This window comes from Thunnus albacares, chromosome 12, assembly GCF_914725855.1.
Source record: "Thunnus albacares chromosome 12, fThuAlb1.1, whole genome shotgun sequence".
Lineage (NCBI taxonomy): Eukaryota > Metazoa > Chordata > Actinopteri > Scombriformes > Scombridae > Thunnus > Thunnus albacares.
This window is the reverse complement of record NC_058117.1, coordinates 23,080,540-23,151,693: the sequence shown is the minus strand read 5'-3', so window position 1 is coordinate 23,151,693 and position 71,154 is coordinate 23,080,540. Positions and strand designations below refer to the sequence as shown.

General features: G+C 39.1%; 3 protein-coding genes and 1 long non-coding RNA gene across 8 annotated transcripts in view; 2 read left to right on the top strand and 2 right to left on the bottom strand.

The window, feature by feature from the left end:
* The window catches only part of LOC122994193, a 21,357-nt gene extending 7,481 nt beyond the window's left edge, over positions 1-13,876 (bottom strand). The window contains exons 1-2 of the long non-coding RNA XR_006406529.1: positions 13,862-13,876; positions 11,725-11,730 (exon numbers count right to left, since the gene is read on the bottom strand). This is a non-coding gene — a long non-coding RNA (uncharacterized LOC122994193). The remainder of the gene's footprint in view (positions 1-11,724; positions 11,731-13,861) is intronic.
* Positions 1-34,841, top strand: part of LOC122994192 (microtubule cross-linking factor 1) — a 76,273-nt gene extending 41,432 nt beyond the window's left edge. The window contains exons 6-16 of one of the 4 annotated variants that reach the window (XM_044368755.1): positions 2,190-2,336; positions 6,380-6,481; positions 7,435-7,659; positions 9,771-9,920; positions 12,683-12,850; positions 18,213-18,485; positions 20,803-21,144; positions 22,778-22,854; positions 23,355-24,933; positions 25,155-25,179; positions 33,433-33,539. In XM_044368755.1, the coding sequence (XP_044224690.1) occupies positions 2,190-2,336; positions 6,380-6,481; positions 7,435-7,659; positions 9,771-9,920; positions 12,683-12,850; positions 18,213-18,485; positions 20,803-21,144; positions 22,778-22,854; positions 23,355-24,933; positions 25,155-25,172 (3,081 nt within the window). In that variant the 3' untranslated portion in view covers positions 25,173-25,179; positions 33,433-33,539. Of the gene's footprint in view, positions 1-2,189; positions 2,337-6,379; positions 6,482-7,434; positions 7,660-9,770; positions 9,921-12,682; positions 12,851-18,212; positions 18,486-20,802; positions 21,145-22,777; positions 22,855-23,354; positions 24,934-25,154; positions 25,180-27,635; positions 27,694-33,432 lie in introns of all 4 variants that reach the window. The other 3 variants (XM_044368754.1, XM_044368752.1, XM_044368753.1) reach the window with 3 other exon arrangements.
* A 12,269-nt stretch (positions 34,842-47,110) lies between these two features.
* acss2l (acyl-CoA synthetase short chain family member 2 like) lies at positions 47,111-64,298 on the bottom strand. 2 transcript variants are annotated; one of them, XM_044367390.1, is made up of 20 exons: positions 63,661-64,298; positions 62,319-62,548; positions 62,031-62,179; positions 61,690-61,885; positions 58,493-58,584; positions 57,777-57,880; positions 56,283-56,355; positions 56,044-56,119; positions 54,714-54,798; positions 53,757-53,894; positions 52,892-53,062; positions 52,615-52,748; positions 51,530-51,662; positions 51,327-51,383; positions 51,006-51,086; positions 49,693-49,801; positions 49,424-49,492; positions 49,071-49,247; positions 47,838-47,912; positions 47,111-47,740 (listed from the first exon to the last, which is right to left on the bottom strand). In XM_044367390.1, the coding sequence occupies exons 3-20, from the start codon at positions 62,152-62,154 to the stop codon at positions 47,613-47,615; spliced, it is 2,022 nt and encodes a 673-aa protein (XP_044223325.1). In that variant the 5' UTR covers positions 62,155-62,179; positions 62,319-62,548; positions 63,661-64,298; the 3' UTR covers positions 47,111-47,612. The 2 variants fall into 2 exon arrangements, with proteins under 2 accessions (XP_044223325.1, XP_044223324.1); XM_044367389.1 differs by lacking the exons at positions 62,319-62,548; positions 63,661-64,298 and having other exon boundaries at positions 62,031-62,312.
* A 138-nt stretch (positions 64,299-64,436) lies between these two features.
* ndufv2 (NADH:ubiquinone oxidoreductase core subunit V2) lies at positions 64,437-70,877 on the top strand. The gene is made up of 8 exons (XM_044367392.1): positions 64,437-64,575; positions 65,614-65,676; positions 67,155-67,217; positions 67,840-67,956; positions 68,092-68,260; positions 68,698-68,807; positions 70,432-70,508; positions 70,677-70,877. The coding sequence occupies exons 1-8, from the start codon at positions 64,534-64,536 to the stop codon at positions 70,768-70,770; spliced, it is 735 nt and encodes a 244-aa protein (XP_044223327.1). The 5' UTR covers positions 64,437-64,533; the 3' UTR covers positions 70,771-70,877.
* Positions 70,878-71,154: the final 277 nt, after the last annotated feature.

Below are 71,154 nucleotides of genomic sequence, written 5' to 3'. Positions count from 1 at the left end.
TCCTGCTTTCTGTCCTTGTTTTTACTCAACTTGCAGCTTAGTGTTGAGTCAACATGTCAACATACTGTGTACTCTTCCAAAGCAGGTTCATTATCTTTGTGCTGCATGATCAGGCAGACATCTTGGATGTCTTTTTTTTTTATCAGCCAGACTGTAAAAATAAAACAAAAAGCTCCTCAAACATTTTAACTCGATCTGCTTTGTGGAGATAATAGACTGAAGCTGCCTCCATACTCATTCTATCCAATGACTTGTTTCTGCTTTGCTCCTCTGCATGTAGGACTCGCTGGTTAGTCTGGGTGAAGCTGGGTGGATTAGTCAAAGCTAACCACTGTACAGTACTAACAACACACACTTTGCTCAAAGCAATAAAGCCTTCGTCCATCAAGAAAAGTTGGAAGATGAACAAAGTTGAAGTGAAATTGTCACTGCAGCAGCAAAGAGTAGGGTACACAGTAGATGCAAATACAACAGATGAATAAGTGAGAGATAAGACATGTATGGAAGCTCATACAGTGGCATTCACCAGAGAAAAAATAACATAATAATAATGTTTTCTTGTAATTATGACTTATGCAGCATCTCATAAGTTTAGCTTTTTATATTGATTCCTGTATCGTAATTATGACATTGTATCTCGTACTTATGAAAAAAACTCATCTCATAACCACAAGATGCAGATTCTTGAGGAAACCAAAGAATATTGCACATCGTCAATCACTTGTACTTACTTACATTTGGTCCGCAGGCCTTAAACATATCAGGTAAAATTCAAAGACTTTGTAATTATGAGATCTTTATGAGATAATTACAAATAAATGTCTTATACTTTTGCAAGATAAGAATCTCATAGTTGTGGAAAAATGTGAAATGTTGTAGTCATGGGATAGTTTTGTATAATGTTGAGATTTAAACTAGATTGATAAAGTATCTTGAATGATATATCAGCCAATGTTAGCTTATTGCAGGTCAGTACTGACAGATGTCGGCTGATAATTAAAAAGAAATTGCAGAGCAGAAATGTCAAAGATGTGTTTGAGATCATGTAGAACTGTGTTTACATTACATAGTTTGTCCTCTAGAGAGTACAGATTATTTTTCAACTGTAAAATGTATCGATCGGGTCATACCTTAGTCACAATTCCTTAAAAAGATAAGTAATCATGATCAAATATGCTTTTTTATGTTATGCATTTATGTAAAAAAAAGAAAAGATTATATGTTTTGTTCAGATGTTTTTTTTTTTTAAATCAAATTTTGGACTATATTTAAGATCATAAATCTTTTAAAAAATGTCTCAATTTTTTTTCTTTGATGAATGCAACACGCTTCTGTAGATGCCTCTTTGACACAGTAATATAAAGTTCCTGCTGGCAAGGAAGAAATCCTCACTTACAGAAAAAAAAAATGTGGGCGCTGCTGCTAAAGGGGCAGCTAGCATGGCACTGTTTGAAGCTTGACTGATGCCTCAAATGCCTCCAGTGTATTTTAAATGCTATAATGTCTGAAAACAATGTGCATCGTACACAGGCTCAAGATGCAACTTTTCCTTAGTTTACTGCTTCTACAACACACACGGCTGTGCACGGGCATGTGTTGGAAACCTTTAGCGTGCTAGCTCTCGCTCTGCAGTTTGCCGTGGTATCTCTCAGCTGTTGGTTTGGACTCATGTATCCCCCATTGCATGCGCTTCATAACAAGTGTTTTGCATTCTTTTCCCCCCCGATTCCCTCTCTTCGTTCCTCTTTGTGTTCCCGCCAGATGTTTCAGCCCATGATTTTGTTCATCCTCATTCTCGTTCTCTTCTCATCTCTCTCATACGCCGTCATCTTTAAGTTGGTCTTTCTCTTTGCGCTTTTCTTCGTACTTTAGTCCGTTTGTTCTTCTCCACACCATGTAGTCTGTTAGTTAATTCCCCCCTCCCTCTCTGCTTATATTCTTTACCCATTTTCTGTTTTTTTTTTCTTTGTTTTCTCCCTGCTCGCTTTCTTTCCTCGTCCTCTCACCCCGTTTGTTGTCTTCTGTCTGTTTTGTCCACAATCCACCTCACACATCTCCCCCAATACCACCACCACTACCTGCACCCCTGTATCCTGCACCTGTCACACCCCATCCTCCTAACCCCTTACACCCACCGTCCACACTGCCCCTTCCCCCCACTCCCCTTCCCCGCCCCATGTCACTCACAGTCCGGTCAGAGGGATGAGCTGGAGTGGCGTCTAGGACAGGAGCGAGGCGTGGAGCCCCAGAGCCAGAGCCAGGGTGGGGGCCAGGCCCAGAGCAGGGGAGCCACGGGACTCACTAGGTACCACAGGCCCCTGGCTTTAAGAGCAGAGGTCAGTGCCTCCTCCCTCCTCCATCTCCCTTCCACCTGTGGGACTGAGTTGACACTGGCTCCGCACATGGGCCTTCTGTCGATTTTAAAACATACAGTACCTCTTGACACTTTTGACCTAGACACTATTATAATATATAATTCCTCAGCAATTGATTCAAATCTAAATCTCCTGCAGCTCCAGTCTTTTGCAGCTGTTAAATACAACTCTGGACTTTCCAAAAAACAACTCCAAAACTAACCAAAGTATGTAATTTTCAGCCTACAGATTGCAGGAACAGCAATAAGACACAAATAAATTTAGATGCACCGATTCAATTTTTTTCTCCCAATACTTCAACTCTGCCAATACCAAGATCCAATACCAGTGCTCTGTTTCCCAAATTTTAAGTCTAGTACAACTGTGCATGGAACTCATTAGGATCATTTATATGTCAGGTAACATGAGTAGAGCTGCAACAATTAGTCGATTAATCGATTATTTGCAATTTGCAAAAGTTAATCGCCAACTATTTTGATAATTAATTAATCATTTTAAGCCAACATTTCCAAATCAAATGTAAATATATTCTTGTTTCTTTAGTCTTCTATGACAGCAAACTGAATATCTTTGGTTTTGGACAGTTGGTCAACTCAAGACAAAACAAGACATTTGAGGACGTTACCTTGAGCTCTAGGAAACAGTGATCAACATTTTTCACTATTTTCTGACATTTTATAGACCAAACAACTAACCGATTAATCAAGAAAATGATCAACTGATTGATCTATAATGAAAAGAATCATTAGTTGCAGCCCTAAACATGAAGCCAGGGATTGTTTTGGCCCACCATGACTGAATGAATGTAACTGATAATGACTTTGATAAAGAAACCGCGTTTAAAGTTCGTCGGTCACATCTGACCAATACTAATCCGGAGGAAAGGATCGGTGCATCCTTACTGACAAAAGATATGAATGAAAATTATCTACAATTTTACTTTTCTCATGCAGTTGGGAAGTTGTCAGGCCACGGACAAGCGTAAAACTAAAAACATTTAGTCTCAGCACAGAGCGTCTGCCTACTAGAAAGCAAGACTGTGTTGTGAGGATCAGTTGTGAGGATCAGTTTCAGGTCAAATGTGAGAAGTTTAACTTTGCAATTTATAAAAGAAAAAATGAATGAAAAAAAATGGATAATCTCAAATGTATCAGCTGTACATGTATATATGTATATCACAATAAATTCTGTAAATCTCAACCAAACTGTATAAAGTACATTTGAGCACACTGCACTATAAATTTAACTACTTTTTAATTAGATGTAAGTGTTTGTTCTGATCAGAAGGCCGCTCAGTCCAGCACGTCTAGTGACACTCCAGCCACAGTCACTTTTTGATGCTGAAGGCGATTTCACTTCATTCACTCACTCTACTTTCACTCCACTGATGTTTTTTTTTTTTTAACTCCTTTGATTTAACTTTTTTTTTTTATTGCTTTTCATATGCCCTTGGACATTTTGTGATTTATTTACTCCTTTGAAGAAACAGGTTGAAAGTAGATTCAAGTAGTAGTACCTCAAAAGAGGCGTTAAAGGGTTTGTTCACAAAGTCAGTCTTAAAATAATAGTCAGGTGCCCGTACGAACACTGAAACAAGTTACGTCAAGTCAATTTTATTTGTATAGCCAATATCACAAATTGTAAATTTGCCTCAAGGGCTTTACAATCTGTACATCAATACAACATCCTCTATCCTTAGACTCTCAAGTTGAATAAGGAAAAACTCCCTAAAAGAAAATCTCAAGGTTTAGTTTGCTTTAATCATTCCTCCTATTTTTAATGGAAATTAAAAAATCTTTTCCTAATATGCTTCCAGTGTAAGTGATGGAGGACAAAATCCACAGTTCACGTTCTGTGCATTCAGATGTTTGTTTGGAGCCAATGTGAGGCTTTAACCGTTCAAATCAAGTGGATATCATCCCAATTATTGTCATTTTAGTAGAAAGATCACTCTTTCTGTTACCACCCTTCAACTGCAGCTCAACAGGGAAACACAAAGAGGGAATTTTCTACTGAAAAGACTTTTTGGCCGGCTGAAGCGTCATATTATCTTCATATAAATATTTAAATACGTTTTTGCACAGAACAAGGACTGTGGATTGGAATTGGGAAGAGATCTTTTAATAGCCAATATGAACAGGAGGAATGATTACAGAAGAATGTCCATATGGGCACCTGACTGTTGTTTTAAGACAGACTTGAAAAATTATGAACCCATCCTTTAACCTATCTGAAATTCTAGCTCATTCAAGCCATTTATAGCACTAAATCGGTCGATCGTATGTTTGCTTACTCTGTGGTTTAAGGAAATGAATCTGAGTCCGCACACTGTGCCCCCTGGCACCGGTTCATCAGTAAAGGCTGTGCTGTCATGACTTGACTCGACTCAGCAAATTAAACCTATGTAAAAGTGCAACTTACACAAAAGTGTTACAATGCACTTTATACACGCACACACGCTGAGAAAGGAGCACAATCAAAGAGGCGGGTGATAATGTTGATGCAGTTCACGTCAACTCGGATCTGTTAAAGGTGCAGTGTGTAGAATTTAGTGGCATATAGCAGAACTGAATTGGCAGAAATCGAATATAACATTCATAAATATGTTTTAATTAGTATATAATCCCATGAAAATAAGAATGATTGTGACTTTATAACCTTAGAATGAGCCCTTTATATCCACATAGGGAGCAGGTCCCCTTCCACGGAGGCCGCCATGTTGCACCGCCATGTTTCTACAGTAGCAGACAAACCAAACATTGGCTCTAGAGAGGGCGTTTTGTGTTTTTCGTGAGTTTTGCAGCCACCGTAGGTTCTCCTACACTCTTGGAGAAGGTGGGGGTCTGGTTATTAGTTGGTTGCAATCAGCAACCTCACCACTAGTCACTAAATTTTACACATTGATACTTTAATTCCTTAAGTGACTCCGCTGTTTAATAAACGGAGTAATCGCAGGACACCGTGATTCATAATCGCTGCCTCATGCTTGTTTTCATAGAGAAACTGGCCGCTGTTATGTAATGCAGAGTACTGGCACCGGTGGTCTGACACATAACTATTACAGTTACAGTTATAGCAATTTCATGTGGATTTCTTTTTGTCCCCCGTGCTTTCTGCCGCAGAGTAATCTGTGAGGTGAAATGAATGAATGGGAAAGCAGCTTGGATATGGCAGGATTAGTGCTGCACCGTAGGCCTGTGTGATTTGCATTTGACATTGGGCTGACAGGGAGGTGATCCTGGGTCAGCACACACTGAACAGCTCAAGTTACTGGTGGAGGGTACAGTAAAGGCTGGCACACGGGATACAGAGAAGAAAATCGCATTATAAACTGCTGTGATTTCCAAATCTTACTTGCTCTTAGGTGTTTTAGGTGCAGGTGCAGGGATGTCTTGTAAACAGGTTGAACAGTTGATGCTGAAAAGAAGAATCATCACATTCAAAACCGTAAACATGAGCATCTCATTTCCCTATGAGCATTATTCACCTGTAGAAACCTCACAAGCGAGTTTGTTCTTTTTGATAGAAATTATTTTTTTAGGTGAGGCAAAGTTTTTGAGCTACGGTAAATGCGTCACATGTTTTGTCAGTCTAGTCGAGTACATTCACTATCTCAATATACAGTACATTCATTTTCCCCTTCACAGCCTAAAGTAACCTTTCGGTAATGCAGAAAAGGTAGCAAATGAGTTAAGATTTATATATTCGTGTTGAAGGTTTGATCTAAAGGCTTTGATGTTGTTTGATGAAAATATACTTCATCCAGGCTGAAATCTGCATCATTAAATTATAATTACTCCCTGAGATGTTGCAGAAGAAGTTATAATGGATTTCTACTTGTGTGAAAGTCTGATTAGAGGTTTTTTTCAGTCCTGCTCTGCAAAATTTTTTTAATCATCTCCTGTCATTTATATGTTTTGAATAGAATGATAGTTAGATATCAATATGTGATGTAGCTGATGCACATAGCTGGTAAATTAACTGCTGTGCTGTTGTGGGTTCAGCTCCGGGACACGTCTGCTTCTGACATCCAGTTTCGCCTGGATCACGAACGAAGGCTGCGAGCGGCAACAGAGGAACGGGAGTCTGTCATTTCACTGCCTCAGGTACAATAACGCTGTCAGTCACGCCGTGTTTGAAAGTTTTTAGATTATAACATGAACATAAGCCCACCAGTATCACACTTCACCAGCTCTGACATCTTTGCTGAAACATCATTTTAATTAAGTCTAACCACTAGAGAAGCCAACTAGGAAGAAAGTTATAGATTTCAGGTTTTAAATATTCAAACCTCTATTTTGTTTTAGACATTACACTGTCTTCCCGCAGTTCAACCTTCATCATTCATGCAAACATGACATTCAAAATATGATCAACATGACATCCATCATTCAAAATGATTCCTATAATCAAATTAAAAAAGCAATAGCATTTAAAAGGATGAGCAAAGTGCCGTATCATTTAAAACTGAAAGGATTAGTCAATCAACAGAAGATTGATCAGTGTGTATTTTGATAATTCATTCATCATTTAAGTCATTTTTTAAAGCAAAACTGACAAAGAGCCTCTGATTTCTGCTTCACAAATGTGAATATTTTCCTGGTTTCTTAGTCTTCTGATATTAAACTAAATATATTTGGATTTTAGCTTATTTGCCAGACAAAACAAGCAATTTGTCAACTTGGGCTCTGGGGAATTGTGATAGGCAAATTTTTACAATTTTATGGACCAGATGATGAATCGATTAAGAAAATAATAAGTACTTACAGCCCTTGTATAATTGACAAAATCAATTTTCTGCTAAGATCTTTGTATCATAACATTTTTTTATTATAATAGATAATAGATTTTTTTTTCAAATAATGATAAATGATCCTCTCAAACCAATAGGCCTGTGTGAGGCTGACATCGAAAATTATGGAAAACAACAACAGGATACATTATTCACATATAATGTACTTACTGTGAGCTACACCACAAAAACACTATAAAAAATATTTGAATGTGACAGTTTTCAAATGAAATTTCTCTCGGTCTCTTCTCTGATTTCTTTCCACAGCAGGAAGACGAGCGTTTGCGTCTGGAGGCCCAGCGTGGAGGTCTGGAGCTGCAGGGACTTCAGAGTCATGAGGTGCCCTGGACTCAGGAGAGAACCATGCTGCAGCAAGAGGTCCGCCTCTTCAGACGCAACACCATCATCTTCTACATGAAGCTCAGGTGGATCCTTATGCACTGGAGGCTCGGCCGCAAGGACGACTCTGGAGAGGAGGCGGTGCATCCAGAGGTGAGTCTGTCACCTCTGTCTGTCTTTTGTTTTGAGGCACATTTATGCATTTACTAAAAAACTTGACTGTGTGCTGTGTTTCTCCTTGTTTTTCCTCTTGTGCTCCATTATGCCCATACTGTACATTTATAATGGTGTTTATGTTTTTATTGGATCACCTGCTGGAGAGTTGGTTGGTTAGTTAAGCTTTATTTATTATCATATATTTCTACATACAATATCAAACAAGACTTTTACACACAAAGCAGTCATCACACTAATTAAAACATTCACAAGTATCATTAAAAATATCATTCAGACGAACTTAACAGTTGCTCAGAGTAATGAGCGTCACTGATTTAGTTTGTTTTGTAGTTAATTCAAGTTGTAAGATGCATATTGCATACTGGAAACCAGTCATCCCCAGTTCAGAGTTGGCATGAGGAATTTTTAAAGCTAATTTAGTCTGTGGAAGGGAAAGACAGGACAGTTTAAAGCTGGATGATACAGAAAATTCATGTTGATATTATGATTAAAGGCTAGATATTGTGTGGGGTTAACTAAGACGGAGGCAACATCAGCTGAATTAGTCACTTTGTCAATTTTCTGAACTTATTAGACTGTCCTATCTGAATGAAATGAATGAGGGATGCCTCTACCTGTATCTGTAAAATACATTTTCTTTCTTACATTTTTTTTTAATTTATTTAAAATTGTCAGCAATGGTCACATTATGAGGATATATGAACCTTCTGGCAAAAACATTGTGCCTTAAATTTGGTTTTTAATCATTTTATTTGAATTTGAGTTTAGTTGAATATAAGTTATGGAAGCTGATTTTGGATGATGGAGAGTTGCTGCTTTGCCTTCTTGGTTTGAGTTTTGGGAAACGTCACCTATTTACGCATCATATTGACAGACAACGCCACCTCAATCTACAAGACAATCATCAATCAACTCTGAGCCTCATATGAGCTCTTTTGTGCATGAACTAATGTTGAAATAACACACAGCTTCCCAAGAAACATTTAGTAGCAAAGTGTCCAATTACGTTTGAACCCCTATCTTCGGGCACTGTGTGTTAAAAGGGCTATAACTCCCACACAGTTCTTTTTATATTGATGGACTCAAATTAAAGCCAAGACCTGTCCCTTTAATGTAGTACCCATTACTTTATCTCATATTGAATGTGCTGAAGAATAAAAACTGTGTAACTACCCAAATATTTACTGTCTAGACTGTTTAATTAAGGTTTTGTGCCTTAAAACCAAAAATATTGCAAATGGTATAGCTCTTTAACTACAAAACGAGTCAGCTAATTGAGTATTTAGATGGTAAAAATGTCAACGAACTAGTGACCCAACCTGAATCACTTTCAGGTGCAAACTTCCCACAATAATGCAGGTACTGCTGCAGGACTGAGTGATAGTCCAGTTAATTAGTTGCGCAGCTGACTGATCGACTCCATTTGTTGTTCAGCTTGTTGATTCAGCGGTCGATGCACCGCTCTTTCTTGTTATCTTCACAGCCTTCTGGTTGTTTAAACTCTTAATTTGTGAGAGTCATGTTTTGTTGTTTTGTTTCTCGGTGGCGTTCAGATGATAAGCGTTCATATAGCTCAGCTCAGCGCTGCACTTCCCCCAGTAGATCACAGAGAAGTTTGGCCAGAACTATGAAGTCTTTTTTTCCCTAAATTTGTTCAATTTTGCTGTTGATGGAGATTAAGTTTCTGTAAATGACTGATCTTCTCTCAGCTGTGCTTGCTATCACTGCTCCATCTGACTACCCACTTCCTTCTGTTGATACCAAACCAAATGTTTTTGATGCTGTCAGAAACATAACAATCATCACTTTTCAGGGCACAGGTTTTTTAATAAATGATAAAAACATCCAAATTAAACACATGAGAGACTGTGAATCGCAGGTGTGAGTGTGAATGTGACTGTCTGTCTGTGTAAGCCCCCGTGATGGACCAGCAGTAGACAACCCATCCAGTGTGTTTCTCTGTCTTCTGCCCAGTGCATGCTGGGATAACCTCAGCGACCGTCAGCCTGAAACAGAATGTGCCGGTACAGAAAAATGAGTGCACGAATTAAAAACACAGCTTTTCATGGCTCTATCATCTGTTCCAGTTCGAAAAGTTGGAGGGCATCCCAGAGTTGGGAGTGATAATGGAGCAGACGGAGGGGGAGTCAGAGAGAGACGACAGAATGTGTTTACCGCAAACCCCGGGGGACGTCCCTCTGCCGTCACCTGAACGACACCTGCAGCATCAAAGACAGGTACTTGCACATTTACGCCTCCTTCACCGGTCTGACTGAAGTTATGTTGACCAAGTTAAGAAAAACTGCAACTCTGGTGACTGTCTACTTTTGATTGGAGGATGTAGAGATATTTTTAATTTTATCATAGGATTAGTCTTTTAAGGATCCCGTGATGATGATGCTTGTAAATCTTTAAATTCAAGTGAAAACGTTAGATTTAGATTCTTCTTTACTGTCATCACCTAAAACATAATTGCTCAATTAAATGCAGAAGAATTGCCTTTGCTACACACCTAGAAATTATATGAATTTAAGACAAAAAAATGAATTAAAATCGAATAAAAAAAACAGGTAAAATGAAAAGAAATAGAACAACACACAATACACACACACACACAGTTGTAATGCAGAGAAATAAGATTATAGTAACTTCTCTTTTCTCCAGTAAATTGATGTATTGAACAAGTTTGGACATCTAGCTGTTCGTTTTCATTGTGCACAAATGAATTTTTGGCAGCCATTCATTAGAGCTGTTTGGCATGGCATGAAAATGACAGTTTTGACCCAGATAACTAGTTGGAGACAGTAATTATTTTGAGTACACCCAGTTTTATGCTTATTGCTCAAACAAAGAAAAATGGAGTCTTAGTTACATGGGAGGGAAACAAAAGGAGCTGTGTTTTTTTGATGCTGTTGAGTGTTTCTACCCAGTGTGTGTGGAGATCTGCTTTCAGCACCTCTGTCGACCACTATTCCCCTCTGTGAAAGTAAAGAAAGTACGCAAGCATTCGGGTTGGGATGCATTATTAAGCACCTCTAAGTGCTCTACTTTGTCTCACGTTTTGATTTTCTCCACAACACACACTGATCTGACATTGTTGCTTTGCTCTGTGAGCAGTTTTCCAGTCTTAACAAGCGAGCCCAGTAGACTATATTAAGCTTTATGCACGAGAGCAGAAATTCAGACTTGCTTTAGTAAGCATTTGCACACATGTCTACTACAGCAGAGCAGAGCGCAGATGATAATTCCTGCAGTCTGAGTGAGATAATAGTATATTAAGCCGGGAAGAGGTCATTGAAAGTTTTGAGTGAAAAGTTGGAAATAATTTCGACAGATGGGCAACTTGGTGAGAGAAAAATCCTGATTAATTCCCCCTGGTACTGCAAATATCTGATACTGCTGAGGTGCTTAAGGATACAGTTTTTATATTCTTTATATACTGCAAGTGTGATGTTTTTACCCACTGCGGCTCTGAACTTATAAAGGTGTAGAGTATTAAAATGTAATGTATGTAAAACTAGTGTTAGCCTGACATTTGCAACTTTTTGGTCTCCTCTAGGATTTAAAATAATCTTTGGTGGGTGATCAAAGTTCGGACAAACAAATGAGTTTATATTGACTGATTCACCAGCACATTAAGGGGGTTAAATGAGAACCTGTAGGGTATTTTTTGCATATGTATTTTCAGCATCAAATCAGTGACATGAAAAATGTTGCATCACCTGATGCTTGTATGTTGTGTATCTAGGTATACAGTAGTGGAAACAAATATTGAGGTCTATTGCAGTTGTGTCTGCCCTCGTAAAAAATGCATGTGAGTTCCACTCCTTTCCTGGATATTCCTAAACTGGATCAACATGCTGCGGCCTTTTAGCACCTGAGCTCATATCGTGTTCTCAGCCGAGGCTGGCAGAGTTGGCAGCGCCGTAGCGATACTACCTCGAGGTGATGTTTTACTCACAGTTTCCTTTGTGTTTTTACCGCCTCCTGCCAAGACCTGAAGACTCTCCACAGGACCACCAGAGACGAACAACTTTCCACACACCTCTCCTCAGGAGCAGACAATACATGATGTTCTTTTCTCCGTGACCCGTTGGATGTCACTGCTCATACAGCCTGAATCGTATAAACTTTGGCAAACCCCCTGCATTATTGGAACTAATTGGACTAAATCTCCAACAGGTTTTCACTGCAGCTGTAATCACTGCATTAGTCTGAGATACCTGAGCGTTCGGGATTTATTTAGATTTTATTTAGACTCCCTTCTTGTTTGCATTCACACTGCCAATAGGAACACTGAAGTGATGTAAGCCAGCTGGCGGTTGATATAGCAACGTCACTTCTGCGTCAAACACAATGACAACAAGATGGAGGAGGCCATGATTGGAGCTGTGTGTCTGTTGTGTGTTTTAAGTCTCATTTTTTAAAAGTGGCGGTTGCCAATGTTGCATTGGCTCATGTGTTTCGACCAATCAACGTACACTTAGGTCACTTAAGGTTCCTCTTGTGCTGGGAGAGTACCTACCCCGAAGTAGGAGCTAAAAAGTCCCTCAAAATGGCATTTGTAAGAACTACGATTGTTCCCAGTTCCTGCAGTGCGGACACAGTAAAAAGGGGGCTGTTCTGAGAACTATGAAAAAGTTCCTCCAGTCTGAAATCACCTATTTATATGTATATACAGAAGGAAGGAAAGGAGAAGAAGAAGGAAAGGATAGATGGGGATAAGGACAATGCCTTAAAAACAGATCAGGAGACAAGATGAGAAACAGGATGGAGAAGGTCAAGTCAAATTGATTTATAAAGCACCTACAAAAGGTCGTCTCATAGTGTTTTAAAGAGAAGCAAAAGACGCGGATAAAAACAGAAGTCAGAAGTCCCATCACAAATTTCAAGATAAGGACAGAATTTGCTGTGTGCATGTGTGTGCCTTAATGTGTTGGATTAACATTTACTAAATGTGTTTTTGTTGATTTGTTTTGTCTGAATGTCCTCTGCACAGTTCGGGGAGAACAGGCGAGTGCTGCAGGCCTTGCGGACGCTGCTGGAGGAGTTTCGAGAGGAGCTGCGGGAGGAGGAGACGCGGCGTGGCCAACTGCTGCAGTCCTACGCCAATGACAAAGCTGCCTGGGAGGTCAAGTGGGCAGAGATGAAGTGCCAGGTCGCCCAGGTACAGATGGCATCTCAGTGCCCACCTTAAAGGCACAGAACACAGTCTGGTGTAGAAATCCAATGGTGCACTCAGTAAGCAGCATGACGACAGTAAACATGTTGCTTTTTCCACTCAGGTTGAACCCAATAACAAGTCAAAAACAACAAATATTCTTGTTTTTTATAGCTGTAACTTTAGCTCCTTTCTTGGGTCCATCGGAGCAATTTTGAAAGTGCTGCAATGAGATGAATAATAGCCGTCTTAATCCATATCACGTGACAAACAAATGGAAAGAACTGAATTCATAATCGCCCCTCTGCTTTTAAATTAAAAAAAGGAAGGACAGCTTCCAGTCAGAAAAAAAAAGATGAATCACTTGCCTGGCACAATATAGTGTGTATATTCTGTGCTTTGTGCAAACTAATTAATTCAGCATTGTGCCTAATTGTTGGATGTGCCTCTAAGCATTTCTTACTGAGCTGAAGATAGCTGGTAAAGTGCTCTCTTTTATTCCTAATGGTTATGTAAATACATTGTAGATTAAGAGCAGGCCGACTTCATTTTAACTGATATGACAATGTGAAAGCTGATAACTATAATTTTGCAGCTGATCCGTTTCTCCCAGCCTTTACACCTTAATGGAACATCGAAACTTTTTACTGATACCCAAGAAAATGACACTTTTAAGTGTTAGCAGGTCCTAAAAATGGAAAGACAACATCCTAAACATTCAGTGACAGAAGAAAGTCTGAGGTAAAAGAAAAATAAATTTTAAAGGACATTATTAAAGCCACTATTACATTAGTGGTGTGGCTCCAGTACACCACTAGTCCAAACTATCTCAACAACTAGTGGACCCCAGAATTGTAATAACTGGTGGCATTTCATGTAGCGCCAACATCAGATCAAAATTTAAATATGTCCACTACTTTGTTTTATGATCAAATACCTGCAAAATGAATGACATTCCCATCAGCCTTAGCTGTGGTTCTTGTTTAGTGCTGATTAGCAAATGTTAGCAGCATGAACTAAGATGGCAGCTGTTCCTGCTAAACATCAACATGTTAGCATTGTCAATGTAAATTGCAGCATTTTTACAAATAATTCTAATGGTACAGCTTTTTGTTGGTTTAAAAATCACACAATCCAAGTGAAGTTTGGTCTATGCAAGTCTATGTGTTGCTTTCAAACAGATCTTTTTGATACTGCAACAGCAAAGCAACGGAGTGATGACATCAGATTGTTCATGTATGCCCACAAACGGCTGTCTGCTCTGTAGCCTTTGTTGCTTGCAGGTCCATGGGTTGTTCATGTTGTCCACTTGCATATTTCTGATCTGATTTTGGCTCGAACGCGTACAGATGTATTTAAGAAGTTTCCATTTTGGGTAAAAAAACAAGAAAAATAAGTGAAATCCTACTACTACGGTTTGTTGCATGGTTTGTTCATGTAGCCTCCGGAGCCAGCGGAAGAGTTTTTTTGAACTGTAAATCATGCAAAGATATTCCATTGGAGGCCCAGAATATAAATATAGACCTGGAAATGTGCATCATATGTCTCCTTTTAAATGGCAAAAGTAAATGAGATTCATTGCAGGTTTTTTTTATAGATTGTTTTCAGGTAATTGTGGTCAGGAAGTGGAAAACATGAGTAATATCTGCTACTTTGATAAAAATCCCAATCATAAAAACACTGATTCTAAACTACTTCTTGGTTTCTGTTTGAGTTTAGTAGAAGTAAAGATCATTACCAAGTTTGCAGAGACAGGAAGAGGTCAGTGTTTTCCAGAGAGATAAACTTGAGGATACTGAAACCATGTTGTTTTGATGAGCGTTGTAGTTGGAGCTTCATCATTAAAACATGGTTATCTCTCCACTGTGTCTGGTACAAACTCCAGCTATATCTGATACAAACTAACACTGCGGATAAAAGCAAAGTGTACAATCCGTTTCAGGATATTGAATATGTTGTTTATTGACCTCTGTGTTGGTAGATAAAAGTCGAATCCTACACTTTCAGAGCAGCGTCTTCTCTCAGCTCTATCTGATAAAAAAAAAAAAAAAAGGAAACTGCAGCGTTGGGAACCAATTAAGTGGCTTGAGTTTGAGGAGGAAGATTATCTTTTGAACTCTCATGTTCTTAATCTGTGCGGCTTTTACATGGTTCATATCCTTCCACAGAGCAGAGGTCGCCGAGAGCCTCAAAGAGAACTAATATACTTAGTTTCCTCTGATAACACCATGTTGAGTTCTTTTCTTGCTCTACTGTGCGTCGTTCTGATTAGGAATTCAGAAATATGCCCCAAAATTTATGTTTTTTTGGGGTTTTTTCCCCCATGATTATTATACGGCCCAGTAGAGCAGAGCAGAATTGGAAATGATCCTCACCTGGGCATTTATATGTGGAAATGAGAAGTAATTATTTTTAAGTCTCTATTACGAGATCCTTGCTCAGACGGCCTCATGTTTCATACTCTGTTATGGTCACTGGCACAGTGTGAAGCCTCCTTAGTAACTGTCTATATTTGTAATGTCTTGCATCTTTGCTCTAAGCATTCAGTCAGCGGCTATTATTATAGATGTTATCCTCTCCAGTATGTTATTATACAGTTTTAAAAACCCAATATAAAAGTATACAAGACTGATGTTTGTGAATGGGAGTGATGTAAGCTCAGATTTGAATGTAGCCTTGACTCGTTCTTCACACTTACCCCGGCACCGCAGACTTTGAGTTTGTACCATTATGTTGTGGGATCAAAGCCTGTCTGAAGATTACAAAAGCTCCGTTCTGCCAGGGAAAAGAGAAACTTCCCTCTGTCGTTCTGCAGCTTTGAAGATTTCTGCAGAACATCTGAATCTTCAGTTCACGTCCCCCCGGCAAGCGAGTAGTTTGAAATATAAATTTGGGAGGGCAGCCTTTCACTCAATCTTATCACAGCAGGTCCCTGTTTGCAGCAAAACAACCAGTTGTTCTTTGTTTTCGTTGTCACACTTTTTTAGTTTTTGAACAGCAGCGATGTGCTATATTAGTATTTCCATTCCTTCTCTTTAATATACACTCACCGAGCACTTTATTAGTAACACCTGTACTATCTAGCACCATTCAATACAACAGCTCTTGTATTGCATTAGATTGCACAGGTGCTCCCAGTAAAGTGCTCAGCGAGTGTATTAAGTCTGTTTGCTGAAATGGTTTCAACTCCTTTACGTCCAGTTTTCCCCTCAAAGCTACAATGTGCAAGTTCTGGAAACCGAGCTAGCGCTAGCATGAGACTTAATTGATTTCTCCCTGAGGACTGGGAGTAACGGAGCTCTTTAATTGCAGGTATCAGGAGTTCGCTAGCCTGTGAGTGAACCGTAGTGACAGCTTCCATCAGCTAATGCTCGCTTGGAGCCTCGGTATGAGAGGAGTAGCAGACCAGAAGTGCACTCATGTATTGATTGACAGCTGTGAGCTCCCAACCCTGATTTTGGCCTCCTCTGATTGGTTAGGAGGGCGAGGTTCGTTTAAAAACTAGTAAGGGAAATATCTCTGTACTGCTGCCAGGCTGTTCAATGAGTCTGGGTCACAGAAGTCTCTGACAACAGCTCTCCATATTAAGATATGCTTTGGAGCATACTTCACCTAAAAATATAAGAAAAAAAATACATACTGTAGCTTTAAATAGAGTTATCTTCAAGGCTTTTAAAGGGAAAATACCACATTTTTTGGAGATAAGCTTTCCTGCAGAAGTTAGATCAGGAAATTGACACCACTCTCTCTGTCTGTATGATAAATATGTATGATAAATAACCGGCTACAGCCAGCCTTAGCATTTTGTTGCTGCCTCCACCTGTTTCTAGTCTTTATGCTAAGCTAACTGTTCCTCGTTCCAGCTTCATTTTGAACGGACAGACATGAGAATGGTATCCATTTTCTCATCTAACTTTCTGCAAGTAAGATTTCCAAAATGATGAAGGACTGCATTGAAATCATCTCATTGCACACAGTCTGTCAGACAGGACTCATAAATATTCTGTTTAATCTTGTTCAAACTCTTTATTGAGGCCGTTTAATGAGTGAAACTTAATTAAACATTAAAACCCAATATTATGGAAATATTCTGCATCATTTTAGACACATTTCCCCCCAAAATTCAGCCTGACATTGTGGTATCTTTGGAAACTTTTGGATCTTGTCTAGAATTTAGGATAAAGTTATGTGGGTTTGACCAAAGTTTGGACAAACAATGAGTTTGTAACGACTGATCCACCAGCAGACAACTGTTAAAGAGGTTAAATATCTTTTTTAAAATAACTTTTATTTATTGTGACTTGTAATTCTTATCCTCCACAATGAAAATCTGCTCTGTGCCTGTTTGTGTCTTCATCCATACAGCTCTTGAGATATCTCAGACACAGCTGGCTTGATTTTTGAATAAACTTGTGAAACAATCCATCTCACTGCTGACTTTCAGCATTTTCAAAATGACACCGATCAGCCCCAGTGAGTCATTGCTCATTTGTGGTGTGAGAAAGCTACAGCTTCAGCCTACACCTTTTCTCTTATTTATTTATTTATTTATTTATTTTTGGCTGTGTGAACACTTGAATTCACTTCTTTTTCCACTTTGTCATCTTTTTTTTTATTTATATTGAACTCAAAGACCGACAGATTAAAAGGTCAAATATGAGAGATCGAAAGAGCGAAAGATTGTTTGTCCATATGTCATACTCAATATGTCAGACTTTGCTTTTTGGATTTTTACCAAACTTTGTGAGATGATGAATCACAGCAGTCTGCTCTTGACAACAACAGGTCGAAACAAGTTGGCAGATGCTTTATTTTTCATCTGCAAGTACGGATCGCCTTTTATTCTCTCTTTTTAAACTTTTTGTGCCTTCAAATGAAAGCACGGGTTCAACCAAACTACCAAAAAACCTGTTTTATAATTTACCCCCAGTGTTATGCAGAAAGTTTTGATTTTGTTTGCCTGGGTTTTAAGATTTCTGTCTCCACACAAACACAGTGGAGGTGAATGGAATTTTGTTTGAGCAACTCACAACTTTTAAATATTACATTAAAAAAATGAATAGAAACATCTCTTTACAGAATAATGTTCCTGTTAAGTTAAGCAAAATCACAGATCTTACTGTGAAAAATTGAAATAGCAGCTGTTTAATTTGTAAAAAGTAGTCATAATGAAAATTGTATAGTAATTTGGGTGTAGCAACCCTTTAAATGTCACCTGTTTCACACATACTGTTCTGGATTATATGTTTGTTGTTGTGTTATTTCCTTATAACATTTCTTTTCTGTGTTTTTACATCATTATCTCTTTGTGATATACTGTACAGCTTAATAATGACACGACATCCTCGTGTTTTTCCTGTTTGTCCAGCTGGAAGAGGAGGTGCAGGGCAAGGTGCGAGGTGAGGCGCAGGGAGGTGAAGGGGAACCGGCCGGAGACCCGGAGTGGGCCTTCAAGCAGGAGCGTGAGGAGCATCAGCGTCTGCTGGCCGAGAGCCACAACACCTCCCTGGACCTCCGCTGGAAGCTGCAGCACGGAGAGAAGAGGTGGAGCCACGAGAGGGCGGAGCTCCTGGAGCACTTCGACCGGGAACGGCAGGAGTGGGACGGCAGCATGAGGGAGCTCCACCGCAAGATGGAGAGGGTGAGAGGAGGGAGGAGGTGGAGAGAGATAGAGGAAATGGTATCATTAAAAAAAAAGATAAAAAAGGATAAGATTGAAAAGAGTTAAAGACAGTCAGGCTCGCATGTAATTTATTGGTCAAATTGCAGCAAATTAATCAATCAACATCAATTGTTTTTACAAAGCAATCACACAACAAGGTCCATTTAGTAGCTCTTCTGGAGCTTTCCATTGTTTTCCTCTGTTTTCAAGGTCAAGAATGAACCTTCAATCTAAACTTTTAAGCCAACATGGATGAGAAGTAAAGTTTGCATTTATTTTTATTCCATAACAAATAGGCTACTCAGTCTGCTGAGGGGAGGAAGATCAAGTGATATAACCAAAAAAGTCGTATTTAAAAAAAAAAACTGTTCACTAAATGGACCCTGTTGTGATTATTTTGTTGACTGCTGTTTACAAGGTCAAGAATGAACTTTCAATCCCAACATCAGTGTTGATTATCAATTACTTGTTTGCCGTTTATCAAGCAAAAATGCAAAAATACATTTGCTGGTTCCAGCTTCTCAAACGTGAGAATCTGCTGCACCTAACGATTATTTTCATTATCGATTAATCTGCTGATTAGTTTTCAATCAATTAATTAATTAATTGTATATTCTTTAACGTGTCAGGAGACAGAGCTCAGAGCCTAAACTAATGTCTTCATATCACTCACTTTGCTCAATCAATAAGCTGAAACCCAAAGTGTGGGGTGTGTACCAAAGCACCAAAGGAGATTATCTTCACTGTTGTTTGGTACTTTAGAATTGCCAAGGCTAGATACAACAAATATTGAGGATTACTGAATAATTGATGTCCTCTGTGAGATTTTAATTAGTCGAACTGCAGCGTCTCACCTCGCCTCTGTGTGATGTTCAGAGCAGGAAGTAGGAACACGCGCTGGTTAATATGACATGGGTGTGAGAGTATTAACATATAAAGCAGAGACAGGAATAATATCAACAGGAACAGCTCACAGGACACAGCTCACGTTTAATAGCTAAAAGAATAAATAAAACTGTTGATGTACCACCGAACGGAGACAAAGAGCAGGAAGCAGAGATGCATTATTCAGCGATGTTGCAGCAAACTATAAAGTACAGGTCACCAGCTGAAACGCTCAGACTGGCAGGGGAAAGCGAATGAGTAATGTTGATGTTCTCCTTTAACCTCAAGCCTGGAGCGAGGCACTTAACCCAGATTGTTGCAAGTAGATTACTCAGTGGCTTACAGTTGAGTAATACAGTGTGCACACCATGCCATGGTGATTCAGGTGATGATTTTGATGCACCTATTATGATGGGATGAATGAGACGTTTATCTAGGGCTGCAACTAACGATTATTTTCATTATTGACTAATCTGTAGATTACTTTCTTGATTAATTGATCAGTCGTTTGATCTATAAAATGTCAGAAAATGGTGGAAAATGGTTTCCCAAAGCCCAAGGTGACATCCTCAAATGTCTTTTTTGTCCCGTCAGTTCACAACACAAAGATATTTAGTTTACTATCATAGAAGACTAAAAAAAAAACAGAAAATATTCACATTGGAGAGAAGCTGGAATCAGAGAAAAAAAAAGGACTCAAAACAATTAGTCAAACATCAAAATAGTTGCAGATTAATTTTCTGTCGATCAGCTAATTGTTGCAGCTCTACCTTTATCATATTTAATAGAGCATTGAGTCCAGTAACGTCTAGAAATTCCCACCATAGCTCCCCCCACTGATAACCTGATCAGAGGTCTAATCAGCCAGGAACTGAAAACGCCTGTGTGGAGATGCAAGCATACATTATTAAAACATGACCTTAACCAGATAAATGCTACTTTTTAGATTGATTTACTACCAGTGTATGTAATTAGTATTTAACAGGCTAAATGCAAAACCACTAGTATGGCCCTTTGAAAAACACACACTAACTTGTCATTCCCCAGAAATGATGTTGGTAGATGTTCTTCATCCCTTCAGAGGTTATCAAAATTGGACTGATAGTAGTGTAGTAGTTATAGTCTTTTCAAAGCTTTTCAAATATGACAATTTGCTGCTTTTCTTCTTTGTATTTTGGACAGTTGATCTGAAAAGATATTAAACACTTTAAGCTCTGGGAAATGGTGATGGGCATTTTTCACAATTTTCTTGACATTTTATGAACAAAAAAATATTCAATTAACCAAAAAGTGATTCAAATAAGCCCTCATATCACAGCAACGTCTATGTCCTTAAATGCCAGACTACAGTGATTTAATTAATTGAGAGAAAACAGTTGATTTCTGACTATGTGTGTCATGCTTTGTGCAGATGCAGAGAGAGCTGAACAGTCGGCGAGGCGAGGGCATGGACGTCAAAGACGGCAACTCGAGCCACAGAGGCGGGTTTTCCCCTCAGGATAGTCCCCGAAACGCCCCCCGGTCGCCTCGCTCTCCACGATCCCCCTGTACATCCACACCTGTCCTGGTCCCCCCCACACGCTCCCACTCTGACTCCGAGGCCATGCTGGAGGAGCAGGGGGCTGCAATGAGGCTGAAAGGCCCAACGGAGAGCCTGTTTCTGGACGCGCTGTCTCTGGATCCCCTCAGTGGCCTGGAGGTACCTCCACCTTCCAGACTGGAGAGCGAGAAGAGGTTTCCCTGCATGAAGGAGGTAACGCATATATTAGTCACATCAAGACAATTCACCTTCATTAATGTAGCAGTTTGCACCAAAGTGCTGTATAAAATAGGCATGTTGCATAACAGGAAGTAAAGAAGGCAGAGGTTGAGATGAGACAAAAATTTGGGTTCAATGCTGAAATGGGTCAGTGGATGACAATGGAGTGGTCCAATGCTTTAGTCCAGACCAAAATATCTAGTTTGTGTATCCTTCAGAATGAAATGTAATAACTTTCTATCTAATCTCCATCATCAGGTCAAAATTTGAATGTGGTTTATGACCAAATACATTAACTGCAAAACCAATGATGCTCCCATCATCCTCAACTGTACTCTAATTGTACTCTAACTGTTTAGCTCTAATTAGCATACTAATATGCTAATCTAACATGGAGAACATGGTTAACATTATACATGCTAAACATCAGTCTGTTAGCATTGTCTTTGTCAGCATGCTAATGTTAGCATTTAGCTCAAGGCCCCACTGCGCCAGCCTCACAGAGCTGCTACCATAGCTGTAGACTTTTGTTGAAGCCAAAATATGAACATTTTACTGGTTCCATCCTCTGAAATATAACAATTAAATGATTTTTTTTATCATATATGAAAGTGAACTTAATATCGTTGGGTTTTGGACTGTTGGGCAGGTTAATAAAAGCAATTCACTTTAGGCTCTGGGGAGTTACATAATAACCAATGGCCATTATTTAATGGAGGTAATGGTTATTTTCCGCTATTTTATTTAATGGATTGATTTGTTGATAACTAATGACAATTTCATGTTGCAGCCATAGTTCAAACCACTTAATAAAACGATTAAACAAATCAATCAAACTTTATTTGTACAGGACCTTTCATACAGTTAAAAGTGCTTTATAGATGACTGACAATGTTGATAATGAGGCAGAACAAATGTAACAGTTTGAGACTAACTCACATGAGAAAATAAAAAAAGATGAAAATGTAATAATGGCATAAAATTTTCATAAAATTTCTCCAAAAAAGCTTGACCAAGTTTTTTGTATCCAAATGTCCCGCAGTGGGACTTTCAATATTCGATGCTCAGGTGGAGGATTTTGCTTCTTAATGAAAATTCATTTAAATTGATCACTTTGGAACAGACCATGTTTTAATTTTAGTTAAGAAGAATATCTTTATTACTAATTGTGTATTTGTAATATTGTAAGTTAATTTCATTTTCAGTCCATTTTATTACACCTGCTTCACCAAAATGAATTGAGGTGATTTGTTGTTGTCTGATCTTAAAAGAATAGGGAAACAACAACAGAGGCGGTCATCTGTGGTTAATAAAAACTTGAAGTAGTTGTAATAAAAACAATTTTAAAAATCATTCAAATGTTTGTATGCTATTGTCATTCTTAACATAGATGTGTAACATTAAACATTTTTGCCTGCAAAATATGTAATGTATGTATGTATCATGTTTGGTATATTTAGTTCTTTCCATGTTTTGTTGCAGAGTTTCCCTGTTTTTAAATGGCTGACATTCACTTATTTTAGTAAATATACTGCTTTCATTTTTTCTAAAAGCTACTGTCTATGAATCATTTTTCCCATTGAAACCTCTTCCACATGATTTAATTGTTGTATCTGTCGTGTTTCAGGCCCTGAATGAGATTTCAGAGAGAGAAGGTGATCCTGCGTACCCAGAAGAGGAGATGGGTGGTGGGAGTCTACTCAGGTAACGTTATGAAAAAGCTTAATGTCAAACTGAGTTCAAAGTGTTTTTACAGGCAAACTATTCTGCAGAAGCTGCTGCGTTTTTATGGATGTCAACAGTAAATACATCACAGAAGAAGTGGTCGGAGTGGCTGCAGATTATCCAGCCTCCTGCTGCATTTTTGTTGCTCATACATGCACATCAGCCCCTCAGGAGATCGGCTGTTGATTCTATTAACTGTTACTTGAAGTGACAGTGAGTTTCCCCCTGGCGATTTTTTTCTGTGAAATGTTGTCTTGTGCCGAGGAAGTGATCCAGCTCACTTTGCTGTTAAATAATTCAGACAGTTTTAAAACATTAAAATGCATCAACTTACTTTTCAAAAGACGCACACAAACATTTAGGTTTTTTTTTTTCTGCAGTGGGAATATAAAGGAGATGAGATCATGACTGAGTTGTTTGTTTGATGTTTTTCCCAGCTGAGGTTAATGTTAATGTGCTGTTCTATGTGTCCCATCCAGAGCCAAGTCAGTGTGCTCCATGAGCGACTTCCAGCGGTTAATGGACAGCTCGCCGTTCCTCCCCGACAAGACCCGCCACGGTGACCAGGGCCAAGACGACGTCACCCCGCCCCTGTCCCCGGACGACCTCAAGTACATCGAGGAGTTCAACAATAAGGGCTGGGACTTCCCATCATCCACCTCTGGCCCAGGTCCTGCTCGAGAGGTGTGGGGAGAAAAAACCCCCGAGGCCCGGGGAGGAGAGCCCGTTCCTGATCCATTCCAGCCAGCCTCCTGGTTCCTCACCACCAGCGCCACCCTGACCACCAGCACCCTGAGCAGCCCTGAGCACTGCCACAAGTCCCCACTGAGGGGCAACGGAGCAGGGGCGGCAGGGTTGGGAGTGGAGCACTATGGGGTGCACATCCTCCACAGCCCCACCAGAACTGGGGCAGCTGAGCGCCCTACTGCCCAAGACCCGGACTTCCTGTACGCAAAGGGGACCAAAGCCAGAGGTGGAGGAGAGGCGGGGGTGGGAGCCAGCGGGCAAGATGAGGTGTTCAGCAGTGGGAGGTGGGCATGTGGCCTTCTGGAGGGTGGGGGGCTGAGGACTTCTCCTAACCAGTCTCCCATCTGCCCCACAGTAGGCTATGCCTCCTCTCTAGAGCTTCAGCTCTCCAGAAACTTGAGCGACGACATGAAGGAGGTGGCCATCTCTGTGAGGAACGCCATCCGCTCTCCGCCAGGGCCCCTTGTCCGGGACACCGCCTGCCAAACCAACGGTTTTACCACGCGAGGCACTCAGACCACCCAGACCATCAGCGTGGGTCTGCAGACGGACCTGCTAAGGAACCTGACCAGCAGCCCTCACCGTTGCCTCACCCCGAAAGGCGGCAGCACGCCCATCTCTTCTCCGTCACGCAGCCTGAGGAAGGTTCAGTATTCTCCTGTGGTCCAGAGTAAGTTTGAGCGACCCTGCTGCTCGCCAAAGTACGGCTCACCCAAGCTTCAGCGCAAACTGTCCACTTCCAACAAGGCAGAACCGCCCAATACGAGCCGAGCCCCCACCCCTACAACACCCCAGAAGGGCAACAGCGAGTCGGCGTGGGCCCGCTCCACCACCACTCGTGACAGCCCCGTCCACACCACCATCAACGACGGCCTCTCCAGCCTCTTCAACATCATCGACCACACCCCAGTGGTCTTCGACTCCATGCAGAAGTTCAACAAGTCTCCCAGTCGCTCTCGCCCCACTCCGCCCTCCACCACCGAGCCCAGCCCTGCTCACGGGGCTCTCGCCACAGATCCCAGGAACACGCAGGAATGCTTGCGAACTGCCCGCGGGCGTTCGCCCAGCCCCGTGCAGCTGATAGTGGAGACGCAAGGGGACAAAAACCCAGAGGTGGTGAGCATACGGCAGGACCTGTCAGCTCCTCCGGGCTACACGCTGGCTGAAAACACAGCCCGCATCCTCAATAAGAAGCTGCAGGAACAGAGCTTTAGAGATGAGAGGAGGCTGCAGGCTGGAGGACAGAGCAGCCACAGCAGAGACAACAGCAGACAGGCCGACTCAGACAGAGGACAGTCTGGATGTATGGAGGTAAATATACAGACGCACTGGATTCATCGCTTCATCATTCATTTGATCTGGGGCCCATGTTTTATGACACAATGATATTTATGACTTTTCCTTGGATTTTCCCTGTTATGGTTGAAGACAAACTTTAAGAGATCTGTGGCTAACAAGTAAAAAAACTAAGAAAGAAATCAGCCACATTATAATATGCATGATCACTAAAATGTTAATGCTTTTTTTCTCAGATCAAAAGCACTGACTGATGCAATGGTAATGTTAAAATATTTAACCCTTCTCAGCAATACTGAAACTTTCTTTCCACACTGTACATAGAGACTCTTTAAGGTTTCTTTTTCTTCTTCTGTACTTTCTTCTTTGCTGTAGTGATTTGTAGTCTGGCTTTAATTTTCTGTGCTTTAATTATCACTGAGGCCCGACCGAAATATGATTTATGTGTCTGATGATCTCACAGTAATGATTTAAGTGGGATCAGGGTCACAAAGTGACATAATTCATCATTATCAGCACTACAATTTCTATCTGGGATTTAATTTGGGCAACACTCGTAATGTCAGTGTTGTTAATAAATAAAAAATAAGGTTCAAAAACATCTTCCAAAAGTGATAATTTCACTTAATGAAATCAGCGCTCTGACATGTCGGTCGGGCCCCTGTCGACACCCATTCAGCTGACCTGTAGGAAAAAATAAATATAGATAGAAAACCATCTTGGGAAACATTGCTGCTCATGTTTAAATTATGAAATGGAGAGAAATATACATTCAGCGTACTATATGTACTGATGCACCTCTTATATGGCTCTCTATTTCAATAGCAGACAGATAAGAACCTCATGAAAGTAGGTCATTTTGTATTAAAGCTGTACATTTAAACAATATACCTCCAGACAAACTGTACATTTAAAACCATAAAATGAACAGTAAGCAACTTAATCCCAAATATGTTGGTTAATATGTCCACTGACATCAGGGTTTCACCAGCTGCTGTTCACTGATGTGCAGAACAGACGATTGGTATCTGATATGTGATTTTATGGATGACAGTCATGTGTGTGTTTGCCGCGGTCATTCACTAAGTGATGCTGTGACTCGTGTGGATGAAGGTCACAGCTCGAACAGAGCAAAATAATGGATTGCCATGGTATAAAGCGCGCAATATGTCAATATTGTGATATAGACCTGGACATTGGTCATAAATTGCTGTTGCTTTGTATGATTTGAATTGATAGATACACACAGACGTGAGGAAAAGGGAAATTTCATCACCATGAAAAATCCCCATTTAAACCATTTACAGTTGACATGGATTAAACTAATTGAAACATTAGTTTGGTTTAAGGTTGGGCGATATAAATATATATAATTTTATTCACCATTCACTGTATATGTACTATAATATTGTAACAGCAATGTATGTTTTTGTAAATTTACTAGAAATACAGTGTTGCAACTAGTGATTATTTAAGATAAATTAATTGTTTAGTGTATAAAATGTGAGAAAATAGTCCAACAAATAGTCTTGAACTAAAAGATATAATTTTCAATAATATAAAACAGAGAAAAAGTAAAATCTCACATTTGAGTAGCTGGAACCAGCAAAAATATTTTTATAATAAGTGATCAAAATGGTTGTAAATTCATTTTCTGTTGACTGACTAATTGATTAATTGACCACTTGTTTCATCTTAAGGAAATGTCATCATCAAAAACTGAAACATTTCAAATCCTAATCCTTCATTATCAAATTATCATATTATTGTAATAATTATTATATTTGCTAACCCAATGATTCAGGGCTACAATTAATGATTAATTTTCAATTATTTTTTAATCATTAAGTCTATAAAATATGAGAAAATAGTGAAAACGACGCAGCACAATTTTCCTGAGATGTGACATTGACATAGTTTGCTTCCTTTAACCAAAAGTTCAAAACTGAAAGTTTGAATTAAACTTACAAAGATATAAAATGGAGAAAAGCAGCAATTCCTCACTTTTAGGAAGTTGTAATCAGCACATTTTTCCTTGATGAATGACATCAAGGACAATTTCAAAGATATTTAGACGGTAAGTGCTACACTAATAGTCTAACTTGCACAAAGAGTAACAAAGAGTGAGATAAATAACTTGAATTAATTGATTATCACACAATACTTCTTCACATGGAGACAAAAAATCTTATAAATGCACTCAATCTTCTGATTTGCAGCTTTATCTGCAATGGTATAATTGTCTAATATAAACAGAAATATTAAAGAGACAGCTACTTCAGTATAGTCAATTAACAAATCTCACAGTATTTACAGTGTATCATCATATCGCCCATCCCTACTATGGATTATTCTTAGCGTATCTTATCCAACATTATATCTGGCTGGTCTGTGTGTATCTACATCAAGGTCAGCTTCCCATCAAAGCTCCCCTTGTGTTTCTTCCAGGTCTAAAGTGAATGGGTGTGTGTAAAGTGCTGTCTGTGTGGTCTTTGGGCTGAAATCAGTCACCTTATTTCTCCCGGTCGACCTCTCTGCCTTTGATATGCCAGACTTATCATGTATCTCCTCTTCCTCTTTGCCCGATTTTACCGATTAACATTTCCCGCTCTATCTTCCCTCCTCCTCCTCCTCCTCCTCCCCTCTCTCTCCTCCCTTCTGGGCTTTATCTCTCCCTCCTCCTCCTCCTCCTCCCTATCCGCTGTGCTCTGATCCAGAACCACACTGTCATACTAACAACTCCTTGGGGACTCTAACTCTGCTTGTCTCCGTGATGTAAGTTCCTCTTCCTCCTCCTCTTCCTCTACGACCTTTGGCGGGGGGTTCACCAGCCACACGGACCTCTCACCTCACCCCCTGCAAACCTCCCTCCCTCCTCACCCTCTTCATTAATGCATGCTTCACAGGACAGCAGAGTGACAGTGTGTGAAGCCATCGGAGTGGTGTCAAAAGTTGTGCGACGGCCTTGCATATGTTTCTTAGTGTTAATGCGCGCATGCTCAGTTTTTTTGGTATAGACCATCTGTTTTTTTTTAAAGGACCATACTGCTGTTTTTGCATATTTTATCCCATTTACCATAAATCCCATTTATTCAAATCTCAAATCCCATACCATACATTTTTAGATTATTAGATTTAAATGAACATTCCTGCCAGTATGGTATGAAAATCCGATTGGAGAGACTTGCATGAGAGAGGTAATCCATCGCAGAGAACATTTAATAAGATGTTCAGTATTTATACTGGTGAGGTCCAGTGCAGCTGAGAGCAACAAGCTGCACTGGACGGCTGCAACATCCCAGATTTTAAGAGTTGTTTGCTGAAAATTGCAACTATCATGAGCGATATTGTCAGATATTGTTCAGTCATTCACTATTCACTATACAGGGAATTCATTATGGAGGACTATAGTGTGTCAGATGGCAAAACTAAACAAATTCATTTATAGCTACTACAATTAGTTGATTAATTGATTAGTCAACAGACAGAAAATTATTATTTGTATGGTTATTTTTCAAGCAAAAATGCCAAACATTTGATGGTTCTAGCTTCTCAAATATGATGATTTGCTGCTTTTCATTATCATATTTGGAAATAGATTGAATATCTTAACATTGTAGACTGTTAGTTAGACAAAACAAGAAAACTGAAGACAATGTGGCCACTGAGAACTATTTTTTAAGAATTTGTTCATCAATTAAACAAGAAAATAATCAGCATATTAATTGATGAAAATGATTTGTTGCAGCCCTAATTTCATTCACAATTTAGGCCGTTGTCTTAATCCAGTAGTCATCTAAATTTACACTTTTTTCTGTCTTCACAACACATAATGATAAAACTTGGTTAGTTACTGCTGATAAACACTAATTTTTAATGTTGCTTTGTGGGTTTAATTTGAGTCCACTAATAAGGAAAAGTAATTCTCACTAGACATTCAGACACACTTCAAAATGGCAAACACGCTTTAGCTGACTCGATAATGAACAGTGAAATCTACTAATGCTAGATGCTAGTGAGCTAACATCAACATTGCCCAGGAAACTGGAAGTCACAGTTTTAAAAAGAATATTTGGACAAATGTGATAAATGTGATTATGGTTAGGTAAAGTAATGTCCGAGGTAACTGAATAAATGGGTCGAAAGCAGAGCTAACGCTGACATTACCAGCTAGCATTAGCTGATATGTAAATGCTTAATATTAGCTACTGTAGGCCGCTAACAGACTGGTTCTTAGAGACAAACCTGGAAGACAAACACAAGAACATCAATATTTTGACAACAGTTGCTGAATGTTAATTTGCTTTTCACCAAAACGCCATATTTTTCAGTACAATCCTCTCTTTGTGCACTAGATTACTGTAGTTTAAGACAGTTGATTGTCATACCATACAGAAAAGAGATGGCGGTGTTGTAAAATATGTAGAATTTGTCAATAATGGGATAAATCCTGCAAAACAGTCGGTATGGTCGTTTAAAGCTCACAAACTCGGCTCACGTGACTCAAACAGTCATCATATTGTGTCTTGATTACTGGTGGTATCAATTTTTGGTATAAAAAAAATATGCACCAGTAAACATGACACAAACAGATGACTCTTTTGGACATGTTTCACTCTTGTAGCCTCACATTCCTCAGCACAGGTTCTTTGTTGTCCTTCTGACCTTATCTTGGATTGTTCTAACACTGTGTTTCTACCAGGTCCTCCTGTTTGTGTCACCATGTGTGCAACTGGATGGACTGTGATCTTTTCTTGTGACGTTTTACTGCTTTTATTCACATATTTATATCCATACAGTGCTCTGTTTCCTCTTACAGTTCCCTCACCATTTCCTCTCACACTAACAAGACCTGCAAAAAGATTCACTGACGAAGACGGCTGCTAACACGCATCACTGTCTGTGCTCTCTCACCTCTCTGGGTTGTTTGTCTGGTGGATATTAACTGAATATTTTGCATGCTTAAAGGAAAAATCCACCTTCTGACACACCAGTATGTTTTGTCACCATGTGGTACATTCCAGGAGTTGGTTTGGGATGAGGTGCTGAAATTGCATTTTCTGGTGGTCCCATTTACAAATTTAATCACAGTGAGTGATTTCCTACATTTCCCAGAATGCCTTTTGACAAAGCAATTGCCAGAAAGTTTTGCATTTAGTTGTGGGCTACACAAATTATAAAAAAAAGATGGCTGGCTCTGTTACACGTTGATGCAAAGTGTTCAGTTTGAAAAGAAAACACTAAACTTTTAAATTATAATCCTTAACTTTTCAGTCCTGGTTGATTTGGGAACACATGTGGTTATTGGCAGTAACAGCAAGTCTGTTTTAATAATAAAAGTTTCAGGTTTTTGTTCGAAATTTTCCGCCACAGAGAGCAGCAAACACGCCTTTAGCTGCTACTCTGTCAAAAATGCAACAAAGGAATAGCAATTAGTGTATCTGTTTATAGTGCAGCCAAACAAACGATGCACTGAGACTAATTGCATCATTTTGTTTTAGTAAAACAGATTCGAAAAGACTGTCAGCAGTGTTGTACCTGCACGCATCATTTCCTGTGAATCCACTTGTACTCCTTTGAGCAATTTCAACCCTGCATAGGAAAAGTGGACTCCACCAGTAGCAGTGAAAACTATCGTATAGGGAGACAATTAAAGAAAAAAATGCTATGAATAGAAAAATGTAGGTTTGATATAATGAAAATCTTAAGGATTATAACCTAAAATTTTAGAAAACTGAAGTTTTTTCCATTGCTGCACAGAAACTTCAATGCTTTCCATTTCCTTTCCATTTGGCTAATTGTAAGAAAAGAAAATGGGCCCCTAAATGCAGAATGTATCACCTTTAGCTGTTTTAAAGTGTTGCACGGTGGATTTTTCCTTTAAGGCGAAAGCATCTACTGAGAAGTCAGGGCTGATGTGGAGTTCACGTTGCTGTTTTCAGTGACTTCCTGTACACTTAACTGGTGCATGATCTGTGGCGTTGTGTGATCTGATGTATTAGCATCACGTAGGAAATCTTGTATTAACCCACAAGCCGCCCATTAAACTACTTATCTGTATTTCCGGCGTGTACACTATCCATCAGTGGTATTCAGAAAACAAATGATTTATTGATGGAGACGTCTATTTGGCGCTGACGCCGCCCATCCGTCTCTGTGACTTGTTTTCCCGCCTATTTATCAGGACGTCTTGCAGGTTGTGTAACACATCACTCACTGGTGGATCCATCCTTCCATCCATCTGATTTGATTTCTCCTTAGTTCATCCTCTCACGCCACCGTAGCCTGACTGCCGTGTATTTTTAGCAGAACTAGATTGTAGCTTTGCGGGCTCCGTGTCCCCCATCCTTCAGCCAAAATCTAACGCCTGGAGATGAGCTATTTATAAATCAGGCCAGTGGTGTGATGTCCCGGTGTGATCGTTCACCCAATCACACTCTGACATCATTCTAAGGGGGGAAAAAACTCACCCAAAGCCACTTTTCTTTCTTCTTATTGCCCTCTTTTCCTCAATTTCTCTTATTAATCCAGGGGACAGATGTATAAAACTCTCTGTGGTCTGAAAACACCATTGATCTGTGGATGCATCATAGCAGAAATATGCACACACAGTCTTGAGCCAGATTTATAAAGCCTTGCGTTTGCATTATTCAGTATTTTACATCTCAGCCAGTGTGAAATTATGCCTACAGGCACAATCCATAAATGTGGTTGTTACACTTGTGTTTGGACACAAACCAGGACAGTTTTGTCCTTCATCTGACACCAGCAGTGTTCTCTAACAGCTCTAAAGCAGCTCCTGTGTTATTATACACCTGTGAGCCTAACAGCATGCTGACAGAACACTGTTGATTTAACTGTATGGTCATTTTTGAGGCTGTAGTTTGTGGTGTTATACTGAATTCTTCCATTTCAATGTCATCACACAATTCAAGACGGTTGTATTATTACAGGGTTGGTCGTGTTAGGGTTAAAAATACTGTGCATTGACAATGTGACATTATATCCATTAAATCTGGGGTTAATTACCTTGAAAGATGGACATTCGCTGACGTAAGGCATACATGTGTTATTCAGTGCAAGCGGGATGTATCTGCACTTTCAGGAAAATCGCAGTTTCCCAGTCGCAATTAGGTCAAATCAAAATCAATTTTATTTATAAAGCCCAATGTCACCGATTACAAATATGCCTCAAGGGGCTTAACAATCCATACAATAAAACATATGACGCCCTCTTTCTTTTAGACCTTCAATTCTGCTTTGGAAATTCAGATTACCAGATCTCTATTCGGTAATCGAAAATTACAACTTTGATTTTGGTGTGAATGTTGTGCACAAGTTTGAAACTGTTAATTACGATAACTCCAATATGACATGAACGTAGTATACAGTAAATCCTGTTCCCCACTACTACTGTATCAGAATAATTTTATGTAAATCGTTCATTTCAGTGTCGTGTTTTTGCCAGTTCATCAGGTAATTTATCAGTCAAATCAAGTACAGATAACATAACACAAGCTTGTTGAAGTTGTGTAGTTTTATTCATTATGATTTAGTAAAAGGAGGTCACACTTCCTATATTATGCTGCTCTTGGTGTTGATGTCGGTGCAGGTCATCTGCTCAATCACTGATAGTGAAAACAGGTGTGCATTATTAGACTGAGCACAATCAAGTGGTGGAAGGAGGGTAAAACTGGTGATGCAGCAGGTGACAGATGATAAAAACATCTGCACTCGTGAGCTTGTATAAATGTCTCAGCAGTGGGTTGAAACTCTAAAGTTCCTGTTTTTTTGTATATTATTAGAATGGCTGCACCTGTTCAGCCGACCCTACATACAGAGGGGGGACAGGACTTTAGAAATACACCTGAGTATCAGACACTCTAGTACAACGACACCACTAACTGCTGCTAAAAGTTACCAGTGAGCACAGATGATTGGTGATTTGAAGATGAAAAGATGATCTATGATAAAACTGGGCAAAGTTTGATAGAAAACTGAAAGTTTTTTTAGAGGTTTAGATTCCATATGATCATTAATTCATAAGCATTTCATTGACAGACAGTGCCTGAATACATGTTGTGATGTAGTCAGTGAAATTCTATTAAAATAAGGGTTGTATATGTAACTTCAATAATGTACCATCTACTGTAGTCTGATTAATCTACACAGTTCCTTCTTGATCTGGGAAACAACTGTCAACAAAACAATCTCAACTCAAGGTCCACTTACTCTTTTGTTATGGAGCTTTCAGCTATATGACACAATCTTCTGCAGGAATAAACTGGAGCTCCACTAATTTAAAGACAAATAAGATTAAATTCCCTCTTTGTCATTATCCTTCGTTCATCTCTTCTGTTTTTATACATCTGACCCCTGATCACTTTTCTTTCACTTTCTTTCATTCTTGTTTGTCCGTTTTGAATCTGTTCGCTTCCTGTTTTCTTCGGCGCTGACCGATGGCAGCCGCCTCGTTGCTCTCCCCTCTCTCTGACAGCTGCTTGTCATTGGCAGGACCTGCCTCGCTCTCCGGTGGCTCCGCCCTTGGACTCCTGCTTCCTGAGACCGGCCCGCCCAGCCAACCGAAGACCCCCCTCGCGCTGGGCCGCCCGCTCCCCTTCCCTCTCCCCTAAGTGGAGCGAGGGTTCAAAGAGGAGATTCACCTTTCCGCCACCGGGACATTGGAAAACCATCCTGGAGAGTGAGGAGCCGGCGTGAGGCCGTCCTCTACCTCCGCTCTCCCTCCTCCACCTCAGCCTGCCTCTCCTTGTCGGAGCCTAAAAAGACCCAGTACCTCAGAAACCCCCCCCCCCAAATCTAGAGACTCCCAAGAGACAGAGCCTGAAGGGAGGGGGGTTGGGATCCACCCAGTAGCACCAGCTGACCATCGAGGAAAAACAACCAGAACTTCTTTTTAGAAGAACCTGGAATGTACTGTAATACCATCAACAACAACAACAAAAAAAAACATCAACAACAAAAAATCACATAAAAACTACATTTCCATAAAAGGTGCCTGTACACACTTGAGTTACTCATCACCCCACATGTGTGTGTATATATGTATTTAATACATTTATATATTTTAATCACAATCTTGAACCTTTTTTCAGGTGAAAACTGTACGTCAGCTGTCGCATTTATATGAAGTTTACACCTTTTTTTTCTTTTCTGTTTACAGATTTCTTCTTTTTTTTTTTTTTTACTTAAATGTCTTTTATGTTTCGTCCTGCATCAATTCATGCTCAAACTATTTTTTTCTATGAAAGCAAATCTTTTATTTTTTGTTGCCAGCCTTTGAAGCTTGAATTCAGTTTTCAAGGAGAGGAAAGACAACACAAGCAAGCAAACAAACAAACAAAAAAAAAACCAACAACTTCTGCTTCTTCGGGTCTGAAGCAGAGACACATGATGTCATTTCTGATGCTAATGTACTTATTTATTTTTATGTTCTTTTGGATGAATGTTTGGCTCTGTAAACATGTAGACGATGGGTGACAACACAGTGAATAACCTTATGCATATTTGGAAGGCAGTTGTACAAATATCAGTCAAATATTTGCATGCCTTTTGAACACTAGCACTTTAGTGCATGTACATATAAGCTCTAGTCATTTGTGATCACTCTGCTCCGTTGTGGGGAAAAAGAAAAAAAAAAAAACGTTGTGATGGGATGTTTTTTGTTGTCACATGATTTGCATTGACTAAAATATGAACAGTTTTTAAGTAAATTATTGTACCTACCAGGCTGTCTTTGTACAGTTGTTACTATTGGATATGAATTACTTTTTCTTTTGACAAGAAAAAGGGATTGTGGAAAAAATATGAATGTTTTAAATGAAAAGTCTATGTCAAAAAGTCTAACGATCTATAGTCTTATGTAAATAGTAAATGGTAATAAACATGAATGTGTATTTACAAGACTCTGTGTGTGTGTGTTTGCATCTGTCACGTTTTAAATATATTTATGTATGATAAAGGTTAGATACAGCTCCTGATAGATCATACGCTCTATCATTAGACCTGAGTTTGTGTTCTTGGCAGAGACTGATCCTGAACTCTGTGTGTGTGTGTGTGTGTGTGTGTGTGTGTGTGTGTGTGTGGATTACAGTGTAGACCACAGGATTACAGTGGGTCAGGGGGGACAGACACACACAGAGAGAATGTGAATAAGAAGATTGTGTCCTCCCAGAAGTCAAATCCTCTTGCATCACGGTCACACATGTGCCACTTTACTCATGTTATCCAGCTTGTCACGCAAGACTAGTTTATTTAAAGATTTGGTTATTTTTGTAATCTTTTTTTTTCATACTAACCCTTAGTGGTGTCTATATTTAATGTTATGTTAAATATTTTTGGATATCTGTTGCTAAAACACCACTAGGCCTTTTTCACAGCAGACGCTTTGACTTGTCATAGTAGGAAAAGCACAGGTGTTACTAATGATAGTAATGATGGATCTGTTCTGTTCAAGTGTCCCAGTAAATCATGACAGTGTGACAGTGAGCCAGAATGCACAATACAAATGAAAAAGACTTTCAGTGGAGCTGGAGAGGAATTTTAAAAGAAAACATTGGTCATTGTCTTCCAAAATGGCCCATATGATGGACGAAATTGATTTATATGAGTGTTTTCTGCAATGTTTAAGGTTTGGTTATGTTTAGGAAATCATCAGTAGGTACAGACAAATTTATCTACACAAAAGAACAAAAAAGTGTCATTGTGTTCCTCTTTACTTCTAAATGGATACGACAACATTTCAACCGCTAATTGTCTTCCTCAAATAAAGGTGAGGGTGTTAAAACACTTGTATTTATAGATGAGCTATGATGAGACATCATATTTCATCTGGGACTTGGATACATGCAAGCAGAACAAGCTATAATTATTTCATCACTAGAGTGGCCACAAAATAAAGGTATGAATATCATATCAAAATTGCATTATAAGTACTAGATAGATGTGTACATGGACATAAAATCTTCTGTGAACTTTTTTGTTCTTCGGTTATGTCTAGGCAACTAAAACTACTTGGTTAAAGGGGACGTATCATGCACATTTCCAGCTCTATATTTCTTACTCTTGGGCTCTACTGGAATATCTTTGCATGATTTATGGTTTTTAAATGCAACGGTTTTCTCAATGGTTTTTACTCTTTTTTTTTTAAAAAAACTCTTTATCTTATAGTTTTGCTGCCCCTCAGTTCAGCCTCTGTCTGAAACAGGCCGTTTTAGCTCCTGTCTCTTTAAGGCCCGCCTCCTGATGAGCCCACTGTGTTCTGATTGGTTAGCTTCCAGAGGCTACAGAAACAAACAGTAGTAGTAGGATTTCACTTCTTTTTCTCGTTCTTTACACAAAATGTAAACTTGTCAATGGTAATGTACGTGTTTGAGCCCAAATCCGATCTGAAATATGCAAGTGGATGAACAACTTGTGGAACAACATTAGCAACAAAGGCTACGGAACGAAGAGCCGTTTGTGGGCGTGTTTGAACAATCTGATGTCATCACGAGGAGGAAGTAGAGGTAACTTTACAAACTGAGCCTTTAGAGCAGACTGAACATGACTTTCAGGGAGCATTTTTACATACATTCACCTCACAGATGTTTAATATCAATATCTGACATTTTAACAGTATTTAAATGACAGAAAATCACCAAAAAGCATGATATGTCCTCTTTAAGGTTGGGGAAAGATTGTGGTCATGAAATTAACCAACAGAGTACTACAAATACAGCCAGGGACCTTTGTTGTATATCATCCCTCTCTTTACCTTCGTTTCCTGTCTGCTCTATGCTGCCTAATATCTAATAAAGGTAAAGATGTATTATGATATTTTTGCTGTCTTTTATCAATGTCAAACTTCTTCCATCTGTGCAGACAGCAGTTATTCAGATGACCAGAAGGTTTTGTTGAGAAAACATATGTCATTTTAAGTATTTAAAAATTACAGAAGCTGTCGTTTTCAGGTGAAAACCGTTGTAAAAGTAACATTTGAAAGCTTTGTCAGAGGATGAAATGTAACGTAGAAAGGCTTGTTTGAGTAATCAATCCATGAATTTGCAAATTTATCAGATGTTAAAACACTGCACAGTGGTTTATAGTACTCTGAGACAGGATTTTACAACTCTGGAAAGTTATCACGGTGGCAATCATTTTAGCATTTCATCTAGTATTCTGGGATACTTGGCTCTCCAAAGCTCTGGCCGTCTTCGGCTGACTTTGGCTGACCAAAGGTGTAACTTCATCACTCAGCTACTCACTCAGTCATGGACAATTGCAGTTATAAGACCGGCTCCACTGTTGTGGTCCAGCCAAAAAAAGAGATTTCTCAGAACACATTTAGGGTGCAACAGTCTCTTGAGTTCAGTGTTGAGTCCAGCTAATGAAGACAAATGCCACAGTCTTGCTTCTAGTTATTTGACTCATTTTCAACTCTTCACATCTAATAAGAAAATATGGAACAAGAATTAAATCTCTGAGTTCAAAACTGTTGGTTTTTACTGGAGAACTCCAAAGCATTTATTGGCTCTGAGGGTTGGAGAGAAGGAAAGAGAAAGTGATAAAGAGGCATTGGCAGATAGCTGAGGGCCTCTGTATACCTTTCATAGAGTTATAACGATGAATAATTAATAAGCGGCCCAGCTGCACGCTGGGGGCTGCTGATGGCACTGAGCAGGTCAGCAGAGGGAAGAAGAAGTAGATGCTCTTCTTTTACTTCCATCTGCCCCTGAGAGGAACCCACCACTACTGAATAATTTACACCCCCCCTGCTAACACACACACACACACACACACACACACACACACACACACACACACACACACATACACACACATACACACTGCTCTCTAAACACTGGACACTGCTTTAATGTCTGATGTCAGCTGCAGCAAGAAGGGTGTGACTTCTGTTTCACAGAGGTCACACCCAAATACAGTACATGTTTGGAAGAAAAGATGGAGAAGGACAAATCTTCCACAATTTTTAATTTAATGTGACATTATCAGGAAGTAAAATTTGAGTTTCTGTAGAAGATGCTCTTTTCTTTGCTATTCTTTCTGTCTGATCAGCTATTCATGCTTAATATCCAGCTTGTTCCTTACACAGAACACTGCTGCTGTTCTTCGTTGAGGTAGCTTTTAGCTTTCAGCCTCTGATGTGTTCGATATGCATCAAACCAAATGCATCATTTGACCATGTGCACTCCAGAATGACATATAGGAGTGTTTTCTAATCTGGCGCCTCTATTGGCAGTAATCGGCAGGACAACATCATTTGACTGCGCTTTCCAAAGCTGTTATAAATCACTGTCAAAAAATAATAATGTTTCAGGATGTGACAAAGGCTATAATTAAGTTCTGGTTTAGGTTTAGGCCCAAAAAACACTTGGTTAGGTTCAGGAAATGATCATGGTTTGAGTTAAAATGTTGTGTTTAATTTTAAGGTTAGAGAAACATGTGGTGTGGGTTAAAATTATTACTTCCTTAAAGTAAGACGACATTTGTTGTCATGGCTACAATAATAACGTCTGGGAAATGTGACACTCGCGGTTGGAAACGGGAAACAAACAGCGCTCTTATGTGAAAAAGTCCACTGTTGGGCTCCATCCACCCCTCCACCTCTGAATGAAGAAATTTGTTGATGTATGTATATATAAATATATATATAACTAACATATGAAGTCATGTGTTGACACCAGTTTTTAATACGTTATTTGCACATTGACTTTATGACACTTTATTTACGTGTTTTTGGCCTCTCTGGTTTTCCATATTAGTGAGTTTTTACAGCTGATGTATGTGGGACTGAGTCTAAATCAGCTACTGCCATTCCCTCCTTGTCCTGCAATTGTCCCCAGCATGTCGCCACCATTTCTCATCACCTGATTTCCACGCCCACCTGCACACCTGCTCCCAATTCCCCCATCAGCTCCCCAGTATATAGACCAACATTTTAGTCATAGTTCTGCCAGATTAGTTTTCCTGCCCCTTGAGCTCAGTAATTTGTTCTGACTGCTTTCTTGTTGCTGACTCCTGTTATGTTCAATGACCCATTAAACTTTGCTTTTACTCCACCTGTTCTGCCTACGAGTCGTACATCGCACTAACCAACATTAAAAAATGCTACACATATAAAGTTTATTTGATTGTAATTTCATTAACCCATCATCACAAATACTTAGAATGTAAATCCAGATCAGTGAGTACCAAAATCAACATTTATTTTCATGAAAATGTAACAATTTATTTAGCAAATCTTTATCTGCTTCATCTAAAATACAGATGTTCATATGATATATTGAATATTTCTTGCTGCTGCTTGCTCTGTCCTCGCTTCTAAAAGAGATACTGTATCAAAAATAACCTCATGGTGCATATAAAGGGTAACAAAATGAAATCCTGACATCCTATGACCCTCTTTTCTGAACTCCTAAGAAGATTTACTTTAATGCCATCACCTCGTCTTCATCATATATTGTGTTCCTGAATTGAAAACACATCAGATCACCTGTCAATATCACACAGTGGCATAAAAACAGGATTATGCTGAGATATACGTCTGACATCACATAAACAGTTTACTCCATTTCTGAAATTAGATACCACTTTACAAAGTCACTTGTAACAGATCCAATTAACTGATAAGAAAAGTAATTGAAGCCACTGGATGTTTGTCAGGATACTGACAAAAAAGCAGCTGGTAAGGACATACCAGTAATCTAAAAATATGAAAGTCACATTTGCTTTAATTATGTATGAAACAGACAAACTTTCAAACTGTCTCTTCTGCTGTGAACAACATGAAATTCAAAGATGCTGATTTGTAAATAAATTAAAACTGTGTGGTGCTCTTTACAAATTAGATCAAATTTTGTTGGTGTTAAAAGAAGCTATCCAACATAAATGTATTTCTCTCTGTGGCCAAAACAGAGTTCACAAATAGTTCAGGTGGGCTTTTGAAGTATATTGTCTTAGTATTAAATCACCTCCACAAATAAAGCTGCTTTGGAATATTTGCTCTGACATTTGACTGTGATTGAAAAAGATGAAGCGAGCCCTGTTGTCCTTTCTAGCTGTGATGAATAATGCAGTAGCGGCTGTCTGGGCGTCTCTGTCAGATTGTTTAGAGCAGTTTCCCCATGTGTTCCCAAATCTTTGTGCGTTTGACTAAACAGATGAGACGAGCCTCTCGTTTTCTCATTTGAGTTGTATTGGAGAGTTTTGCAGCTGCTGTTTGAACTCAGCTGACAGTTTTTTTGAACATCTGAACACTGGGGATCAATGTCCAAGTCTGAAGGGTATCACACCACAGTGAGACCAAACTAAGGCCTCTGTAAGGGTAGACAGATGTGTTGCTTATGCAGATGTGTTTTCACAAATGTCCCCTGAAGATTTGTTTGTTTTGAAAGCTGCACAGGGCAGGATATTCAAGTAGAGATGCATCTACATTCAAAACAAAACCACATGATGAGACTGCAGATGAGAAGAGTCTCCTCATGTCTTATTTAGACTCCGAGCATCTGACACCAGGAAATCATTTTGGTGGGTCACACACAGTGGCGGACTCAGGCTGTCTCAGGGGCAGGGGTGAAAAAATATAAAGGGCACCTGATACATTCAATGGGCCCCCACCTCACAATGTTTTTCTCCCATCGAGTACACCACATACAGAACCTCCAGCTCACTCCATTACAATGGCATCATAGAGCACTGCATTACATCCTCTTCATTTAAAGGTCACATCATGTTTTCTCGTCTTTACAGGGCACTATCACGGTTTCTTCCATTGAAAGGGCACCATGAGGGCACTTCATTTCAGATTATCACATATAGAGGCCCTCTATAGCGCACTTCATCCTGATTTAACCTTAACTCGACAGTGTTTACAGAACATTGGTATGTTTTCTCCTTTGTGTAGGCACCTTGGAGGGCCCTTTCATGGTATTTTTTTGTCCTCCAGCACCCTGCTGCCCCCACCTGAGTCCACCAGTGGACACACAGGTCACTGACTGGAAATTATGTCAACATATATATTTGGTAAAAAAAAAAAAAACATGTATTGACCTTCAAACTTTCAAAAAATGATCTACTGTTTTCTCATTTCCACCATTGTGAAACTTCTTCAGGGCATCACTGACTTCTAAAATCTTTAATTCAAGACTCATAAAGCAGAATTGCATGAGTTTGCATTTTAATGACTTCAATTTTTAAGAAGCTGCATTAATCAAAACTTTTTCACAGACAATTGGCTAAATGACTGTGTAATGTGAAAGCAGTCACTTGTAGTGAAAAAACCCTGAAATAATTTGCAGTTCCTCTGGTTTTCCTTTACTCTCACAGCTCTGATAAACCTAGTGTATGCTACCTGTTGAGCACCAAACAGCAGACAAAGTTAGTGAGTAGCTGGTGAACACAGTGGAGCATTTAGCAGCTAAAGACCCAGATATTTCCCTCAGGAGAAGGTGGAGACCAAAACAGAGAAAAAAGGAAAGAGAATAGCAGACTTTCTCAGGTGGTGAGAAACAAGACTTCATATGAATGCTAATGATGTTCTGTGTCTTCTAGGTGTGAAAATAAATCAACTTAATAACAAGGATAATATGTCAACATTGTTCACAGCTGGTTGGGCTGCCCCAGGGTGGTCGTTACTGTAGCATCTATTAATAAATATATGTAGGTTCAAAAGTTGTAAGTAATTATTAAGATTAAGATTTATTTATTACAGATTTATCGCAATCAGCCATTTGTCACAGTGGGAAATATTGTCACTACAATATTACTGACAAAATGAACCTTGAGAGAAAAATATCAAATATTTCTCTTTGACAAAGGACGAAGCAGTTTGTTTTTCACCATCATTACACCAGTCACTTAGAATAAGATATCTAGGTCAGAAAAGTGTGAAAGAAGTGTTTTTTCTGCCTCTTTGACTTCTAAACTCCTCACAAATTGCAGAAATAAAAACAAAGGTACTACTTGGAAAAAAAAGAATCATAACTCAAGGACCACTTACCACCTTTTTCCACAGTTTCCAACTGCATCTCACGGTCTTCATCTGCTCATGGAGCTAATTGGTACCACTGTCTAATAAGACATGCTTTATAAATGGTTTATATGTTGTAATTAATGGTTCACTAAAGGTTAATAAATCATCTAGTTATGCTTTATCGGCCGGTAATAAGCCATTTGTTGTTTTTTGGTTATTTATCCACCTTCAGTATAACTTGTTTTAGACTTTTTGTAGCTTTTTGTAGACAATACAGCTGTTAAATATATTTTTCACAACAAGTTGTCCTTCATAATGGCTCATTTCTGATCTATAAACAGTAATGAATATTTATTTATATATATTTATTGTAAACCTTTAATAAGAACCAAAATATCAAGGATGCATCCATCCTCTCTGAACAGTGAATGAATCATTGCCTTTGTTTACTGTTTGAATGCATTTTAAAGTGACCTGCTGTCCATGCAGTTATAAGACTGCATGTACAGTTTGACATGGTTAAAAGACACATTTTAATCAGTTCTCCTAAACTGCCTCTCATTCTCCATGTGTCCTGCTGACAGAATTAACCTTTCTGAAGGCTCCACGCTGCCTCGTTCAGCATGCAATCTGTCAAAAATTGGACCCCAAATTGCACATGCCTGCAGCTGTGCGCGAAGGCCTTGAACAGACAATGAGCGGCACAATGGGCCTGGCTGTGCCATTAGCTTAGAGGTTGTCATGCCAACCATACAAAAAGCCCTACGCTCGACGCAGGCAAAAGGTTTGGCCCCGAGGAGAATTCATATTGAACGAGAGCTTTGCCCGGAGGCCCTTCACTTCTCTTCATTTTCTGTTACATCATTATTCATGTGACAAAAAAGCCTGTTCTCATCCTAAACTCCTGTCGGGGCCCGAAGACCGGAGCGGTGGCAACTACGAGTGTGTTCAAGCTGCGGAAACAGCAGGGTAGAGGCTGGGTGTCAAGTTTTTTTGGATGTCAGCTCCACAAGAAATGCACTATTGTATGATTAAACAGACAGTCCCATTGTGTGGAAAACTGTGACGACCGTTTGAACCCTGAACTAAACCAGCAGGGCCGTTGCTCAGGCTGGCGTGGAATCAGAAACAATATGTCTGCCAAAGAAAACATTTGAAGTGCAGCTCAACATGAGATGTAACAAAATAAATATTGACATACTTTACTTATGTAAAAGTCCCAACAGAAAAAAGTCCTTCATTAAAAAGTTTAATTGGCAAAATGCATGTTAAGTTTCCAAAGTAAAAGCACTCATTCTGCAGAAAAATGCCCCTGTGAGTGATATAATATCATATTTGATATTATTAGATTCTTAATACAGATGCATCAATGTGTAAGCAGCATTTCACTATTGTAGCCGGTTGAGCTAGTGGTTTCAAAATTATGGGTCGGGCCCCTCCGAAGGGTCGTAAGATAAATCTGAGAGGTCTCAAGATGATTAATGGCGTCTTCACGACGGCAATGATCTTGCACGTTTATTGCAAGTCACACTGTGCGAGATGCCTGTAATAAAATCTTGGTTGCAATCTGATATCAATATGATATCAATGTAAAGCGTGTCAGATTGTGCTCTGACTGTGTGGTGAATCTTAGCAGATACGTGTCATCAGCTCGTGTCGTCCATCTGCACCGCTCTGATGTTATAAAGGTATACTATGCAGGATTTTCCTAAAAAAAAAAACAACAACGTATGGACTCATATAAAAGTAATCCCTCTCAATCATCACTTGATGGCCCACTAGAAGTGTGTGGCTGTGTATTTATCTACAGAGACTCTTCCTTCTGCCTGTATTTTCTTATTTTCTTATTATTTTGCTGTACGTTTCTGGGCATCAACCTTTGAACTTTGACTTGCGGTTGACCTCCACAGGGTTATCTCAAAGTATCTCAAAGCCTCCTCTTCGACATTTTTAGCTTTAAAATAAAGCATCCAACAGGCCCCAAGTTCAGTTAGACCATCTGTTTGTCTTTTGAAGAGCAAAAACAAAAAGACACCATTCATTTGGTGCCTCCTTGATTCTTCTTTTGTTTGTGTAATTTGCTTTGGACGTGCTCAGTCTTCTTCATGGCCCTGGCACCAAATCCAGCACACACACACACACACACACACACACACACACACACACACACACACACACACACACACACACACACACACAGAGCGCGCTCACATCTTTGTGTCGCTCACAGTGGGCCTCTGCTTTCACACAGTCTGGGATGTATAGTGTCGAAACCTCCGGGTCCCACAACATCTGAGGCGGTGTGGACGGATAGCTCAGTCTCTCTCTCTTTCTCTCTGAATGATACCACATCAAAAAACAATGACGGAGGATTTGAGGCTGTAATCCTCTGGCGGCTCGGGGTTGTGTGGAAGCTTGGAGAGGAGTTACAATTCTTCACACACATTAATGCTCTGCCTTTGCTCTGTCATGCTGCAAAATACATTAGGGATCGATCAGACGCCTCCCTGATGGTATTGCATAATGGATAAGAACCCAAACATCTAAATCGTCTAAATCATCAACGTCGTCTTTTGCACAGTACTGCATATTGTTTTTATATTGAACAATGGAATAAGAACTCATTACTGTAATTTATACATGTTAATTGGGTGGACTTCATTAAAATTATGGAGAAAGATTCATACGTATCTTTTTATTTCTAAAGCCATCATTGGTAAACTTACTGGTTACCTTGGTGAAATGCTTTCTCCTGTTTCTAACAGCTATCAGATCAGATAATCTTCAATGTCCTTAGAGTCTGATCTGAACTCGGTAAAACTGCGTTTTCATATTATGCACCCGGGCTTGGAAAAGGAAGTGGTCATATTTCATCAAGAGATACAAATCCAAATCAAATAAAAATAACAACAACAAAAATAGAATAAGGAAAAAACAATTCAATAACACAAACACACACACACACACACAAGGCCAAAGCTCTCAAGTTAGAGGCATAAATAAGCTGACATACAGCTGCACAGTTCTTTCAGAAATAAAGCAAAAAGAGACAATAAAAAATGAAGGAAATATCCACAGAAATGGAATATTAGATTATTCATTCATTCATTTTTTTTAAACCACTTATTGTCTAGAGGGCCGCGGGGGAGGGCGGCTTGATAGATAGATAGATAGATAGATAGATAGATAGATAGATAGATAGATAGATAGATAGGTAGGTAGGTAGATAGATAGGTAGGTAGATAGGTAGATAGGTGGATAGATAGATAGATAGATAGATAGATAGATAGATTAGCTTTGCAAAAAACAAAAATGCCCACCTCTTTATGATGCAGGAGCAGTTTATTAATAATTCATCGTGTGCCATAATGTCATCAGGCTGTTGTTTGGAGGCTGATGTCGATATGCAGCTGACTGTCAGTTTGTCAGCACTGCTCCGTCAGCAGTCACCAGCTCCTCCTTTCAGCCTCGAAAGTCACAGTTTGTGAAATTTAATCTCCTTAATTCCGTTACAAACTGCTGTATGTGTCAGACTGATACATGAGGCCGATATTTGATTGTGAAAAAGAGAATATTAGATATCTGCGTATGACGGATGTGATGTGGATGTTTGGTTACATTGTGTTATTGATTAGGCATCGTTGGCTTGACCTGAATTGTGATGGTTTTGAATTTGAGTTTGATGCTGATATTGATTAGTAAGAGGTCATGTTCATAGTGAATATTATACAGTTAATTGTGAATTGGTGTTTCACTTTACATTTTGGTCAAATGTCCAACAACCTCTCCCAACCTTTGTGACTTGTGACCCCTTATATTGAAGCCATGTCTATTTGCGACCACTTGTCACAGGTTGCACATCTGGATGGTGAATGACTTTATCTTCTCAGATTGAACTTAGCTTAAAAGATGTTGCTGACGATTTTCTATATTTTTCTATTTGTCAACAAACCTCATGTTCAGAGCCAAACCAGGAATGAATTCAGAGTCTCAAGTTTTGAAACTCTCTGTTTTGAAACTCTCTGGAGACTGAAAACCTGATCGCTCTTATTAGTCTTTGGAGTCTACACAAACTCTCATGACTAAACTCTTTGTGATGAAGGAACATGTCAGTGCAGCGGTGTGGCACATCGATCTGTTTTTAATAATTTTTGGGCAAAAGTGGAATGGATGAATAAAATATATATCAGGCTTTGGACACACGCACAATACTTGTAAGTAGATTAATTCATTGTTGGCTTGGCTATAAACATGAGATTTGTTGACAATAAGAAAAAATATGGAAATCGACAGCCAAATCCTTTAAGATTTAAAATTCCCAGTAGTTCACAAGCAATGACTAGAAAAGAAAGTCAGAAAAATAAACCTCATTTTGTATATCAGAAACATATTTCTTCTGATCTCCATATCAGAAAAGACTTCGCCCGGTCAACGCTGCAGGTTACAAAACATCTGCAGACTGCTGCTGTGACCAGAGAGGGAGGAGGGAGGAGGGAGGAGGAGGAGGAGGAGGAGGGAGGGGGGGGGTTACGGGGAGCTGAAGGGGTTGTCATGGAAACCACTCATCTGCTGCCGGGGGGGTGATGATGTAACATTGCCCATTGCTGCGTTTCTGGGCTCTTCTTCTTCTCATTGTCGTCCCCACCTACACACACACACACACACACACACACACACTGCTGCATGCATGTGACATATAGTGGTGTAGAGGAGGCAGACGCACAGAAACAAAGGGAGTCCACTGACTGTACTGTACATTAAAAAGGTAAGATAAGAGAGCAATCCCTCTGAGTTACTTTGATAACAACCTGATGCAATCTAATCTCTTTAAAAAAACAGATTATTGCTCCTTTTTTCTCTTCTTTTCAAAGCTAATCATGCTTGTAATTTCAAAAGAATCCAGTGTACTTAAGATAAAACAACCTCCTCTTCTTCTCTTCTCCATCCCCCCAGATCTTTCTATCTCCCATAATCGCTGCTCCCTCCTGCAACGATCACACCATCAAAGCTGCGTGTGCACCGTGCATCATTAGCGGCTCGGCTGCAGACGACAAAAGGCAGAAAGGCCTCGGCAGGAGAATAAAAAAGGCTTTTACAGTAAACAGTAAAAAGCACCAGAGAGCACCTGCAGAACATGATTCCTGCCACATGAGGGCGTCAATCAGCTGCTGCGCTCGAAGGTAAAAGGACAAAAGCAACAAACAGATTCAACAGTTTATTCTCAGGTCATATAAATGTAACACAGGTTGAAAATATACATCAGTGGTCATTCAAAAAAACAAGCTGAGTGAAGTTAACGTCTCTATTTCAAAGGAGAGATTCACTTCTTCCTCAAATGATATGTGACATGAAACTAAAAGGCTTCACAAACACTGGCTTTTAAGAAAATATAAAAGAGTAATCCTGAATCTAGTTTGTTTGACATTTTGGCCCAAATGCAAACCAACAACAGCCCCGTTGCATTATATCTACATAACAACACCGCTGACATTTTATTGGACTTTTTCAATTGTTTTCTATTTCCTTTCCTGCATAAAACAACAATTTAAATGCTTCAATGTCAGCAGTGTAATTTTCTGATCCCAGCCCCTTCATTCAGTCCCAGAGTGAACACAAACACTTGGATCCAGCACTAGAAGTTTGTGATTGTCTTCATCTTCGCCGTTGCACAGCACAAGACGGAAAGAGACGGATGTGTTTTTCTTCAGGCTGCAGCTTCACATCTCTGGCTGAACAGCACCTCCACCACCTTGGGGTCAGCTAGGGTTGAAAGGTCACCCAGGTCCTTCTCGTTGCGGGCGATCTGTCTGAGGACTCGCCTCATTATCTTCCCTGAATAGTCAGAGGAAGAAGAAACAGATGAGGAAGAGAGTAGCGGAGGAGGAGCGGATGCTGGTTTAAAGTGTTTAAAGAAGTGTTGTGTTGTTACCTGAGCGGGTTTTGGGGAGTGCTGGGGCGTTTTGAATAAAGTCCGGTGTGGCGATTGGTCCGATTTTTTCTCTCACTGCCAACAAAATATACAGAAAAGGAATCACTGACATGCAGAGTGAACTGAAGTGATTTGTTACCTTCTTGTACTTCACCCCAGACAGAACGCTTTCATACAAAGGTGCTTGTATAAGTATAGCTTGTGAACAATGGTGCATCTTTAAGATCACAGCTGCACAGTTTATTCAAAACGTCTTATGGCTGCATTGAATTCTGGTGCATTGAGGCAGCTGTGGGTGATGGAAATGTTACGTCTGCCTCTGCTACAACTACTCCCTCTTTGTTTGATTGTTGAATGTCTGCACAAAATCTAGACAGGGATCTTTGCTATTTAATTCTAATGGACTCACATCAAAACCCGTTTACCGCTGATGTTACACCTGAAAGTTTTTTCTGCTATCATATTCCTTTGTAGCTGCTCTGTTATCTACATCAGCAGCCAATAATAATATCTTCTACATTTTAGTCTTTTCTTTATTGAGTAATCTCTCCATTATTTTTTTTGATGATTTGATTGATTATTTAGTCTATGAATTGTCCACAAATAGTGAAAACTTCACATATGAGAAGTAAGAATCAGGGAATATTTGGTTTCTTATGCTTGATAAATGACTTGATCAATTAACAAAATTTTTGGCTATATTTTGTTGATTGACTAAGCCAGTGGTTCACAAACTTTTTACGTTATGACTCCTTAAACTAAAGGTTTGTCTTGTGCCCCCTCTTTACATATGACAATGAGTTGTGATTAGTTCCATTAAAAAGATTTTTTCTTCTCATATTGTTTCAATTGAACTATTTTTAGAGGCCTGAAGATGCAAAACTATCTTTTTTTTTTAAGTAAAAAACAAGAAAGGTCAGAAAAATTGGTTTTTAATCAACTAATGTTTTTGGCCGAGTTATCTACATTTGTTTGAGGATAAGAAAACACATTACAAAGTATTCAAATATCATAATAAACCCTATAATTAAAGATACATCAGCAATAGCTTTTGTTTTAAGCATTTAGCATTTAAAAGAAATCTGATGTACTTAGGAACCTACAAATCACATTGAAGTGAAGTGATGAGATGAACCACGACATACAAAAAACAGACGAAATTACACAATTTGGATCATTTTGAGTGGATTTTTCCTTTAACCTACAAGTAAACACCCTGACTCTGAGCCTCACCCTGCCTCTTGAGCTCCTCCACCAGCATGTGGTTGAACTCCGTGCTGTCTTTGATGGTGACGAAGCAGTAGAGACACTCGCCCTTCACCTTGTGAGGCCTGCTCACCACCGCGGCCTCCGCCACAGCCTGGTGCTCTGTCAGAGCCGACTCCACCTCCGCTGTGCTCATCAGGTGACCTGGAGGACACCAAACACACCAGACACATGACTTTCATCAGTGACACGTCATAGAAATATAAGAGATGAATTAGTTAAAGAGTTTCATGGGATAAAAATGTCAGTTTGGTGTTATAACAACAAGCTAACAACAACTTATTTAAAGAAGCTGTTATCAGACAGTAACAGTACAATACCTGACACATTCAGCATGTCGTCTATTCTTCCTGTGATCCAGTAATATCCGTCTTTATCCCGTCTGCAGCCTCAGAAAGGAGAAAACAAGTTGCATAAACTGCTTTTTCTTCCTCAAATGGCTCTTTGGTATTTTAGTGAGAAATCAAGATGTATATTTTTGGTACTTGGACTTGTTTAATCCAGAGTGTCATATATAGGCTAATCTGTGTGACAGTAGAGTGAACTTGATTTTTATCTTGATGTATTATTTTATGTGTGTGTGTCTTACCATCACCGGTCACGTAGAAGCCTGGAAATTTCTTGAAGTAAGTGTTTTCGAAGCGCTCGTGGTTTTTGTACAGAGTGCGCATGATTCCTGGCCAGGGCCTCCTGAAAACCTGCAACACGGAGAACACACACAAAACATAAGACTACTACTACTAGAACAATGACTTTTATAATAAGAATTAACGAAATACAAATTCAAAATCTTTTTTAAAGTGCTTCAAAACTGTAAATAACTCTAAATGTTATAAATTAATCACTAAGGCAAGAAAACAATGCATTCAGATAATGTAACTAATGGTTGACTTGACAATAATTATATAAATTGAGATTACAGTAGCCCTTGGTATATAGTTTAAGCCTGCAAAAGGTTTCATCTTGAGAATCATGCAAGAATATTAAAATGGCATATGGTGCAGCATTTAAGCTCTCTGGTTTTAATATGCAGTTTAGTTAGGTGGAACATCTTACTGCACTATGACTATATGTTAATGGATTTTAAACACCTCTTGAATATGTATAACCCTGGAAAAAATGATTTTTTTCAAATATCTCCAGGTCAGAGACTAACTTAGTAAATAAATGAATTAAGCAGAGGATAGTAAAGCTAATTTGGCCAACATATTTACATAAGATTAAAGATAACAAATGTGTAATATTATAAGAAACTACCTGAATGTCCATGTCATATAGAAATGAGAGAGAATCAGGTCTGTAGATAACTGAGGATGACTGGAGAAATATATTTGAAAGCCAGGCTAAGACTAGCTGCTCAAGGTCCTGGAGAAGAACCTAATACGATATTTTGTGAATCCAAAATTGAGATATATACAAAAGTATTTTCAGGGACAAAATGCATGCAGGAGGCAATGTGATTCATATCGGCAGAAGTCTGCTTAAAATTGATTGCAAGTTGCTTTTTTTGTTGTTATTTCATTAGACTGAAGCAAAATCCTGGATAAATTTGTGGCAAAGTATAAATATCTCTTGAAAGTACTTTTTCATGCTAACAGTTTAGCTATCACACAGATGCTACCTCAAGCAAACCCTCCAACAAATGAAGACTGTACTGCAATTATCAATAAAATAAGCTGAACTGACCTTTATCTTAAGACTACAATAGGAGCAATATGTAAATTACTTGCAAAGCTTGACTATGTAGTATAAGTGCCCATAAGATGTAATCAATTACATACAGTATGTCACTGAAAGACTCCTGTTAGTACTGTGTTCAAGTCAATTCATTCATTAAGTTTGAAAATATTAATAAAAATAAATACGCAAAAGAAAATCTCAGAACTGGAAAGCTGAACTTACGAGATAACCCTCAGCCTCGCCCTCCAGTTCCTCTCCATGTTCGTTGAGGATTGTCGGCTCCACTCCGAAGAAAGGAAAGCTCTGAAATATGAAACATTTTATGTGTTATAACTTTATTCTTTACAACCTTGATCATAATACTACATAGGTTTAGTTAAACCTATGGGTTGGATGTATTCGCACATACAGAGGTGCAACCTTTCCTTACCAGCATGACTTCTATTGATAAAACTCAATGGAGAAGATACGGGTATGTTTAAGATATACATAGAAATGTCAGACTATGAGGTAATCAGCGTTGAAGGAGATGTTGTCACTTACAGCAGCACCTGGTTTCAGTGGTGTGGCAGCAGGCAGAGGAGTCAAAACGTGACCTCCCTGTAGCGAAATGAAGAGATATTTAAAGTGACTCATTTTTTGTATATACGCAGTCGTACTGCCCAAGGCCTGTAAACACAATTTGACGTGTAAAATCTGTGAAGTGCCCCTTTAATTGCAGTCGGATGTCATTCCTTCACACTTACCGTCTCCGTCTGCCAGAAAGTGTCGACCACCGGACATCTGCCCTGACCGACCACCTCATAGTACCAGAGCCATGCGTCCGGGTTGATCGGCTCACCCACAGTACCCAGAATCCTCAGGCTGGAGAGGTCATACCTGATAGAGACAGGTAAGAAAAAAAAATATATATATATAGGAAAATATCCCTCAGACATCTTATATCCCATCATTAATCTGCGATGCTCAATATACTGCAGGTGTTCCACTTTATCCCATGTCTTTCTTACTTGTAGTGATTTCCAATATTTCCAATATTTCACAGCAAAAGCTGTATTTTTAGTAGTTGATACCATCATGTATTGTGGCTGTAATGCACAAGGCTACATCCAGGAGAGACTCACCTTTCTCCAAACTCAATAATAAAAGCTTCATGAGAAATATCTAGTTTACAGTTGTCTACTGGTGTAAAGAAAAGGTGAAAAGAGGTGAAAGATACACAATCAGTTGTGTGTTTAAGAACACAACGCTGATTCCAATACTGAATATCAATCTGATACCATTACTCTCTGTTTTCCAAATGTTAAAATCAGTATCAGGGTTTGATGCCTCCCTAGTTTATCTTTTCTTAGAGTTTCAGTATTGCACTGGTGAGCTGATGAAAATCCAGACTAGTTATATCAAAAATAGTCATATGAGAGATAAAATCCTCTCCTTTAATCATGAAGCTGATAATATGGTTGTTTTTTGCTTCTAATCTAAAGCTGGTACTGAGTAAAGAGTGTTGACTCATTAGAAACTAGAAGTTCCTGGTACCATTTTTAACATGTTGCCCCGTCCAGTGCATGAAAACAGCATCACTTCACTGTGCCTGAGTCACACCCTTATTTATACAGTTTGGTTTCTTCACAACTGAGCAAAATGTTACATAAGACGTGAGTACAGTGAAAGAGGTCTTTGAAAATCAAAGGTGATATTTCTCATGTGAAAGCTGGTGACGCCTATCACTTGCAGCTGTGCTTTGAAAAGTCAGACTCCTGCAAGCTTCTGGAGAAACCTTGAATAATTAAGATTTGAAGTGCTGTGACTTTCAGCAGATGCAGACACTTACTTCTGCAGAGGTTCCCGTCCGTACTTCATCAGCAGGCGGATAGCCGTGGGAGCCGTGTAAAACGTGGTCACTTTGTACTTCTCAATAATCTCCCAGAACCGGCCGACATGAGGGTGGACTGGAATACCTTCAAACTGGGCAGAACACACACACACACACACACATGCATTTCCAAGAAGGGTGACTAATACTACTATGGTTTGGTTTGTGTGTGTCCTTTCATGGCAGAGTGGAGATTTTTAACACAAAATAAGGCACAAAGTCTCTTTCAACTCACCAGAACACTTGTTGCGCCATTCGCAAGGGGGCCGTAGGTGATGTAGGAGTGCCCGGTGATCCATCCAATGTCGGCCGTGCACCAGTACACGTCGTCATGGTGATGATCAAAAACGTACTTGAAGGTCAGCGATGTGTAGAGCAGATACCCGGCAACGGTGTGAAGAACACCCTGTACCGTACACATGGACAGACACACGATTGAGGAGGTAATTGGTCCGCACACAGCAACAGACAGCAAAAATGAGGGGGGCTCTCAATGCTGGCAGACGGGAATGTGCGTGTGTGTGTGTGTGTGTGTGTGTGTGTGTGTGGTGTGCTGACTTTTGGGCAGTGGTTAAGGTTAGGGTAAGGGTTAGGAAAGTAGTGGTTATGGTTAGGGTTAGGGTAAGTCTCCAGGAAATGAATGTAAGTCTATGTAATGTCCTCAAAAATAACCTAGGACAACTTGCGTGTGTGTGTGCGTGTGCTTGAATTTGTGAGTATGAGTGTGATGCAAAGACAGGAAGAGGATTTCATATTATTTGATGCTCTGATTCGTGTATTTTTGTGTGATGATACACACAAAAATACACAAATGCAATTGTGGTGCTTGCAGAGGACTTTCTAGGATTGCATTTATGCCTTTTAGCATTAAAAAACCATTAATTGGTACTATTTCACTGTCTGCTGGCAGCAGATTACATAAAAGCCAGCCTGGTTAACATCATTACAGGCTTATCAGAGTAGAAAACAGATACTGTGATTTGTTTAAGAAGATGTGGTTTCACTGAGAATTTACAAGCAGAAAATGAGCTGGTGGCATGTTTTTTTTTCTTCTTCTTCTAAGCCAAACTGTGTGTTTCTAATAACATGTCTCACTGTACCTTGGGTTTTCCAGTAGACCCGCTGGTGTAGAGGATGAACAGCGGGTCCTCAGCGTCCAGCCACTCTGGTTCACACTCCTCAGGAGAGTCTCTCATCGCCTCATCCCACCACACATCACACTCTGAGTGCCAAGGGGTCTGAACACACCAGAATAACAGGGAACAAATCCAGCACATAAAACCAGTCATTACATCTGCTCACATCGTGTGCCAAAAGCCCAGGCGGCAACACACCGTGTCAATTTTGACCCGACTGTAATTTACTTTGCCCCTCTGAGGCATATTCTGAATCCCAAATTGCAGGAATAGCTACACATGAAAATTGTGTTCCTCTAATTTTTGTGTTTTAGTTTCAGCTGCTGTATTTACGATACTCTTTGAATGGTAGGTTTGTGAAAACTGAAATTGTTAAAATCAAGGTTTAAATAAAAGAAAGGTTACTGAAAAGTAGGAGATGCAAGGTAAAACAGTGATTATAATACTGTACCATCTATGACACAAATAAACAAACAGTTGTAGCCCTAAAAAAGTCCCAAATCTGGCTTCTACCCTGCACAAGTATTGCAGCAGCTACTGTAACCTGTTTTTATTACAAATACATGTTCAAGCAGACATAAAAATGTATTAATTCTTAACAATCACAAGTATATTTTTGTTGCAACTGAAAACTGTGCATCTCCAAAATATAAACTTTTCATAAGATAAATAAAAACATCTGTTTTCTGCTAGATTTTAAAGTGTTAATGTACATAAAGAATAGGAGACTTCTGAAATTTGATTGTTTTCTCTAGAATTCAACATACAATTATATCATTGTATCTGTGCATTAGATGCTTTGTCATTGAGGTTTTACACCTTTGTCTTAACTTCATATCACACTACTCGTCACAATCACTGTCACACATCTTAGCTTGAAGAAGTAAGAACATAAAGTGGCAATTTTTAAAACATGTCTACCTGTAGTTTGTTGCATGCTGCTCCGCTTTTCGTCCTCAGTGCGTGATGCTTGACAACAAGGCATTTAGTGACGCTAGATGATGCTCTGTGAGAAAATAAAGAAGTGGTGTGAGAGAGGCAGTAAAACGCATCGAATCCTCTTCTCTTCTCCCCTGAGTGCTTGTGTTGTCATGCTTTACAAAAATAAAAATAAAAAATATCAGGGTCATGTGAGCCTTTTGGACCTGTGTTGGTTTTTTAAAAGGAACATTTTTGGAGATTTACTCTCTTCTCTTGTGAGAGTTTTCACATGTTGACAAGCTTCATTTTATTCCCAGATACAGAATTTGTCTGAGGTGGTTTTTCATTTTGAACACGATAGGATACCTTCTGTCCTTTGACCCATGATTCAAACAAGGGAAAGCTCCAAAAGCAGCAAAAAAAAACCCTTCAAAAGGATAAAACAGCAACAGAGAAGGCATCCCTCTTGTATGTACAAGGTAGACTGAAGTAGTAGTAGGAGAATTACAACATGGCTGCTCCCACATCATGCAACAGTTTGCCCCTCACTGTCAGACCTTCCCCATCTATCACCACTTTTAAATACTGGCTATAAAATCACCTTTGATTCCCCTTCATTTTTAATATCACCATAAAATAGTTTTAACTTTGTCTGTTTCGTTTGAAGTATTTAACTTTATCTTAAATTTCTCTGTGAAGCACTTTGGACAACTCCTATTTAAATGTTCTCTATAAATACATTTAACTTGACTTGTATTACATCAATAAAATACATAACATACAATAGAAAGTAAATAGTGAGTATGAGTTTAAGAGTTTAAAGCAAAGTGTAAAAGTGTTTGGGATTAAAACTTCCCACACAGGAAGTGGATCAAAACATGTTGTTCTTCCATATGACTGACAGTTTCACAATATATTTGACTTTGAAATGACCGTTCCAAGGAATCCTGGGAGTATCTGGACTCAGTACACCAGCGGAGCTCACATGTCATCCCTAATAACATCTCTGGCCCCTCAGACCACCTGCATGCTGCTACTTCTCACACGCTCACATCCCTCCCAGGCTCACGTTGCCACGGGAGATGAACAGCTCGGGCTTCCCTGATGAATCTGAGCGCTCTATGTTGCCCGGCAACCCCCCGTAATGTGGAAACCAGGCTGTGTGTTTCCTCAACATCCCTGATAACAGCTGATAGGGCTTTACTGCGTGTATTTGTGTGTGTGTCCAGTGACTCGTATGGAAGGGTCTGAGTCCCATTACCAGCAGATAGTGTAAATACAGGCGGTTGCTGAGAAGCGGGTAACGGGCGGCCTTGTAAGCGGTACCTACTTTTCCCTGCACTTCTCCAGTGCCTCGTCCGCAATCTGTTTCAGGTTGATCAGCTTCTCTCCTCTGTAAACACCATCTGTGTATTACAAAGAGGTGGAGGGAGAGACGGAGGAGAGAAAGACGATAAATAGATGATGAGGTGTATCAACAATCTTTACAGTCGCTGAGTGATACAACACATCACATCCTGGTGCTGCTGTGTTGGAACATATGTCTCCGAGCTGGGCTGCCGGACCTACCTGCTGTCACCAGGACGCTGCTCTGGGCATCCATAATCCTCTCACACAGAGACTCAGAGGAGAAACCTGCAAACTGAACATGCAAAGAGAGAGAAAGAGAGGGAAGCTGAAAGGAGGAGGGGTTGTCTTTGTCTTACTTAAATCATAAACTGTAGAAGGGTTTTGCTGATAAAGCCTTAATCAGTCTGGTATGGCTAATAACTTATGGTGGCTAATGTTAGCAAACTTTAGCAAACCTTAGTTAGATTTTGCTTTGTCACCAACCTTATTGAGTCAATTCACTGTCTTTATAAGTTTTGAGCTACTTTATGGTTTAGCATTGTTGCTTGTGGCCGCACAATTCAGCAAAAGATACATATTCTTGTTTTAAAAGGCAACAAACACAGGGATGATGCATACTATATCCTCTCATCACCATTTATGGAGTTAACTTATTCGATACTACATAATGAACCAGATAAGACATCTATCATTTGATTTTTTATGAGTGTGAGTTGCCCCCAGCCGGGCGCTCGTGTTCTGGCCAAGGTTAATAGTTCATAGCATAAAAAGTTTTAATGTTGATGACAGCATTATGAATCAGGTCACTGAGGACTCTGGACTCAGCAAAATGTCACCACATGGATGGCACTGGCTGTCCTGTCAGACTCAATCTGTGATTAAATTGTGTGCGAAGCTAATTTATGATTAGTATTTAGAGTCAGATGAGAATGTAAGAGGCTGGCGCTACAAGATGGTTATGTTGCTAAGCAATGTCCCCATCAAATATGATAAAAGCTCAGAGTTGGAACATTTACAACAATGACCAAGCACAAGCAAGGTCGCTTACATTTCTGCCAAAAACAAGCCTTTGCAAGTCATAAGAACAAACCCGCTTTGGAGCAGCCGGGAGATATTTTTAACGGGGCTTCTAACCTTTGTACAAATCGGGAAGGTTGAATTGAAAATAGTGTTGGCTCGCTTACAAAATAACCCTGACTGATCTCCTCCCAGGCTGGATACAGCCAGTAAATGTCTGACCCATATATTGAGTGCAGGTGCTGTGAGCGCTGCGTTCACACAGAGAAGAGCTGATAACTGCAGGAGCAGGGCAGTCTGGACTGACAGTAACAAGACCTCAGTTTCAGCTGGTGGTTTCTGGGGGAAACTGGGTCAAAGCAGGAAACGCTGCTCACGTACATGTTGATTGTTTGCAAAAATGACTTCACTGGAACTGTGATGAAATAAGAAGGACGAGCTTGTGCATGCTGACATTGCACCAGAAAACAATGCGACAGACTTCTGCACCAGAGAGGGAGAAGTTTGCCACAGATGACAACACAGAAAGTTTATTTTGTTATTATTTGGGGCAGTAGGGCATTTCCTATACTGACACTGCATGAGGCTACATGTAGCAAACTCGATTCATCTGCTGTAGTTGTAGTTTTTAAAAACACAACTGCATCATGACTCCTAAATCCTATGAAGTAAGTGAAAGCAACTGTTCATACTTACCACAATAGAATGAACAGCACCTATCCTGGCACAGGCCAGCATTGCGTAGACCAGCTCTGGGATCATGGGAAGGTAGATGGACACCCGGTCTCCCTTTTTCACACCTTAATCAAGGAAACAAAGTTCTCAGTAGCTATAAACATAAGAGCAAAAATATACCATCTGAGAAATGGGGACATATTTCCAGCTCAGTTCCAGAAAGGACAATGTAGCTTTAAAGTGAGCATGTTGGATGCGGGCCAGATACTGTAGTGTATGTCTGATATGCAGTGAATTGGACAGACCACATAGAGGCGTGTCTGGCGAGTTGTGGCATGTTGGTAATGGGCAACATGACATGGCATCATGTCATTTCATAGAAAATGTTAAAACATAAACATATCCTAGACTTCAGATCATACTTCATAGTTACATGTGTATATATACTCAAGTTATAGACTACTGTTGACATGTTAAGTAAACCTTCTATGATAAGAAGAGATGTGGTCCTCATTGTTCAGAGGTGGTTAGATATTATGTCCTTTGTAACCATAAAGAAATAAGATGTATTGATTTAGACATGTTTGCATTTCTTTCTTGTTTTACTTTTGACTGCTAAAAAGATTTAAGATGATTCAGTCACCTTTTTCTCAAGGTGACTGAATTATCTCATTTTGGACAGCATAATTTAGATGTTGAATAATCTGCAGTTGATGAAGACTACTTAAGGTTCTCACCCATTTGCTTGAGGACATTCGCGCAGCGGCACACCTGGCTCAGCAGCTGGCGGTAGGTGATGGCCATGTGGTGGTCAGGTGAGTTCCCCTCCCTAAGAAGACAACATACAAGAGGAGAAAAACATCCCAACTCTGTTACTGTGACCTGTCTCAGATTCTATGTTCAGTCTGTGTGTTGTTATTTTTATTATTTCATTGACACAGACACTCTCCACACACAGTTTCCTCCGACAGTATTGTCTCAGACGACAAAAAGTTGTCCTGAGTTAACAGGGGAGACAACATGTCCTCATTGCTGCTGCGTCTATATTGGGTTTGGCTGTTTTTCAAGACAGACTTTGGAAAACTATGTGGCTCAAAGTTTCACAGGCCAATAGACAACATGGTGGCAAGCCTCTGACATGGGACAGAAGCCCAAACACTGAAACAACCTGACCTGACCTTTTTGCCAATGGTCAAATAAATCATTACAATGATGAAATTCTGCCATCATAAATGCAACAGCTATTGATAATTGACCTGAAGAACATTAATGGTGTGATAATGGTGCTTAAGAACTCTATTCTGGATCATTTTTTATCATTTCAGCATGTGAAAAAGCCCAAATATTGTGTATATTGACAAATATGTATCAAAGCAAACCAGAATCACGTGAGGAGTTCCACAGGGGTCAATCCTTGAACCTCTTTTATTCAATCTCTGAATGCTCTTGTTAGCTCAGTTTATTAAACAACCAATTTTCCTATCATATCATATCATTTTTGCTGATCATCTTGATTTTATTGGCCATGTCATGACAATTTCAAAGTGGCCTATTACGACATTAAGTTAAAGCATTAATTATAGAGTTCACAAACAAGCTCTTGGATAACTAATCCACACCTTTACTCTAGTAGGTTAAACTACTGTAATAGGATTTTCTCAGGTCTTTCTAAAAAAGCTGTTTGACAGCTGCTGTCACTCATTCAGAATAAACCAAGAAAGCTTGGCACATTACTCCAGTTCTCAGATCTCTGCACTGTCTGTCAAAGAGTTGCTTTTAAAGCACCATTTATACATTTATAAATCAATAAATGGTTTAGGAGCAAAATACAATATCTGATCTTCTGCTACAACATCAACCCATGAAACCTCTGAGGTCATCTGCCAGTAAATCTAAACATGGTGTAGCTGCTTTTAGCTGCTGTGCTGCAGATATACTGAACACATTTCAGAATACTTCAGACTCGACTTCACATTTAATACTTCTGAACCGAAGCTAGAGATGTACTTTTAAGCAGTTATTACACCTGCACCACTAATTTCAGGCTTATTTCTTATGCTCTTTCGTTAAATTTCTTTGTCTTTCTTTTAGTTTGCCAATGTATTCATTTCATGTCAGACTGCTTGCTGTTTTAATCTCAATGACATAAAACACTTATCCTCTGTATACATTTATACAAATAGAGTTGCTTTACCTTTTATCGCCTAAAAAGGAAAAAGAAAATGACATTGAGACAAATGTGACTCTGAGATATCTCATTTTGTCTGAAACCTACAGTTATGGCAGATAACGCGCAACTCACAGGGACATAATATTGTTTTTACCTTCAACAATTCAAAACGACAGTTTGAAGCAGCTGATAAATTATCTCCATGATTTCTGTTTTTACTATAATCACTCACCCAGACAGAAAATATTTTGTTGTGCCTATTTGAAACTGAAACTATTTGTTATTTGAATTTTGTAGGCTTACAACCACTCTCTGTTAAAAACAGTGGAATGACAATTTAACCTCAAGACAAGTGCTATCAGAAAGCATTGAATCTTTTCATCAAATGTCGAAGCATAGAATAACTTTTACGGAACCATATTATAAACATTTCACAGGCACAGCCAATACTAACAATTCAAACCAAAACTGCTGTACTTTTCTTTCCCCAAGTCATAGTTGTTTGTCAGGACCTGCAGTGTAGGCGGGACAACTTTGATGTTGATGCCTTATTCTTGTGGCTTTGATTCTGTAAATAAGCGTAATCGATAACAATTAATTTCCTTAAGAAACCCCTTGGGGTTGAGAACTCACACTTCTATTTGTGGGTGGTAGTTTTGCAACCTTTTTGAAATGCAAACATCTATTGATCTTGTGGCATCAGCCTGTGCTATCTAATAGATCCTAGTATCTGATGTTACTAGTTACACATGAAGTAACTAGTAACATCAGATAAAGTGACACACATTTGACTTTTAAACAATTCTCTGGTATTTTATTTTTTAATGTTGTCCTACCATTTGAAACAGTTTTGCAAGTGCTGCTTGGCTAAAATGTGACCTAAAGTATTTCAAGTGTTTAACACGTCAAAACACACCATGTGGTTACAGATAACTTGAATATAAATACACTACTAACACAGCTGACAGACTATATCTTCCTCATATGGTGGCATAGCAAACACTTCAGCAGATATTGCATAAGTGCTTTGATGCAGTGCAAACAGTGTTGAGACATTTGTGTGAGTAATGGCCGGTTTCCACTGTGCCCAGTTCCATTCAACCCCTATTTCTGCTGAGCTTGCAGGACACCTATTTCTTGTTTGCTAAGCTTCTTCAGTTGACAGAGCAAATATGTGCGATAATATCCCTGTAAATTCAAAACAATGTAAAATACAGTCTTTATGTTGAGCTGCCAAGTGTGTGAGGCTTTACTGTAGGCAGGAATCTATTCTGTTAAAAGTCATTTAAAGAGTTTAGTGGAAGACAGAAGCTGGAAAGAGTTCAGTAAGAAAATCTATGAGCACACATGCTGAATATGCATCTGAGGACATTTCTATTCTGAAAACAATCAATAAGGCTCTTAATGAACTTTCCTTATTGGAAGATTCTGGCAAGATTCAAGTAGGTTTGTATTGTAACAAAACTCAAAAAATGTGTCTTTATGAGTCTAAATGTACACTTACAATCTGCTGTAACGCTAACTTGTAAAATGTGTTGGACTCGAATTATATGTAGTTTGGGAAATTTTCTGACAAATCCTTTTAAATCATCTCTTTTAGATTGAAGACTAAAGCACTGATGCTGGTGTTGCACTAGCTGAGGTTTGTTTTGAAGCACTGGGGTTGCATAGGGGGCACAGCATTTGCTATTGACTGGAATACCTGGCATAACTCCAGGCAGTATTTCCCATCAAAGCAATCATTCACCCTGGACAGATGCTTACCAGTAATAGGCAACCTTTTCACCGAGGTTCCTCTCTCTCACATGCCTGTCCAGGACATTATAGCATATGTTGGTTTTGGCCCCTTCCATGTATTTGACATAAATGTTTCCTTTAGTCACATCAAAGTTGTACTGAAGCATTGGTCCTGTTGCCGGCTTCTTCCAAAAAAAGTCATCAGCTATTTCCTTCCAGAAAGCTGAAAGTAAGCGTTATAAGCATTATAAGAGGTATCAGGCTGCAGATAAACACAAACAGATACTAGATGCAGACAAGCTTAGACTGAGACGTGAGATGGAAACACTGCAAGAGCTGCACTATAAACACAGACGTGTTTGACCTACCTTCTGGATTCTCTAGAGATTTCCTGTACACTGCCAGATAGGAGTTAAAATCAGGCACATGAGCATCCCTCTGCAGGTCACCAGGAGGGTAGTACATTTTGTCCTGAGATTCAGGAACAACCATGGTGGAAAGACAGATGCAGATGGGCCTATATCATCAGAGAGTGAGTCAGAAAATGGGTTAATCTGGAGTCACTGCTGATCTGTCTGGATCCTCCTGGGTAAGGTAAGAACACTGCAAGGCCTCCTGCACTGAAACAACACAATTCAGCGTGCATAAAGACCCACCTCTAATCCCTGAGTTTCAGGCTCTCTCCGTGTCTGCTTAGTGCCAGAGCAGCCAATCGGTTCGCAGGATGCAGCACTCCCACTTTTTCATTGGGTGAGCCTTCCCTGGCCTGTTGATCGCATTATTTTTCCAAGCAAGAAGGTGGAGGAGGAGGAGGTGTGCTGCAGGATGACTGGTAGGGATTCAGGCAGGCGCAGGGAGGTTCGATATGAGGGGAGGGTGATGGGAGCTTGGAGAAAAAAAAAAGAAAAAAGAAACAGAAAGGAAACAATATTTTAGTCACTGACAGCCAGCAAAAATATATTCTTAAGGCATTTTTTAGGCAGTTTCTTAATTACATATGCCTATATCTTTTTATATTTTGTAGATTCTTAATTATTTCATTTGCATGATGTAGTATTTTTCTTCTTCAAGAGTTTTTTAAGGTCAGCTCTTTCAGTATTATGTTATCATCACATGGTACCACATATAACACCTTTTAAAAATGTTTTTGACATATTTTTGTTTTGTCACATTGCATTTCACCAATAAAAAAGAATGATGATTCATGAAATGAGACTACATGTTCATCATCAAAAACTAGACTTAAAATATCTCCAATTTATGTTGACTAAAACTAGAACAAAACTAACAATAATAAAATGACGATGAATTAAAATAAAAAGCCTGAATCTTTTAAAAAATAAATTGTATCTCTTGTAAATTGTACTGAATGTCTATATGTTTGATATTTACATCTTCATCATAGCCTTACAATTAATAACCGATTTATTAATTAAAACCGATACGCCCTGCCGATGTGGATAAGGCACCAACAGACAGCTGTCCTCTACCTCTGACTAAGGTATTGAACGGGGTTCCCAAAATCTACATGCAAGACCACCCTAGACTTGGTTACGAAACCAGATTCAGCTTGACTTCTATAATCACCAGCTGTTGTTGAACCACTACCAACGGGCCTGTTTAGTCAGGAATTCCTAACAGCCTGGGTCACAACGAAGTGTATTGGTGCAAATAGGTGATGTAGGTTTGAAAGTACTCCAAGATGGCCTTCTAACAGGTCATCTCTGGAGGAGGCCCACTCCTTACAGTCGAGGGCAGCTTCAGAGCCCTAGCCTTAACTGTTTAGCCAATTAAACCCCTAATAATAAATCTCTCAACCTCATTCTGTACTGAAATCATACATCTATCACATGTACAGCAGCATGTTGACCTCAGTCATTAAACCTGAACCATTACCATCCTTTTATTCAATAAACACAACAAATGTCATCATAATTTGTAATCTAAATAAATTTAAAACTAATGTCAGCCTATCCCAAGGGAGGTGTCTGTTCTTACCTTAAAGGAAATACCAGAAGACTGGAAGTCAGGAACTTTGGTTGGAGTGTATAAAAATACAAACCAATTTCATTTGGTTTTACAAAATAAGTAATATAAGATGCAAGAAGTAAAATACAAAAACTTGAGCCAAAAGATAAAAGACTAAAGAGAGTCTCAATGACACGAGGAAAAAGGAGGTCCGGCAAAAAGAAAAAGGAACACAGAGTCTCTCTTGGCTATTCATTTTATAACTCTACAACTTCCTCTTATTTGTTTTACCACACAATCTATCTCCAAGACATCAGTTACGTGCTGATATTACACGATTTTACACAGAATAATGACCTGTTCTTCATCTGTCTCTTACAACATACAATGTGAAACATTTGAACTTCTTCTTTTTTACATTTAAGATTAAAATTTGACAATATCTGATAGGTGGCTAACTTCCCATTTGGCCTCAGATTTCATAACTGTTGTGTTTGTTCAGTCATTCTTGACCGTTCAGATCTAGTTCAAGTTGCACAAATTGTGTAAATTCCCCACAAATGGCGCAAGACATTTAACTGTGTTTAATTTATCACCAATTAAAATTAAATAAAATAGTCAGAAGTAGGCTTCAGCATAGTTTGTCTCGGCCACATATAGTGGCACTTTCAACAGTACCATCTTTCAGGTTACGTAACATAGCTCAGAGGAAATTACCAAATGGCTGTTGGCATCATTTGTTTTTGAGCTCAAATTTCAATCTGGGATCGATTCAGTTGCGCCGCGACTGACTGACGTAGCGTCCTACGTCAGACCCTGTTAATCGAGTGGGATTGTGTTGATGTCGGCCGCTGCTGTCCCTTCAGTTTGCTAACGCACCGGGACCAAACTTCAAGCCCCAAGATGTTTTTGTCAGCTGCTGTTCGCTCTGCAGTGTCGCAGACGGTATGGTTGTCATAGTCGTTACGTTTTGGGTACATTTGTGAATTCCCTCTTCGATAATCTGGAGAGAAAATATTCTGACTTCCCACAAGGGCAAAGCGGTGGAGGCCGCTAAGCTAACAGCTAACGTTGGGTAACATTAGCAAACCAGCTAGTTTAGCTCGCAGCTGTCAAACGTTTACAAGATCACTGAACAAATGAGCAAAGCAAAAATGAGTCAATCTTAGCATGCGCATTTCAGGATTGGTATTAGCCTTATTATGCTCATTTATCTGACCCTGACTTCCACTGTGATTTTAGATAATGCTTGAAGGAATTTGGGGTCACTGCACCGTGAGGTCGATCATGTAAATACATCCTTGGTTGAAACACGTAACTCAACACTATTGTAGCTGTGTGTGTTTTGATCTTGTAGTTGTACAGTATATGAACCACTGACTATTGAGTAAAGCATTATATGTAAACTCATATTTAAAGATAAAGGACGGGAATTTTAACAACTGAACGTTAATGAAAGCAGTAACGTTAGTGGCGTCAAACACGAAAACATGACCACTGAGGATTTGTAAATTGACTTTAATAATATTACATAATAATAATATTCTTTTGTGTTGTCCTATAGTTTTACTGAGTGCCATACAAAGTTTGAGACACAAACTGGGGCTGGGATTTACCTAACCACTACTATCTATCTATCTATCTACCATCTGCGACCTTTATTTGTACACTTGAAATGTGACAATGTTAATTAGAAAGTACATATTTATATGATTATGTGGGTCATTTATTAAGACATGTACATTTAAAGCTGATGCAATGATACAAAGTAATATATTGTGTATCAGCAAGCAATTTACACAGTTGCTGTGGTAGGCAATGACAACATTGCCAGTTTTTTTGCAATATAGGAATAATAGGAAGTTAAATGTATGTTTTATTAAGATGAGAGTGATGAAAGTTCAGTAAAGCACTGTAATACAACCAGTTTATTGTCATCACACCACCAGGTATTTTATTTGTCTTCTTTCTTATTGCCTGCAGGCCAGGCAGGTCAGGAGTCTGCATCGGTCTGCTGCACGTGCTGGAGCTGGTGGCATCTTTGTGGTGAGTCACTGTGTCTCTATCAAAGTCAAGAGATGTGCTGAAAATGCTGGATAAAGAGTAGCAGCTGATGCTGTGTAGCCAGAGATCCTTGTTTAATGTTTGAAGAACAACTCATGATTAGCTTCTCAAAAGTGACCTGGACATAGTAGGTTACATTGAATCAGACACTTATGCAGTGACTTATACATTAGTTTGAGAATTGATTGTCATTTTGTTAAAATCTTAGCCAATATTTAAATGACAAACTGTCAGGGACTACTGTGATGCTGTGAACTTTGAATGCACAACAACAAGAAGAACAGAAATCATAATGGAGAACCACTGCTAACACTCTGAGTTATGTGCAGTGTTCTCTAGATCTGTGTCTTAGTTAATTATTTATTCCCTTTGTCATTGCAGTTAATTTAGCTGTTATGGAGATGATCCACATAATGTACACTAGTAGTTTGTAAAGCGTCAATCCATGATTTCTTTATTTCTGTGATCTTACAGTGTATAGTCTCTTATTTTCTTGCAGTATTTTGTCTATATTTTGAAAACAAATTATTTGCAAGTAAACCTATTTTAAATGGATAAAGAAAAAGAAGTGAGGCGGGGATCTCATCAAACAAGATAAAACAAGATTAAATCTTGAACACATCTGGGAGACTTTAGGTTTTGGTTGTTCATCTAATTTATTTTACCTTCACCTGTAATCTACCTGCGGTCACATTATTTCATTCATATTTATTGCTTAAATTGTCGGCCAATTAAATTATGGTGTGTTAATGATCAATGCATCACTTGGCAAGTTGTTTCTGAGATATCTCTGATTCTTGCTGAGATAATCCCAAAGGTATCAGTTTTCCAAAAGCTCCTAATTTATCCTGGGGAGCCGCCTTTATGGGCTATTAGAGCCATGATGCACTGCGATGTAAACATTACAGGTGATGCTTGCATGTAATGGAAACATGCCATGGTTTCACAGTCCCTTGATAGAAAATATGTTTTTGATCTATGTTTGGAGGGAAAAAATCATTTGGCTGAATTGTCCTTGAACTACTCCTCCTTAATCAAGAACAGTGTTTTTGACATTTCAAACACCATTAAGTTAATTTAAAACCACTAACAAACCATTAAAGTTGTTTTCCTAATTGCATAAATGGTATTTGCTGCTCACAAGGGGGCAGTGTGTGCAGAAGTAGAAATAACTTACCAAATTGTTATCTGTGTTGAGTCTTTTCCATGGTCTGATGGTAGCACTTGTTTTCCCCTCTGGGCTTAAATGAAGGTATTAAATACTGTTCATATTCAGACATGAAAATGGTTTTAAAAGTATGCATAATACCAACTTCATTTTTTTGATAGCTTGTGAACAGGGTTTAATATAATTTGGCTGATAAATATCATTTAAAGGTAACTTAGGACAATTATACAGTTGGTGCACAAGATGTAAACAATGTTAACTGTCCCTTAACGTGAAGGTCTTTGTATTTTAGCACAGAGATACACCTGACAACAACCCCGACACCCCTTTTGAGTTCACCGAGGAGAACAAAAAGGTAAGGCTGACATCTGACTCGAGCAGTGCAATAATGTGGTATTGTTTTTATTTGAAGCCAGTAGCAATATCTGATATTTCCCCACCTGAATACGACAATAACAAGATATGTTTCTGTATGAGTCTCGAATACAAATCCAGGTGCAAACAACTGAAGCTTTTCAGATATGTTTATCTTCCTGTAATTTCTCTAACGATCATAATAGTTTTGTTTTGCGACTGTTTAGACAATTATATTTAGACAATTATATTTCCACCACCCACCTTTCTAGCTTGTCTCTGTTTCACTAGTTTCAGCCAGACGATGTATTTTCCTACAGAGTGTTTCTTCTATCTGTATTTCTAAAAAGCTGAAACATGTTACTGGAGTTTTCTGTCTATATTTTGTTAATGGTTATCTTCTGCTATATTGGACAGTGAAATATGAGCACCTCATCATTTTAAACATGATAAAATATGGATTATTTTGTTACCTAATGTCAACCAATATGATATAACGCTGGTGTCAGGGATTCTCTGATTCTCTTGTATGAACATAATTTTAGTTTTGTTTGCTAGTAATGTAATTCTAATTCTGTGCAACTCAACATCCATAGTAAAATATCTTTTTTTTTTGTCTGCAGAGGATTGAAGCCATCATTTCAATGTACCCTGATGGACACAAGCAAGCAGCCACCATCCCAGTGTTGGATTTAGCCCAGAGACAACATGGATGGCTCCCCATCTCCGCCATGAACAAGGCAGAGTGATTTTTTTTTTTTTCTGAAATTAGTTTTGTGATGCCAAGTAGATTTTTTCTAATCTAGAAAACCACCAGCATGTCTTGTGTCATGTAAGAAAACCTCACTTTAATGTCTGCAATCATTTTCATTCAGGTCGCTGAGGTGCTGGAAGTCGCTCCAATGAGAGTGTATGAAGTAGCGACGTTCTACACCATGTTCCTGCGTAAGCCCGTGGGAAAATACTTCATTCAGATCTGCACAACAACTCCCTGCATGCTCTGCAACTCAGACAGCATCCTGGAGGCCATCCAAAACAAACTGGGTATGACAGAAATGTTCCATTTTATAGCGGGACACCAATGAAGAGATGAAAACGCAGATGAAAACAATCTTGTTTTTTTTTTTTTATTGTGTATATTTTTAAGATAAACAGAGATGAGGAAAAAACATGTCAATATACAGTCATCAGTGGTATTCAAACAACAGTGTGTTATGGCAGCAAACAAGAAGACATGTGAGACTGGAATCAAACCAGAAGAGTTTCACAGGAAACCTATTTCAGTTTCTTCTTTCAATCAACTAAATACTTTTTTATTATAACTCACAGATCGTGTTGCAGCTGTGAAATATCCTGTCGTACTGCTTGAGTTACATACAGTATATTTGGTGTTTCATTAACTCAATCTGCAGCTTGCCAGAGGAGATTAGCCAAATATAAAACATGCCTTTATTTTTTTAAAAAATTTTTTTCCCCCACAGGTATCAAGGTTGGAGAGACGACTCCAGACAAGATGTTCTCACTAATAGAAGTGGAATGCCTGGGAGCGTGCGTGAATGCTCCAATGGTCCAGATCAATGACAACTATTATGTGAGTTCTTGACTACTCTGTGCAGATGGCGTCTTTACTGAATATTATAACTAAATTTACAAAATTAGGTTAAAGGCTAAAACGAGTTTTGCAAAAGAATGTAGATAATACATCTCGCAGCCCTATCTGCCACCTATTTTGTTTCTTTTAGAAGCCTGTGCAGGTGTGGTAATAGTATAGGAAGGAAATAAAGGAAACCAGCAGAAAAATAATCAATCATAAGTTAATAATAATCTCGCTGGAATAACGACGTTGTCTCATCTATGACCTCAGTTAGATTAACTTTATGAGCCAGATGTGATATGAAAAGCTTGCTTTTTGGATATGTGGTTAAACATCACATGAAACTAATGTTGTATTCAATCGCCATGGGAAATTTAGATATTGCAAGCTGAGCACACGTGAATGACCCAATAAAGTAAATACGACTGAGAAGGGAGGAATTCGCCGTAACACCTCAAATTGCTTAGATGGTATCATTAGAGGCAGAAAGCACGTATGGTGTTTCAAAAGCAAAAGTGTGGTTGTACTGAGTGAAGCGTTTTATGTGAATGATCAGCACTCTTTGGTTATTAAGTTAATTCAGTCATCAATTAAATGCATTTAGTTTTATTTAAGAGGGTCAGTTTGTTATTGGTTTAAAACAACAGCACTGTGCTCCCAAACCTAGAGACTAGAAGCTTAGTGCATAGATATGGATGTTTAATAGCTTTTTAATTTTGTTTTATGATTTAAATGTCTGATATAGTCTTTAGGCATATTTACGTATTGAATTATGAAATATATAATGAAGTAACTGAGCCCTTTTTAACAAGTGCTGTTGGACAAGACTACATGTTCATCAGTAATATTAAACACCAACTGGTGTGATTTAGCTGTGTGTAAAAATAAGTAATGTGGGCAGCCCAGATCTGCCTGAGTTAAAAACTAATTAAAAGTTATTTGGCACAGTTTTAACCTCCTTTAGCACTGATTTTAGGCAATCCACAATATTATTTTATGAAGTGGATTTGAACTGACAATTTAAGCCCGTTTCATTAACATTTAGTTAGCGAACATTTAGTTAATTTAGTTATTAACATTCAGTCCACTAAAACATGATAATGAGTTTTTATAGCCACAACAACACCACACACAAAAAAAATGAATAGACAATATAATATTACTATCTGATGCGATTTTTGAGAGCAAATTAGTGGCAGCACCAAATTATCTGCTGCTTTATGGTGCCATCGCAGGGGAAAAATCATTGGGAAACCTATTATCCCTGATTACAATTAATATGAAATTCATGAAGGGTTATTATTAAAGAAAGTGTGATGGTTTAAACCGGCAGTGTAAAAGCTACTTTCATATAATGTCTGGAAAAAAATGAAAAATGTATGCTTTTTATAGAATTGGCTACAATCATCATAAGCTCATTTAATTGCAAATGTAGTATTTCCTCCTAAACTTCCCTCCGTCCTCTCTTTAACATTGACTTTAAGGGGGGTAAGAGGGTCTTCATATACATGTTGAAGGATGTGTAAAACTGTAAAGACCTTTTCAGTAATCCACTAACATAAAAAAACAGTGCACTGTGCTGCTTTCCTCTCATTTATCCTGCTTTTGTTTTTGTTTTCAGGAGGATCTCACCCCTAAGGATATTGAGGATATTATTGATGAACTTAAAGCAGGCAGAGTCCCACCACCAGGGCCCAGGTACGTACAAAACGGCCATGGATTCATAAATATTTTATTCTGGTCGATTAAGTAAATCTCAGTGACACTGCATCAGTTTTATTATTAAAAAAAAAACCCTATCAACTTGAATTTTCTGTCATACATACACTGATTGCAAGTTAAGACCTATTTATCTTTTTTCTGTAGGAACGGTCGTTTCTCCTGTGAGCCTGCCGGTGGATTGACTTCTCTGACGGAGCCTCCTCCAGGACCAGGCTTTGGTGTAAGAGCGGACCTGTAGACATTTATGGCCACAATCCGCTGTTTTACAAAAGCAACTTGTCCCTGAACCTGCTATTATGTTTTACTCAGAACATATTGTGTAAATAAACTGTTCATGTACCTGTGCTCTAGGTGTCAGTGTGTCACTCACAGGGATTCCAACAAGGAAAAGGTGATATAACTATAAACAGATCTAACGGTACAGATAATATATTTATAACTTGACCTGTGACAACAACTGCAGCATCTGTCAGGCTGTCACTTGTTCACGTTTGCAGACTTTTCTATATGAAAGTGGCCAAAGGGAAACAATAAATGATCCTTATAAAGAATTATTTGACATAGATTTTAATTATTTTCAACTATGTAGAGCTTGACAGGTCTGAAATAAGTATCTTAAACC

Coding starts and splice junctions, on each gene's coding strand:
- acss2l (XM_044367390.1), bottom strand. CDS start 62,154: ATGGTTGTTCCTGAATCTCAGGACAAAATGTACTACCCTCCTGGTGAC. Junction 56,356..57,776: donor GTGCTGTTCATTCTATTGTG/GTAAGTATGAAC, acceptor TTGCATGTTCAG/TTTGCAGGTTTCTCCTCTGA. Junction 47,741..47,837: donor ACTCCCCAAAACCCGCTCAG/GTAACAACACAA, acceptor CTGACTATTCAG/GGAAGATAATGAGGCGAGTC.
- ndufv2 (XM_044367392.1), top strand. CDS start 64,534: ATGTTTTTGTCAGCTGCTGTTCGCTCTGCAGTGTCGCAGACG. Junction 67,218..67,839: donor TCACCGAGGAGAACAAAAAG/GTAAGGCTGACA, acceptor TTTTGTCTGCAG/AGGATTGAAGCCATCATTTC. Junction 70,509..70,676: donor GTCCCACCACCAGGGCCCAG/GTACGTACAAAA, acceptor TTTTTTCTGTAG/GAACGGTCGTTTCTCCTGTG.